The sequence below is a fragment of the Lemur catta genome, chromosome 4 (genome assembly GCF_020740605.2).
Source record: "Lemur catta isolate mLemCat1 chromosome 4, mLemCat1.pri, whole genome shotgun sequence".
NCBI classification, from domain to species: domain Eukaryota; kingdom Metazoa; phylum Chordata; class Mammalia; order Primates; family Lemuridae; genus Lemur; species Lemur catta.
The window spans coordinates 75,815,376-75,887,464 of NC_059131.1; the positions used below are offsets into that span (position 1 = coordinate 75,815,376).

Below are 72,089 nucleotides of genomic sequence, written 5' to 3' on the forward strand. Positions count from 1 at the left end.
CTGCTGCTTTTGAAAAAATTGACCACAATAACAATTTTCTTTAAAATGGAAAATTTGAATATGCTATGGAGTATTTCAAAACCTGGCTTTTAGATGTACTTATGAATCTTGTCCTTTGGGTTCTTGTTTTTTTTAAAAAAAATACTGTGTAGAGTTTATGGAGAGGTGAAACTTCATTCCTTCTGTGAATTACTGCTCGTGGAATTTGGTAATGTGTAAAAATTTCAATGTTTGTTATCAACTTTGTTGTTGCCACTGCCTCCTTGCACTTCTTCCTGATTTATAGAGACCATATAACATAGGTGGCCAGGACAGTTCTGGTTTACACCTACGACCTGGCAAATTATTTATAGCTCTTCTTTATTCTCAAAAGTGCCCTGGTGTGGATGATAATTCTATGCTCACCTTAATAGTTCATTGCTGAACCTGCCAAGGGTGTTATATGACAGGTGCCCACTAGGTGTCAGCAGTGCGACCTCAGGAGAGCACCCGAAGTATTTCCTTACAAAAGTCAAATCAGAACAAATAATTAAGTGTGGTTCAAGAGCTACCTGAAGCGTTGGCCATTCAAAACAAGTGAGAGAGCTGGGGGAGGAGAGAAGGAACAGGTGCAGGATAGGTCGCTCCTTGCTGGGATATGATAGAGAGGGAAGGATTCCCTTCCTCAAAACGACTCCAATGACATATAGAAGGAACACTGTAGTGTCCTTTTAAATTTCCACCCACAAGAGGAAACCAGTATGCAGTGAAGTGAGGAAACGGCTTTCAATGAAGAGATGTTTTCCCTTCATAAATTGCTCAAGTCATGATCTGATGGAGGTCCTACAGGTAGCTTGCTGGACTTTAACAAGTCTATTGAATGACTGCGATTGAGCCAGAAGCTGAGTTGCCTGAAGACAAATGATTTAAAGAAGATTAGACAACATCTACAGGCAGAACTCAATAAAAGACCCGGAGTCTTCTTGGAATGGCCCACGGACTGTATATATATTACCTTTGACCCAGGTGGACGCAGCTGCTCTTTAGACACCCTCCCCACTGCAGATATGTGGCACATGCCGGCACACCAGGCTTGGTAGGAGAAGACCAAAGGTATGGGTCGGAAAATGTTTGTGACTTTCAGTCCTTGGAATTGGTTGTTATTGCTCGCAGCCCTGCAGTGTTCTGAAGCATCTTCTGATTTGAAGGAATCTGCAACTTCCACTGCCCAGCATGTACCTAATGCTTGGTTTGCTGCTGCCAGCTCAGAGCCAGATGAGAGAATATCTGTTTTTGAACTGGATTATGATTATGTGCAAATTCCTTATGAGGTCACCCTCTGGATACTTCTAGCATCTCTTGCAAAAATAGGTAAGTCCCCAAATATCTGGTTTGAAGAGTTGTTTTTCAAGTGAGATAATGAATGTGAAAATGCCTTATTGCCCACTGATGGGCTAAGTGGATTTTAACTGTTACTGCTATTACAGAGAGTTTTCAGAAACTTTACAGAAAATCTTCCCTTCAGTCAAGGGAAGATTTTTATTAATGCTTTTTATTAATGCAAATCTATTTAGTGCTTCAGGATTGTGCTTTGAGATATAAGAGCATACTTCTGGGTCCTGGGATGTTTTGGTTTCTTCTCATTTCAGAGTGACAATCATGTGACATTTGGAATGTAAAAATCTCAAATTCTATGCTTTAAAAAATATAAAGAATAAAGCATGTAGACCTGGGAGTGATGAGGTTGGAAATTTCAGGAACCACATAATGTTTCTTCTGTAAAATATTCTTCCTTCTTTCTTGGCTGTGTAACTGTGGGCTTAATCAATGGCCCCCACTGTTTATTCTTTAAAAGTGACATGTGCTCCCTGCAAATTGACAGAAAGCAAGGAAAAAGACAATCACGGGCAGATCATATCACTCAGTGACAGGATGTGGGGGCACATAAGATGATTCTGCCGGTAAAATATTGGTTTACACCCAAGCCAAATGGAGCCAGTGGGGCACCTCTGGTTTCCTTTGTAAAATAAAGTGAATTCAAGTTAATGGATTAAATTCTAGTCAAGGGTTCTTTGTGCTCAGAACCAGTGATAGTTTATACTCTGTGACTATTTAATCCCTAACTGCAACCCCTGTCTCATTAAACCAGCTTATTCCAAAGTGGAAAATCGATATAGTTATCGCCATTACTAAGCATAATGTCTTCTCTGCCTCAGTTATAAACTATGTTATTCAAGTATGTAGATTGCCTTATTGAGATAGAATCTATGAAATATTTTGACGCTTATTTTTTTATCTGTAAAATATATATATTTTCTGTAGGATGGTTGTGAAATATAGATTGAGCCTTGAGGTTTGACAGTCAACTTCTGTGGGCCCCATCTATTCTTCTAAGTCCATGCCACGGGTGTTGGGGACAGTGACATATTCATTAGGTGCTCCTTTATAACTACTATTCATTTTGAGCTAGTAAAGTGTGAAGATTGAATGGGAATTGTTGGTTTAAAGAACTCTTGTGCAACTTGTTAAGTGCTTAAGTTATATGAAGGGTGACATTATTTTTTCGTGTTCAAGTAAAAATGGCTTTCCAAATAAATAACACTCCCAGTTCAGAGCAAAGGGTCTAACAACTTTCTTGAAACCACATGGACACTGATTATATTTCAGGTGATTTCATGTGGTACTTGAGTTTTCCTTTGTAAGCAATTCTAGAGATTCTGTGGCCCCACACTGCCCGCACAACCTGGTTTCCTCTTCACAGTAATGGCTGTAGGTCTGAGAGGCAGGAAACTAGATCTGTCACTGGCTAACTCATCACTCCGTCTATCAGTAAACACCTAAATGCAGAAAGAACATTTTATCTTTGTTTTGACTTCATATTAGTGTAGAACGTAGCTTGTTCTTTAGAGGATTGGATGTGCCCAGGCTCATTGTATCTGGGAGTGAAGAACACTGTAGGGACGCTATTGTTCATAGAACTGTTGGTTTAAATGTTCTTGGTTTTCATGTTGATGTAATTCAACATATTTTAGAAAAACAAAATAACGTAGATGGAACATTCTCATTCAAGTGTAATTTCATATTGCTAGTATTCAAGAATTCAGATTATTTTCATATTCCATATGGAAATGAGGAGTGAGGGAGAAAAAAGGCCATATTTATTGAGTATATGCTATGTGCCAAGTACTGAGCTAATAGTTTGATATATAATGGCTTATTTACCAGAGGCAAAATAATATTATAATGATTATTATAATAATGATGATTTAAAATATAAAATGTTAACACTTATGGAATTCTTATGGGTTTTTTAAGATTATATTGTAAAACCTGAACAGAATATAATTAATATTATTGTTTTATTATGATTCATTCTTTTATTCCTTATTCTGTGCAGACATATTTACTAAGCACCCATGCCATACACAGAAATGACCCTGACCTCAAAGGACTTAGTCTAATGGGAAGACAGGTTAACCTGCTACTGCCTGTAGGCACTCTGACAGAAAAACATCAAAACTTCCCCTGCAATCCTTTTTAAAAGACCCAACTGTGCAGGTATAAAACAAACATATTAGAGAACAAAGATAATACAAAATCATCTCGGACTTTGTGGTTTACCTTTTATTTCAGTTTCACTTCTTAGAGCATTGTCATAGAAGAATGCTGCCTGAATCACTGGGAAGAAGGGAACTGTGGGGTCATGTTTGACTTTCAGGCCAGCCTTTTACTGTTTGTGCCTATTTTAGTTTCAAGCACTGAAACTATAAAACCTCAAAGTCCTTGACTCTATTGTCCATCATGAAAGGGAGAAGAGTTTTAAAATGTGAAATGCACCAGTGTTTCCTGTTGCAGAGCCCGACTTATGGGTGTGTAGCCTCTTCCTGCTGCCACTGTGTAGGGTGCACCTTGGCAGGGGGCTGTTGGATCCATTTAAGGAAACTGGATTCCTGAAAGCAGGGCCCAACTAGGGAGCCACAGGCCTGAGAATGTCACACTATGATCTCTTTCACCTCTTTTACATATTAAGAAAAGTTAAGTTTTGTTAAAACAAGCACTAACTGAAGGAGAAAGGGGAAGGGAAAGGAGAAAAATGAGGAGGAGGAGGAGAAAAAGAAGGAAAAGGAGGAAGGGAAACAGAAGGAGGAGAAGGCAGAGGAGAAGGAAGTCACTTGTAGAAAATGAAGAGCCAGCACTCTAGAAGGGGGCCTTAAACTGACCTTGAAGCCAGTGGGATCAGGGTGGGAGTGGGGATCATACACTATGATGATAATGATACCCCTTTGTGTTAACCTGCCTGCTTAAAGTGAATGAGAAATTCAAAGCCATGACCAGGGAAGCCCATGTCCCCTTTGGGTGGCTGAACCTAACATTTCCCAGGCAGACATTCACTGGCTGCTTATGGCCCGTGGGAGGAAGCCCACCACCTTCTTTACCTTTAAATTCAAGGTCCTCTATTATTTGGCTCAAAATCATCTTCCGACTCTTCTCCCAATACTTTTCCTGATACAAAATCTGCTCCAGCCAGGTGGACCTCCTCAGTGCATGTCAGAAATATCTGGCTGGGCCATTTCTGCCTCTCTTCTTTTGCTCTCAAATTCTCCCCACCTACAATGTCTCCAATTCTGCTATCCAAATGTGCAAATGCTCAGCATCTTCCAGCAACCTGTTCAATTTCTTGCCCTGCAAAAGCTTCTCTGATGGATATTTAACCTTTTTATTCATTTGTTTATAGACTTATAGCTGATTTCGGCAAATAAACCAGCTGTTGCGCACAAGATACTTTGCTAAGTGCTTGGGAAGATGTGAGGATGTAAATCTGGGTCTGGGGAGTTTACAGATTAGTAGGGGAGACAAGTTATGCACAAAAATGGTAAGCAGGGATCATTGTTATTAGATAGATAAAATATTTTGATAATTCAGAGGAAAATATATCATGAAATCAGGAGGATGCTGGGAAAAGTGTATCCTGAAAGGTTAAGCAGGACCTAAAGGGACCGAAGAAAAGTACAACACAAGCCGTGATAATAGAGCAAGAAGACAAGAAAGGGGACCTGCAGATTGGCAAGGCACATGGCTGGCTGCAGTGTGTAAGATGTATAAAGGTCGTGCAGGGTTTGGGGGGGACGGACTGGGATAGAACCGAATGGTGACCTGCTGAGCTCTGATCTCCTATTTGTTTGTTGGTGTGTTCAACATGCCTTTCATTATATACTTATATATCATATTGTTTTCATCTTATTTGTTCAAGTCTTGGGAATTGCAGTAGCCTACCTCCTTGGTCTTTCCCTTCGCAGTTCTTGACAGGGTGTTGGTCTTTGCACAGGGTTGCTCAACAAATATCCTCGGTTGACAATCCGTGAGGCGCTTTCTGTGCCTTCAGGGTCTTAGGCGGGGATGGAGACAGCCAGAGACGCGGTGTAGAAAATCACCTGGCAGTGGAGTGTGGCTTAGGGTGAGATTGGAGGCCAGAAGGATAACGCGGAAATTAGGACGAGAAATGGGGAGGCCCTCCATAGAGGCGGTGGCTGCAGGAACGGAGAGGTGGGGATGGCCTTTAGCCAACGAGCCTGCCGACTGAAACACGGAGCTGACTGGGAAGGCACGGGCAGCGGAGGTCGGTTCCTGAGAATATGGCCCGATTTCCCTCATCAGTGGCTGAGCAGGTGGCAGTGGCCTTGGTTAAATAAGAGAGATGAAATAAAGGACTTTAATTTTTGTGTTTCTGTTTGGTGAAGAGAGGAATGGCGCAAGGTAGGTTTGGAACAAGCTGAGGTTTGGTGACGACTGGGACAGACCCTGCATGAGCCTCCCAGCTGGGTGCGTGCAGGCAGAGTTGCACCCTCTGTTCTCCTTTTTCCTTGGGTGCCCTCCCGGCCCCCTATACTATGGGAAGGCAGGCAGGAGGGGATGGGGACAGCTGGCTGAGGACGATTCTGTCACCTGTGCTGAGCGTGGCATGCTAAGTACTTGATGTCATGGACAGTCCCGGAGACACTTCTGGTTCCTGCTACAGGCAGGACGCTGGGCCGAGGAGCCGGCCAGCTGGCCCAGGTCCCCCCTCCTTGGCTCCACAACACCTCAGTACGCCCAGAACCCTTTCCCTCGCCAACACCTGACTGCGGCTCTCTGCTATTCCCCAGGCTTCCACCTCTACCGCAGACTACCAGGCCTCATGCCAGAAAGCTGCCTCCTCATCCTCGTGGGGGTGCTGGTGGGCGGCATCATCCTTGGCACCGACCACAAATCGCCTCCGGTCATGGATTCGAGCATCTACTTCCTGTATCTCCTTCCACCCATCGTGCTGGAGAGCGGCTACTTCATGCCCACCCGGCCCTTCTTTGAGAACTTCGGCTCCATCCTGTGGTGGGCAGGCCTGGGGGCCCTGGTCAACGCCTTCGGCATCGGCCTCTGCCTCTACCTCATCTGCCAGATCAAGGCCTTCGGGCTCCGCGACGTCAACCTGCTGCAGAACCTGCTGTTCGGCAGCCTGATCTCGGCCGTGGACCCCGTGGCTGTGCTGGCCGTGTTCCAGGAGGCGCGTGTGAACGAGCAGCTCTACATGATGATCTTCGGGGAGGCCCTGCTCAATGACGGCATCAGTGTGGTGAGATGTCAGGACCCGTCCCCTGGGGGGAGGAGGGGGTCGGGTGGGCCTAGGGACAAGAGGCTGTCCTTGGGGCCATGGGGGCGGCTCCAGTATGACTGGGCCACAGCAGGACAGGGAGAGGCTTTGGTGCATGCGGTATGTCCTAAGTTTTGGTGACTTTCCTGAGGATCTGCATTGCCTGCATAATGGCTCGCTAATGCCACTTGCCCTTCATAGGCCAGCTAGTTTCTTTAAAGAGCAAAAAAGCAGAGAGCACGTATAATTGTTGAGTTAAATTTAGTTTTTCACTTAGCGAGCAGAAACCGTTGCTATTGGCTCTTCTGAGTTTTCACGCTAGCAATAGTAGTAGCTTATATTTTTGTTTTCTCTTATTCTTCAGACCTTACTCCCCATTCCCTTTATATTCTTAAAACATGCTGCATTAGATGAAGTTAAATGAAAGATAGGGTTCAGCAGAGAGATGACAGAAGATCTGCAAAAATGTGTTAGCTTGTATATCACTCAATTGCAGGACTTGTATGAACGATGTGAATGAGGGATTTTTGCTTAGGCGTCCTTCTGGAGTGGGGCTGAGAAGGACTTAGAGGTTTGAGCAACACATAACACGAAGGCCCAGGAAATGTCTGTAGGCTGGGGATGCTGGAGTATTCAGAAGTGGTTAGTCCCATTGCTCAGGTTCCTTAATTACTATAAACTTTCACCAGCGGTTAGTCTGTAAGACCTACATATGTACTTTTATATACTTTCCTTATTTTAGAATTTATATCACTGCATAAATAGAAGTAATATTAGAATGCAAAACAGTACAAAACTATACAGCATAAAACACAAAAGCTTCTATTTGTTCTCTTTTCCTCCCTCTGTGCAAGAGGCAACCTCTCTTACCAGTTTAGCATTTCCCTCCACCCGCAGTCTTTACCATATGCACTTACATACACACATAGATATAGATCTATTTTTTTCTTTTACATGGAGTGGGCATATTGTATGTATTGCTCAGATGTAACAGGTCTTGGAATTCTTTCTATGGCTTTTCAGCTGTCGCATGGTATTTCATAGATTACATTTGCAATAATTTATTTAACAATTTCCTGATGGATGGTTATTCAAATTGTTTCGGAGTTTTCACTCTTACAAACAATGTTACAGTGAATATTGAATATTTTTATTTCCGCATGCCTCTCTTTTTGCATTTGTGTATATTTTTATAGGACATTTTCTTAGAAGTGAAACTTCCAGGTTAAATTTGAAATATGCTGCAGATTTAATCACTTCCTTTTGCCGCATTACTGAATGAGAGATTCTCACTCCAGAGTTATGGAGATGGCCAAACACATGACACCAGACACTGAACAGATGAGATTGGGAGCAGTTGATCAGTCACATATACTCATGGCCCAGGGGAGGAGGACACCACATGCCACACAGGGCCACACAGCAGCTGCACATGGGAACAGTGTGAACAACTAGGAACTGTGGGAGGAAGATGTAGTAGTAACAAGAGGGTGAGGTATTCCCTTGTTCTCCCAGGAGGGTGTGATTGGCTTGTTTGAATAATTTTGTGGGTTGTCAGGGAAACGAAAACTGCTACTCAGAGATAAGCAGCAACCATGGCTGGTCCCCTTGATAAGGAGGTTTGTTTGGTTGGGGACCTTATCGTGGGCCTCTCTGGGGAAGAGAATTTGCAGTTGGGGCAATTGAAGTCTTCCTAGTTTTGCCAATGTCAAGGCAGCACACAACACTGAACCTTAATTTTAGGCCTTACATCATAGCTGCCAAGATTTTCTGAAATGTATTTATCAGCTTATACTTTCATAGACAGCATATTAAATGGTTATTTTCTTATATCCTAGACAATAAGAGACATAGTTTTCTTAAAGTTTTTCAAACTAATGCACACAAAAGTATTACCAATGTTTGTTTTAATTTGCAAGATGATATTCGATAACTTTTCAACAATTCTGGATCATTACTGTTTCTTATACTGTAAATGAGGAAGTTCATATCTTTTCAGAGTTGACAGGCTTAAAAAAATACAGCACAGTGAGTTAAATTCAGATTTCAGATAAAAGACAAGTAATTTTTTAGAATAAATATGTCTCAATTATTACATCCAAATAGCGCATCTTGCTTATTTTTCTTTGGGTCTACTTGCTTTTAAAAATGATTTGTAGGAACTCAATAAATTATCTTAATTTTAAATGTTTGAAGATTACATAAAAACCTAATTTTTTTTGATTCTATCACTTTACATTTTTTAGATTATAATGTCTTTTACCCTATAGAAGTTTTAAACTTTTATATAGTCACACCTACTAATGTACTCTTTTATTGTTCCTGGGTTTCATATTTTACTTCCAAAGATTGTGTGTAACCAAAGGTTAGGTAAATATTCTGTTTTTATTTTTCCCCTTTTACAATGAACTGTTTAATTCACAAGACATGCAATATTTTTATTGTGAAAACTTTATAACTTTATGCAAAAATAGTACAGACAGGAAAAGTTTCTTTTGAAAAATAATCTGAGCTATCTGAGTGGATTCACCAGGCGAAGGAGATCCCTACGTGAAGCCAGAAGTCAACTTATTTATTTGCAGTGAGAATCCCTGAGTGTTGGGTCAAGACACAGTACTCCTCAGATCTGTACATTCTGTCCTGGGCAAGCTTCACAAATGCCACATTGTCAGAGAGCTGCCAGGAGAGCCTGGACTCCAGAGGGCCATAGGACCCAGAAACTTCACTTCCCAAAGGGTGGACCTCAGGCCACGTGCCTCAGAATCACATTGGTGGATTTGATGAGTCTCCGGGGTGTCCCAACCACACTCACTGACTCAGACTGTCTTAGAGTGAGGCCTGGGAATCTGTATTTTTAATGCTTCCTATGATTGCTGAAGTTTGAGAACTACTCATTTATTGCCTTAATGTTGGGAGAAGCTGACGTATCTTGATCTAAAATGATGATGAGCCTAGAACAAGGACTGCACATTTCCCCAGACTGGGCTAGATTAGCCTCTGATATCCCCTTCCCCCACCGATTCTTTCTTTAGATATTTTCATAGTTCCTGTTTTGCTACAGTCAAGTAAATTTTATAAAGGTGTACGTTCCAATTGAGTTTTTGTCTGGGAATCCATTCTGAGCCACTATGTGCTCATTTCCTTGTTTACCTCCCAGTGATAACCTTATTTCTCTCATATCCAAGTTTTTCAGGGTTACTTGCTTACTCTGATCCCCACTACTGACAATACCTTTGACAGCGCTCATCTGCGATAACATCAGGGCCACCCTCGGCAGTCCATTCTGAGGCAATTATTCAACCTCTGCTTCATAAATTATTAGAGGGAGTAAGAAACAACTTTCTAAATACCACCTCTTTAATTTTCACAGTACATACTGTTTCTTCATCAGGAACTCCACGATATAATCTATAAAACATCTTGCCAAGAAAAAGTCGTTATTAATTACCAATGAATGCATTTGTCTCTGCTGCCACTGTGGACTGCCCAGGAGCTCGGGAATCTGACTTCATCCTGGGCTGTCTGTAGATTTCAAATCTAGAACCAATCTCAGCTTCGTTTCTGGTTGGGGTTCCTTTGGTAGCAAAATTTTCTTGACTTCCTCAAAGTTTGATTGCTTCTAGGGTGACATTTTTTTAGAATGATCATTTCAGAATAACATTATAATTTTCAAGTGACCAGAGTATCCACCGAGGGCGCTGCTGTGACCTCCGCTGGGCAGAGCTGCTGTTGCGTTGGCTCCAGTGGGGTTGCCCACACGTCACTCCCGGGTCACCCTGTGGTTGCCCACAGCACAGTGAGTGTTAAGTGTGTGCTGGCACTGCCGGGTCCCTAAGTGAAACCAGAGAAGCCCGAGGGCCGGATTTAGAAGGCAGCTTGAAAGCAACGGATAGTTTCTGCCGTCCAGTTGTATTTTGAGCTAAGAGCCTTGACTTCACCCTTTCATTGAGGAAGGAGCCTTCCCAAGGGCAGAAGTCACAAGCGTGTCCTTTCAGCAGAAAGTCTGAGTCATCCAGAAGGCAGCCTGTGATTGCGGGTTACGTGTGACAACGCTACAGATCTCCGTCCACCGAAGAGCTGCCTTCCCACCAACGAGCAGGAGCTGCTCCAGAACTGCCAAGATATTAATGAATCTGATTCTCCAGGTCTCTTGTCCCACTTATTTCTCCCTTTTGCTGAATATTTTAAGTTATGACTCTCATCACCAGAACATACCCTTAGCAGTAGGCAAAGGGAGCAAAGACAAAACCCAAATAGCTTTAAAATGATAACCAATACTGTATTGTACACTGGAATTTGCAAAAAGAGAGTAGATTTCATGTGTTCTTACCCCCTACACACACACAAATAGAAAAATGATAACATGTGAGGAGATGGATATGTTAATTAGCTTCACCTTAGTAATCATTTTCCTCCATACCTTATCCATATATCAAAATATCATGTTGTACAACGTAAATATATATGATTTTTATTTTAAAAATACAGGATGTTTCTAGGATTGCTTAAGTCACTTGAATCTCATAGCCAAAATCACAGCAGGAAGATAGGTGCAGCTGCTATATCCAGGCCCCAGGTGGGTCACTTTCACATTTATTAGTATTTTACTAAATCCTTTAATCTTACTAAGAGGCAGGAATGAATACCCTTATTTCACAAATGAAGAAAATAAGACAAAGGAAGTTAAACTGAACAAGAGCACACTGCCTGGCTGACGACAGAGCAGACAAGGGTGCTCATTGCAGCCTCCTTTTGATCATTTTCCCTTTTTTCTTACCTATTGAATTTCCAACTCATAGAGCTGTAGGGACAGAAGAGAACCCACGTGGTACCTGTGAGGACGCTGGGCTCGGAGTGTGAAGCCCGTGCTCCTGCTCCAAAACAGAACCTGCCTGCTGGGCCGATTGCAACTCGTGGCTCTAGGCAAGCTTCTGATTCTCTCGAGCCTCCTTTGCTGTAAATTGGGGTGATAACATTCCTCAGCTCATAGAGTCACTGGGACATTTATATTCAGCTCTTGGTACAGTGAGTGCCCAGCCTGGAGTGAGCACTCAACAGATGCTGGCTGTGGCTTTGTACCAGAGCAGCCTACGGATGCCATGCGGTGGTCGGCTCATTCTGAACAGGCAGCTGATTTAAAATCTGGCACTGCATCATTCATGTAGTGAAGACTGTTCTCATACTTATAGCCCTCCCTGGTTTTCTCGGATGGATCAACTTGCTGAATAAGCAACAAAGTGAGGCCACCAAGTTTTCTATCCCCCCTCATCTCGTCCTGTCTCCCCACCTCCTTTACCTCATCTGAGAGGTCAAAGGGGCCGGGGCTGACATGCGAACCCGGGCACCTCTGCTCTGCACAGCCACGCCTCTACACTGCCCTTCACACCCTCTCCCGCTTTCCCCTCCACGCTTTCCTCTTGTTTCCCCTCCTTTCCCCTCCTTTCTCTAGTGGTATCTTCATGCGGCATCTTGCTGCCACTGTGTTCTGTCCTCTAGGAATACAGCGCTAGGGGAGGGGAGATATGCTCGTGAGCACAGGCTCCGGGCCAGCCAGCTTGATGGGTGCTTTATGCAGTTTCCTCAGTCAAGCCTGGTGACAGCTTAACGAGGTGGGGACAGTACGTAGCAGTTAAGGGCAGAGACCATTTGGACGCAGACTCTCTAGGTTCACACCCCTGCACTGGCCCTTCTTGGTCCTTTGGGCCTCTTGTTGAGTTACAGATCTCCATGTGCTTAAGTTCCTTCATTATTATTTTCATTATAAGCACGCACACTATTAGAGAAGTCATTTATCTATTTATTGACTTGGATTTACTTTATCACTCAGTATCCAAAAGACAGAGTGGAAAGTCATCCTCGCACTGGTGGGCCCAGCCAGCAATTCCCTCCAGCTGAGGCCACTGCCAGCAACAGAGTCTAGCAGAGACCTGTACCTCTCATTCAGTTTGCTATTTATGATGAATTCTCCTTGCTAGCACCAGATCCTGAATCCCCTGACCCCTCCTGCTGGGGCTCCTTTGCCCCCCTCTCTTCTCACCTCTCTATCCCCACGTCAGCCTGTCTTTGCTGACCAGCTGCCTATTGTCTCTCCTGATTTCTCTCCCAGCTGTACCCTCCTGGCATCTGCACCCTAGCACCCTGCATCTAGCACTGCACTTCGCAGACGACACTGAGCAAATGATTAATGCAGGAATGAATGCTGCAGAAAGAGTGAATGCATGAAGGAGGGTGGGAGCCCTGGGAACCAGGAGAGGTGTGCAGGGGCTGTGTTGGCCCTGGGACCGGTCTGACCCCCAGCCAGCTGGTCTCTAGTGACCACAGGCTCCTTCACTGCCCCCAAGAGTGAGCAAAGTAGGGTATTTTCCCTCAGACAAACTGTCACCACTAAACCTCTCCAGTGCTTCCTGAACACTAGGAGTGCGATCAAACCAGGGGCAGCAGTGGGTGAGAGAAGCACTCGTGTCCCAACCCTCCTTCCCTACAACTGTGGTGCACCTGCCCTGCACCCACGCTGTCCTGGACACACCGTGCATGAAGGTGAACTGCACATCTGCCCAGTTCATTTGAAGGCAAATTTTCCTTCATGGTTCTTTCTGGTTTATGTTTTCCTGTCTCAAAAGGGCCCCTAGTTATTACATCCTGCTCGAGAGCACGGATGGGAGGCCATATGCTTCAGTTTGTGTCCTGGCTTCACTACTTGCAAGCTGTGTTGACTTTAGGTAAGTCACTTAACCCTGCTGGGCCTCAGTTTTCTGTCTGTCAAATGGAGATAGGGTTGTGCAAGGGTTAAAAAGAATTGACACACATAAAGCATTTAAAGTAGCACCTGGCACAGAGAGCTCATGTAAGTGTTGGTGTCTTTAGTGGAAGCCACTGGCACAGGAGCTCCTGAGCCATGGGGATCTCCCCACCCGTTACGTGAGGCCGCACTGGCATGTCCGTCTGTCTCGACTTTGCAGTCTCACGTTTCCCTAGAGAAGAGCCATGCACAGACTTGGACAGGATCTTGAGGGGAGAGTAGGCAGATTTTTCTTGTCTTCTTTTTATTTTCTCCTTCCCTGTCATTACATTCGGATTCCAAGGACAAGAGATGAGAGGAAATAAGTTTGAGGAGACAGTTTCCTCTGGCCGAGGACGTGGGGAGCTCCGTGTACAAGGGGGATGGGGGCTTACAAGCTGCATGATCTTGAGCGAGGGACTCCATCTTGTTGTCCTTCAGTTTCCACGTGAGTGAAAATGGGAACCATTAATCCAACCTCAGCGAATTAATCCACCCTGTGAGGAGGGTGTGAAATCAGACTCCTAGACGCCTGGCTCATGGTGGGTGATAAGCAAGTGTCCCCCTGCCCTTCCCACGTGCCAGAGGTGATCCACACGAGAAAGACAATCTGCTTGGTGTCTGTCTGCATGGAAATGAAGATTCAGCCTAAAGAGACGCACAGGGCCAGGCACTCTTGGTTGGCTGGCTTCAGGTGCTTGGGGAGTGGAGAGTGGACTCCACCAACATGCAAAGTCCTGGCAAGTGCCCCAATTTGTGAGGCATCTCCCCCTCCCCACAGGGGGGCAGGGCAGGAGTCTGGGGCCCGCCCAGCCCAGGACCCAGGTCTTTGCCTTCACACATGTGCTCTCAGCCAGACTGTTGGGAAGTTTGCCTGGTGAGCGTCTCCTCAGCTCACAACTGCCACTGGCAGTGAGGCATGGTGCTGGCTGCGTGTGTGTGTGTGTGTGTGTGTGTGTGTGTGTGTGTGTGTGTGTGAGAGAGAGAGAGAGAGAGAGAGATGCGGCAACCACTATAGCTTGGGATGAAGCTTGGACAAGGGTGGGGAGACGGGAGGAGCAGCTCAGTGAAGGTCCCGGCAAGTGAAGGAGTGTGTTGGAGAGGGCAGGGGTTCACCAAATCTGCCTCCTAACCTTCCGCACTGGGTGGCACCTTTACCTCCTGCACATTGGGGGTCTAAGCGGCAGACTGTCCCTTTCACCAGCAGCCGGAAAGTTCTGTTCCTTAGGCATAGGTTGGTCATTCAGAGGTGCAAGCCTAGAGCAGCACTCAGCTACTGTTTCATTGCAACTCTGCAAATTTGAATCATAAACACTTGTTTGGTTCATTTCCTTTGGGCTGAAGAAACAGAATGGGAAACAGAATGGTTGCAGTTTGTTTGTACAAATTGGTTTTCAACCAGCCTACGCTGTGAGCCACTTAGAGGTGGTTAGAACTCACTCCAGTTCACAAGTGCAAAGAAAAAGAACAAAGCCTCCCTGGTTAGCTGTCCTTTCTTTGCCAGAAGGTAGGGTTGAGCAGCTATGAAAATGGATTTGGAAAAGAAATGCTTAGGAAGAAAAGCAGCTCCTTAGGGAATAATCAGAATGAGTGCAGAGAAGCAGGTGGGAGCAGGTCTTCCAACGCCAACTGTGCCGAGGGCTGAGGATGAAAAAGCAAACAAGCTTTGTCCCCTGCCTTTGAAGAGCCACAAGCTATGAACATGTGACTTATTTCTTGTCATTTGTAAATTGTTCTTCTTAACCCACAACCATGGACCTGCCTGTTCTTCTGTATTTTATTGTAATACTTTCCAGCCACAGAGATTTCCTAGGAGATTACATAATATGTTAATGGAAAATCCCTGACCAGAGAAGAAAGCCTAGAACTCCAAACACAGCCTAGAGAGTTTCCCAGTCCTGTGATTTCAACAGATGCCCCACCGCAAACACCACCTGTGTGTGCCCCAGGGTCTGTTGGGTACGCTGGACCGCATGGCACATCATGTTCGGTGTCATGTGAAAAGCCCCATGAGTTGGCTCTGTCGAAGGTGCTGGTTGACAAACAATTATAGCTGCCTCAATGGTTGCGTAAATGTATAACATCCAGCAAAACCTGCTGTGCAGGCCTGGTCAGGACCATAAGATCCAGGCAGTGGGTGGGGGAGGGAGCTGCGGAGGCTGCGTCCAGGCAGTGGTAATCCATATTTGCCTCCTCACCACCCAGGAATAGCTTCGGTTGTTAGTGACTGATAGAGAAGACAGCTGAGAGACCATGAAATACAACTCCTTTATTTTATTTTATTTTATTTTATTTTATTTTATTTTATTTTATTTTATTTTATTTTATTTTATTTTATTTATTTTTGAGACAGGGTCTTGCTCTGTCTCCTGGGCAGAGTGCAGTGGCATCATCATAGCTCACTGCAACCTCAAACTCCTGGGCTCACGTGATCCTCCTGCCTCAGCCTCCCGAGTAGCTGGGACTACAGATGCTCACCACCATACCCGGCTAATTAATTGTTTTCTCTTTTTTGGTAAAGACAGGGTCTTGCTCTTGCTCAGGCTGGTCTCGAACTCCTGAGCTCAAGCGATTCCCCTGCCTCAGCCTCCCAGAGTTCTAGGATTACAGGCTTGAGCCACCATGCCCAGCCAACTCCTTTATTTTAAAGATGAAGTTCAGTCATGTTCAGCAGAAGGTTTCTTGAGTCCTAATTATCATCCATCCATCCATTCATTTGTTAATTTATCAAAAAATATTACTGAGCAACCACTTTCTGTCAGCCACTGCTCTTTCCACTATGCCAGAGCAACCTCCTTCTCAGAAAAGGCAAATCACAGAGCTAGTCTTCAGTGGACTTAAATCTCCTGGTCACATCTGATGTTTGCTTTTATAGTTAAAAGAGTTTTGAGGTTAAATAGCCTTTAAATTACCTTTCATATCATGTAGGCGGATGGACACCAGATGGTGAAAGATAGTCCTAAGGACATTTGTTCCAGTTGGTGCGGGGAGTGACAGAGGAGAAAGATTTGTGTAGATCGAGGGGCGTCAGGCTCTGCAGCTCCTTGGATGGCATGAGGGGTGAGGAGCAGGTGTGGCTGGGGGGTGGTTGGTTACTAGCAGGTTAGTTTTGAACTGCTGAGTCTGAGATACTGCAGGCCATTCAGAGGAATTATTTAATCGTTTTGGAAATAGAAGTCTAGAGTCTGGGCGGAGATCAATCCAGATGCATCTTTGGGAGTCTTCAGCAAGTAGGTGGGAATTGCAGCTGGGAACTGTGGCAGTGCTCCATCTTTCATCAAGCTCAGGATGTCAAATGTTTTAAATTGACATGTTTTAAATTCCTTAAAGGAATTTCTTTGCTGTGCCCTAAGTCACAGGATTTATTGACTCACACTCATATTTTATCTTCTCCTATTTTTCTGACAACCATTCAGTTCACCATCTTCGCTGTTGTTCTCTGACGTTATAAGCAATGAGTCTGCAGGGATCTCAACCCCAGGAGGGCTGTTAAACACCATGTTTAACTCTCCTATCCAGGGCTGCAAGTCTTCTGGGGTTTTTGTTTGTTTGCTTGTTTGTTTTTTCATTAGACATGAGGTCAAAGAGCTTCCTCCCTTCTGTCTTACAACATTATGCGGGGCTTGCTGGGTGGTTGCTGGTCATCTTAGTTGGTTTCCTTTAGCAGAGAGTCAAAGCAAGTGGTTGCCAAGAAACTGGCCATGACAGAGCTTAATATGCCAGTGGCCCTTAATACAAGCTATAAAATTAACTGGATTCATTATTCAATTTTTGTTTAAGGCTGATAAGTATAGGTCTTTATGATATTCTTTGTACCTTTCCAGCATCTGGTGTGCAGTAAAGATCATTTTTATTGTACTGTGCTGTGACTCTGAATTTTTAATGCTTTTCACAGGCACGCAGGGTCAGTAATTAGTTAGGCTTTCTATTTGTAAGAAACTGAGTTTATGGTAAGCTCAAGCAATGAGAATTAATTATAAAGATACGCAAGGCAATAAAGAAGACATAGATCCTGTGTTAGTCTTCTAGGGTGGCCATCACAAAATACCACAGACTACAGGGCTTAAACAATAGAGATTTATTTTTTCACAGTTCTGGAGTCTATAAATTAAAGTTCATCGTGCCAGCAGGGTTGGTTTCTGGTAAGGCTTCTCTCCTTGGCTTGCAGGTGGCCACCATCTTGCTGTGTCCTCACACGGCCTTTCCTGTGAGCCCCTGCCTGTTGTCTCTTCTTCTTCTTATCTGACATGGGTCATATTGGATTAGGGCTCCACTGTTATGACCTCATTTTAACTTAGTTACATCTTTAAAGACCCTGTCTCCAATATGGTCACGTTCTGTGGTACTGAATGATAAGAGTTCAGTATACAAATCTGGGGAGAAAATATCTCAGCCCATAACTGACCTCTCAGGAACCCAGGAATAGTAAGTGCCTTATTATGTGGCCTTACAAAGGCTACAACTAGAACTAAGCTGGTTTTAGAAATTTTGGAAGCTCAAGTTCATGGATGTCTTACCATCAGGATGAACTAGCTTATGCTGTGATAATCAACATCTCCCCAAACCTAAGTGTCCTAAAACATCAAGATCTGTTTCTTGCTTGCACGACTTGTCTTTCACTAGCCAATAGGATGCTCCCTCTGTAACGGTTACTCAAGGTTATGGGGTTATGGAGCAGCTACGGTATTGAACACTGCCAGTCACTGTGCCAGAGGGAAGAGAGATTTCTGCAGGTTCTCACCTCAGCCAGCAAATGCCCTATCCCAAAAGTGATACGTATCACTTCTGCTCAAAACTCTTCAAACTCAAAAGTTGGCCGGGGGCTGGGGGTGGTGGCTCACGCCTGTAATCCTAGCACTCTGGGAGGCTGAGGCAGGCGGATTGTTTGAGCTCAGAAGTTTGAGACCAGCTTAAGCAAGAGCGAGACCCCGTCTCTATTAAAAATAGAAAGAAATTACATGGACAGCTAAAAATATATAGAGAAAAATTAGCTGGGCATGGTGGTACATGCCTGTAGTCCCAACTACTTGGGAGGCTGAGGCAGGAGTAATGCTTGAGCCCAGGAGTTTGAGGTTGCTGTGAGCTAGGCTGATGCCATGGTACTCTAGCCCAGGCAACAGAGTGAGACTCTGTCTCAAAAAAAAAAAAAAAGTTGGCCAGGCACAGTCAAATGGTGACAATCAACCTTAAAGAGTCTAGAAGAGCAATCCTACAAGGTGCCTAGAAGGGAAAGAAGTGCCAATAACTATCACCTTGTCATTCTGGAGCCTCATCACAGATGTGTTGGGTCATTTGCTCAGTCTCTGCTACTTTTTTAAACAGATTCTTTTATTTCTCTTTCCACTCCAATTAGCTTCCATATCATTTACTCAATTATCTTCTACCTGCTCTTAGTTTATATTATTCACTGTGTTTATGTCCTCATAACTCATAGTTCTTCATGGTCACTCATGATCCCTTAATCTGTCTCATTATGTTTCTCTGTTCATCCACACCTAGTCAATTCTCTTTGTGCTTCTCTGAAAAGACAGTTACCACAGCTCATAACTGGGCATAGGGTTTCTCCTCAGCCTGCCTCATAGTCTCCAGACCATAGACAGGCTTCTTGAGGGTCTGTCTACTCTTGTCCTTGAGTGGAGGTCTCATGTTGAAAGTAATGTAGCCATGCAAGGCTACCCCTTTCTCAGATGCTGTGTCATAGAAGTTACGCTTAGAAAGATCCATGAGCATAATGGGGACCAGGACTGTCATGACTAAGAGGGTTAGTGGTTACAAAAAAATGCAATAAATTATCATTAGGGCCTTAGCTATAAATGTCAAAGGAATCCATGAAATTTAACATTATGATGACAAAGACCTTCTCAATTTGGTTCTTAAGGATGGTTAAAATCAGTATATTTAATGGGCCTACATGGTTATAATGTTCTTTATTTCATGTGAAGTAGTATACTGTTAACCCAAAGTATGTTGTAAAAAGTTAAGGATGTTATTGTAGAGCAGCACTAAACATAATGCAAAGAGGTATGGCCAGTAGATAAAATTAAAATAGAATTCTAAAAAGCATTCGATAAATGAAAATGAATGCAGGATGGGACAATAAATGGTGGGGGGAAGACAAAACAAATAATAATATGGTAGATCTAAATCCAACTATAACAATAATTACATTAAATGTTAATGGATTAAATGTTCTGATTTAAAGCCAGAGATTACCAGAACTGATTATAAAGCAAGACCCAAATATATTCTTTTTATCAATTTATTAGACTTCAAGCTATACTACAAGCCTATAGTAACAAAAACAGCATGGTTCTTGCACAAGAACAGAGATATAGACCAACGGAACAGAACTGAGAACCCAGATATGAAACCATCCTCATATAGCCATCTGATCTTTGGCAAAGCAGTCAAAAACATACACTGGGGCAAAGAACCCTTATTCAATAAATGGTGCTGGGAAAGTTGGACAGCCACACGTAGAAAACTGAAACAAGATCCACACTTCTTACCTCTCACAAAAATCAACTCACAGTGGATAACAGATTTAAACCTAAGGTATGGAGCCATGAGAATTCTACAAGAAAATGGTGGAAAAACTCTTACAGACTTTGGCCTGGGGAAAGAATTTATGAAGAAGGTCCCAGAGGCAATCATAACAACAACAAAAATAAATAAATGGGACCTGATCAAATGAAAAACCTTCTTCACAGCCAAGGGATCTATCATCAGACCAAATAGATAACCTACAGAATGGGAGAAAATATTTGCATGCTACACATCTGATAAAGGGCTGATAACTAGAATCTATATAGAACTCAGGAAAATCAACAAGAAAAAAATCAAACAATTGCATTAAGAAGTGGGCAAAGGACATGAACAGAAACTTTTCAAAAGAAGAGAGACTAATGGCCAACAAACATATGAAAAAATGCTCAACATCTCTAATCATTAGGGAAATGCAAATAAAAATCACAATGAGATATCACTGAACTCCAGTGAGAATGGCTTTTTCTTTTATCAAAAAGTCCCAAAACAACAAATGTTGGCATGCATGCAGAGGGATGGGAACACTCTTATACTGTTGGTGGGACTGCAAACTAGTACAACCTCTATGGAAAGTAGTATGGAGATACCTCAAAGAACTAAAAGTAGACCTACCATTTGATCCAGCTATTCCACTACTGGGTATTTACCCAAAGGAAAAAAAGACATTCTATAAAAAAGACATCTGCACTTGAATGTTCATAGTAGCACAATTCACATTTGCAAAGATGGGGAAACAACCCAAGTGTCCATCAATACATGAGTGGATTAATAAAATGTGGTACATGTATACCATGGAGTATTACTCATCCATAAAAAATGATGAAATAATATCCCTTGTACTATCCTGGATAGAGCTGGAGCCCATTCTTCTAAGTGAAATATCCCAAGAATGGAAAAACAGGCACCACATGTCCTCACCATTAAATTGGTACTAACTGATCAACACTTATGTGCACATATGGAAGTAATATTCATAGGGCATTGGGCAGGTGGGATGAAGGAGGAGGGGATGGGTAAATTCATACCTAATAGATATGGTGTATGATGTCTGAGGGTTGGGCATATTTGTAGCTCCGACTTGGGCAGTGCAAAGGCAATATATGTAAACAAAGTGTTTATAACATTCTGAAATAAAAATAAATAAATATAAAAAATGCAACATCATTATTAAAACATAGAGTAAAAGCAAACGGATGCAAAAAGACACACTAGGAAAACAGTAAGCATGAGAAAGCTGATGTGGCTACATTAATATCAGTTAAAATAAACATAAAGATAGAAAGTATTACAAAGATAAATAGGGATATATCATAATGATAAAAAAGCCAATTTGTCAAGAATGCCCAAAGATTGTTAAGTGTGTTTGCACCTGATGATAATGCATTAAATACATGAAGTAAAAATTAATTAATAGAAAGGCAGGAAATGATGGTTCCACGATAATATTAGGATATTCTAAAACCCTTCACTTAGGAAATGATAGAAAAAATAAGCAAAAATTGGCGAGACATGAAGGATCTGAATATTAGCAACCACCTTGTCCTAATTACAATTTATAGAACACTATGCTGAAATACTGCATGCTAAATATTCTTTTCAAGGGCATTTACTATGCTCAGCAAAAGTGACCATGTATTTGATCATAAAAGAAGCCTCAATAACTTTGGAGGCCTTGATATCATACAGAGTATGGTCTTTGTCTATAACAGAATTCAATTAATATAAATTACTTTAAAATATCTAGGAAAATCTTAATATTTGGAAATTAAACAGAACACTTCTAAATACTTCATGGTTCTAGAAAAAAGTTACAAAAAAGATAGTAATTTTAATTAAATGATAATGAAAATATAGCGTATTCAAAATTTGTGGGGTGCAGTTAAAGACATCCTTAGAGGAAAATTTATAGCTTTAAATGCTTCTATTAGAGAGTTGAAAGACCTAAAATCAGTGATGTAAGGTTTCACCTGAAGAAACTAGAAAAAATAGAGCAAAGTTAACCCAAAGTAACTAAAAGGAAGACAGTAATAAAGATGGTAATAAATAATAATTAAAAATAACAAATTTAAAAATATGACACCTTATCTGTATCTTAAGGAAGAAATAACATTCATTCTCAATAAACTCTTTCAAAAATAGAAGAGGAGGGATCACTGCCCAACTATACTATGAAGCCAAATTTATCCTGATACTAAAACCAGGCAAAGATAATTCAATGAAAGAAAACTGTAGACCGATATCACCATGATTATATACTAAAAAATTCTTAAACAAAATATTAGCAAATCAAATTCAGCAACACATAAAAAGGATAATAAGTCATGACCATACAAGGTATCCCAGAAATATTAATGCAAGTATTTTGAATATTAGAAAAAAACCTGTAAACATAATTTATTATATAAATAGAATAAATGCTTGTATTAATCAGAAAACAACTTGACAAAATTCAGCACCCATTTATGATAAAAACTCCTGGCAAAGTAGGAAGAGTAAGTAACTTCTTCAACCTGGTAACAGATATTTATGAAAAACCTGTGGCTAACATCATAGTAAAGGCTAAATGTATCCACTCTCAAAACTTCTAGTAATTAATCAAGAGAAAAAGACCATAATAAAGGTAAGATCACTAAGAAAATTATGTCTATTTGTGGATGATCTGATAATTTATGTAGAAAATCCTCAGGAATCTATAAAACAACTATTAGAATTATTATAATATGTGAATTTAGCAAGATCATGGGATATAAGGTTAATGTACAAAATTGGTAGCACTTTAATATATTAGTGGCAAACAACTTTACCAGTGGCAAAAGAAAATACTAAAATTCCACTTACAACACTGCCGAAACAAAAATACTTAGCAATAAGGTCAGCAAAGATGTGCAAGGCCTTTTCACTGAATATTATAGAATACAGCTGAAAAAAAAATTAGAAGACCTACATAATAGCATGTTCATTGGTGGAAGACTCAACATTGTCAAGCTGTCAGTTTTCTCTCAATCAATTCAGTAGAATCCACTTAAAATCCCAGGAAAAAAAATTAATAGAAATTGACAAAGCTAACTCTAAAATCTGTTTGAAAACTCAAATGACCTAGAATATACAAAGCAATTTTTTTAAAAGGGGAAGTTAAAAGACTTACTAGAAGACATATCATAATGCCACAGGAATTATAGTAATGCCACAGAAATTACAATATTGATTAAAGAATAGATATGTAGGCCATGGAAGAGACTAGAGAATTCAGAAATAGACTTCCATGTACATGGTCAATTGATTTTTGGCAAAGGAACTGAGGCAATTCAATGGAAGGGGAAAGTCTTTTCCACAGATGGTATGAAATAACCTGGTATTTATGTAGAAAAACATGAAAATCCCCCTTACTTCAAATCATATGTAAAAATTAACATAAAATATGGTACAGATGATGAAATATAAAAGCTAAAGTTATAAATCTCGTGGAAGAAAATATAGGAGCAAAATCTTTATGACTTTGGAGTAAGTAGTCCAAGGACAGGAAAAGCACAAAAAAAAAAAAAAAAAAAAAAATGGAAAGAAGTATTAAGTTGGAGTTTTGCCAAAAAAAATTTGCTCTTCCAAATGTACTACCAAGTAAACAAAAAGGCAAGCTACACAATAAGAGAAATTATTCACTATGCATATATTTTACAAAGCAGTTACATAGACAATAGGCAAAGAATTTTATAACTTAAAAATAAGAACATAAACAACTTAATTAAAAATAGGCAAAATATTTGAACAGATACATCATAAAAGATGATATACTAGTGACCAATAAACATGTGGAAAGGTGCAATACCCAAGGCTTTTAAGACCCATATGTGGATTGCTCTGAGTTTAGCCAGAAAGTGAAATTGGTCTAAACAAACTCACTGAACCAAGATACAACCACTAAGTTTCTTTTGGATTCATTTTGAAACCATAAATCACAAATTTTTTTCAAATACCTAGCCAAAGTTTTCTTGAAACATGTCTTCAGTTTGCTTAAACAAAATAGATCATGAGGTTATTAGATGCATATACTAATTTGCATTAGTAATCAAGGAAATACAACTTAAAATAACATAAATTTAATGGCTACAATAAAAGGACTGACAAAATCAAGTGTTAACAAGGATATGGAACTTTTTGATAAAGGCCGTTCTCACTGGAATTAAGTGATATCTCATTGTGGTTTTGATTTGCATTTCCCTGATGATTAGAGATCTTGAGCAGGAAACAGTCCAGGTACCCATCAATACATGAGTGAATTAATAAAACATGGTGTATATATATATATATATATATATATATATATACACGCACACACACACACCATGGAGTACTACTCAACTATAAGAAACAATGGTGATCTAGCACCTCTTGTATTATCCTGGATAGAGCTGGAGCCCATTCTACTAAGTGGAGTACCACAAGAATGGAAAAACAAGAACCACATGTACTCACCATCAAATCGGTTTTAACTGATCAACACTTGTGTGCACATATAGTAATAACATTCATCGGGTGTCAGGCAGATTGGAACAGGGAGGAGGGGATGGGTATATACACACACGTAATGGGTGCGGTTCACACCGTCTGGGGGATGGACACACTTGAAGCTCTGACTCATATGGGGCAAAGACAATATATGTAACCTACACATTTGTACCCCTGTAATATGCTGAAATAAAAAAATTAAAAAAAAAACAAGAATATGGAGCAGCTGTAAATCTCATGTATGTGTGGTGGGAATGTAAAATAATAAGATGACTTCAGAAAACCCTTTGGCAATTTCTTAGAACTTTAACATGTGTTTATCATACTACTTAGCCATTCCACTCCTAGGTATATACCCAAGAGAAATGACAGCATAGATCTACACAAAAGACTTGTACATGAATATTCATGACAGCAATATTAAAATAGCCAAAACTTGTGAAGGGAGAAGGGAAAATGTCCATTAACAGGTGAATGGACAAATAAAATATGCTATTACCAGACAGTGGAATGCTACTCAGGTATAAAAAGGAATGGACCACTGGTACCTGTAAACAACATGGGTAACTCCCAAAAACATTATGCTGAGTTAAAGATGCTGGACACAAAAATGTTTCATACTTTATTATGCAATTTATATAAAATGCAAATTAACCTATAGCAATAATAGATCAGAGATTTCCTGGGGCCTGGGTCAGAGGGAGGGAAGAACTTCAAATGAGTGAAGAGCCATTCTGGGTTTGTGGAATTGTTCTATATTTTGACTATGGTGGTGGTTTTATCGGGGTATACAATGGCCAGAAGTTATTCATTTTAGATGAAGTTTATCACATGTAAATTAGCTCTCAGTAAAGTTGATAAGAAAAAAAAGTCAGCACATTTGCAATCAACTTTCCACCTCTGTTGAGCCTTCCTTTTTGGGGTGGTGTTTTTAGTCCTTATGTGAATTTCTGTGTGTTAAAAGGGCTTTGCAAACTTTTACAGTGGAATCAGTTAAAATGTCACCATTATTATAATCTTGGGAGGCTTGGAGAGCTCCCTAAAGGTAACATAAAAGGACCATTCCCTGAGACAATGAGTGAAGAGGGAAAATCTAGCCTTGTTTTCCATAGGGCAGTGGGTATGTTTGGGATTTAGCACCGGTTGGGCTTTTTTTTTTCAATATATAAAAGATACACACACATTATTGTGATTTGAGATGAATCCAAAGAAAATCTTGTGCCACTGTAATGATACCCAGAGCCTGGTAATTTGAAAGGTAAGGACTGTTTTTCATGTAGTCGTATGGACTGTGACTGTAAATGTAGTCTCCCCAAATTATATGTACTACTTCAGCTTTGGAGACTGCCATGGCATCTTCCTGGCAGGGCACACTGGTGTACAGGGTCAGGGTTGGCCCAGTTGACTTTCCCAGGCCATGGGAACAGTCTGGGGTAGCAACTTATAATCTGCCCAGCTATATAAAAGAGTTTTAGTTTGTGGCAACAATATTCAAATCTTGGTGTCTCAATCATATTCCCTGAGTTCCCTCTGGATTTGAGAGTCAAATAAACTCTCATGTTCCACTTAACCTCATCCAAACCTGGCTTTTCTGGGTCTATGAACAGTGCCTGCCTCCTCATCTTGGCTTCGTTCCTTTAAATGTGAGCTCACCTCCAAAGGTGCAATTCCCAGGGCTTCTAAGACCCATATGCGGATTGCCCCAAAGGCAGGCAGAGAGTGAAATTGGACTAAACAAACTCACTGAGTCGCGTCAACCACCAATTGTTCTGGATTCATTTTGAAACCATAAGGCACAAATTTTCTTAAAATACTTAGCCAGGGTTTTCTTGAAACATGGCCTCAGTTTGCTTAAAGAGACCAGGATTACAACAGTTTTATCAAATGTGACTGATACACAGACAGACAGATATTGTCCCAAGTCGTCCATGGTCCAGACACGCAGAGGGCACTGGATGTGCAAAAGGTTTATTAGGGGAAATTCCTATGAGGGAAATGGAAGGGAGTCCAGGAAGCGCAGAGAGCTCTCAGGCCACAGCACAGAGTAACCCCGGGCAAAGGAGAGAGGGAAGGAGGAGAACTGAATGCCACTGTCTCACTGCATTTCTCAGAGAGTTTATCAAGCCCATCGGGAGTCTTCAGGCTAAGGACACACATCAGAGGAGTCCTGTGCCCTCCAGGAAGGGGCCTACCTCAGGAACAACCTGTGTACATGATCAATCATCTATTGCCAACCTCTAAGGTGATGTCATGGGGAGTCAGCAGAGGCCAGGACTGGGGCTGGGGGAGGAATGGCTGCTGCCACCTGCGGGTCGCAGACCACAGCCAGTGGGTCAGTGTGTGCATTAAGCAGCATGTGGTCCTGGTTAGCCCTGAGAGTGAAGCCAGAGCCAGAACCCAAAGGCCATCAGGCCACAGTGAGGAATAGAGGTGACACAGAGTGTCTCCATAAGGGAGATGGGCACAGAGAGCTCAGAGTGGGACAGGAGATGGAGTTTCCACTGCCAGAGGGGAGGTGAGAGCAGCCTGCAAAAGCGAGGGGATGAATGGGGTGCAGACCGATCAGTTCTGGAGGGTCCATGGGGGTCCTCTTGTGTGTCTACAGCACACAGAACGTGACCACTGCCATGATTTCCCTGAGTTTTAGCTGTTGCCCTCTGCTCTGATTTTTTTTCATTTTTCCTGATATTGGCAAACAGAGGCTAATAGGTGTGTGCTGTGGACTCTTCGGGTGCTGATATCTCACAGGTCCTCAATTTCTGCACAGATCTTCCTTTGTCTGTTCTCTGTGTCTCATTACCATGTGCCTGCTGCCACTTCTCAGAAGCCAGATCTTAGTTCTGGGCTACGGAGTGACGTGAAATAGTGATCCATGTATTCCTGCAACATCAAAATAGATACCGAAATAAGAAGAGAAAGAAGTAGGAAAATTGAGAGTGTATATCACACAGGCTAGAGCTGTCTGCAGGATTCAGTGAGGTGAGGTACAGTGTATGGAGCCTGTAGCAGGCTGGGTTCAATCAGGAAAGAGAAACCACACAGTGGGTTAACCAGAAAAATTTCAGTGTAAAACTTAACTGTAATAAAGGAATAACTATAAATATAATGGAACTCTATGGTACCCTAGGGCTGAGGGAGGGCACCCAAGGAAGGACAAGCTTGGAAGGGGCTCAGCTGTCACTGGAGAAGGGGGGATTGGCCACTGGATAGCAGAGAAGGTGGCTGGTTTAGCTGGACTGGAGCTGGTCTGGAGTTGCTGGACAAACAACAGCCACCCTCTGGAAGGCAGGTGGGGCCAGGTGCCAGGCAACAGTCCCTGGCACAGGGCTGCAGTGGGAGCCCGTGCCCCAGAGGGGACACACGGCCTTCAGAGGGGCAGGCTGCTTGGGGAGGAGGCATGGAGAAGGCTCCCAGAGGGAGGACTGCTTGGGTGCAGCTCTAGGCCACAGACATGCTGCAGGAGGGCTTGATGCAGACAAGTTGTCCCCAGGCTAAAGCTGCAAGGTTGCAGAGGAACCATTTTCATGGCCTGTGGCTCAGGCGGGCTCCACTGGAAGTCCTCACACCCACAAGGCTGACTCTCCCCGCAGGCCCCATAGAAATTGCTGGAAGTCCCTTCCTCCTGTACTATCCGTTCTGCGCCCTTTACTGAGGGAACTTAACCTGATGCTCACCTTAAAGGACAGATGCTTAAAAGCATCCCATTGTTTATTTTAGAGCACTAATGGAAGGATGCCTTTGCAGCTTAGAGACAATAAAACTAACTGACAGAAAGCTCAGCAAAGACACTGGCGCATAGCAGGTGCTCAGTCGGTGGAAACTATGAGTATTATACTTTTTATTCAGTGTTATTAACTGAATACATCTGACTTACTTGGAATACCTTTAAAAGTTAGGTAGCCATCTTAATACTTGTTGTTATATAAGTTATCGTGTATGTTATTTAACTAGACACAAAGCTGGGAATCTGTGTGTGAAGTCTTTCTAATTCCTAATTCATGGGTGTTTTCTTTTCTTTTTCTTTCTATCTAGGTCTTATACAATATACTAATTGCCTTCACAAAGATGCATAAATTTGAAGACATAGAGGCTGTCGACATCTTGGCTGGATGTGCCCGGTTCGTGATTGTGGGGGTCGGGGGAGTCCTGTTTGGCATCGTGTTTGGATTTATTTCTGCGTTCATCACACGCTTCACTCAGAATGTCTCTGCGATTGAACCACTCATCGTCTTCATGTTCAGCTATTTGTCGTACTTAGCGGCTGAAACGCTCTACCTCTCTGGCATCCTGGCGTGAGTACAGTCCAGGGGTCAAGTCTCTCAGTACGGTAAAGAAGGTTTAGGGCCACAGCATGTGAATCAGGCATCTGGAGAAGGCCTGACTTCTGATGCTAACTCAAAGGCATCGTAGGATTTAGGATTGTTTAAACCTTTGTAAAATCTGATTCAGGTTCTTTGCCAAACAAATATTCTCTCCGACATTTGCGTTTGCTCTCTCTTTGCGATTTGCCTGAGGAGAAGGTAGCGATGATGTCAATCTAGAAAGCTCAGAGAAGGTGGTGCAGAGAAGATCTGGGGAAAGTTCAGGGTTAAAGTCTTATCTCAGTAGTTTGTTTTTCCTTGAAAAATTAATTTTATATGTTTAACTGATGGTCCAAAAAAAAAAAAAGAAAAATTAAGAAAACTAAAAATTAATTTTAGGTCGAAGGGAGGCATGCATGGTACCTGGGCTCTGCCTTTGGCTCATCCCCTCAGACCACAGCACAGCTCCATGGTTCTTCGGTGTGGAATGAAGCTAGGGAGATGCATAAGACTCTAGAAATCTAGATCTCCTTGTCCTAATGAAAATATTTTTGAAATGCTTACCCTTCTGTCTTTGTATCCTTGTATGCTTCAAATGTTTATCTTGAAATGAGGCTTCTCAGTTTGGCTTGATATTTCTGGTCATGTTGTTTTCTCTATGACATTACCCTCCTGTCCAGATATTCAGGTACAAATACTTAATTTTGTTGTATAGAAATACCTTTTTCAATGAAACCTTATATGGTAAACTCTAGGCATCCATCATTTCCCCACCTTAAAAATGACCCAAACCCCTAAAACAAGGGGCAAGGTTCTTTGTTTTCCCCATACTTGTCAATGGCTTTAGAACAGAAACATTTGAAATGAAGAATTCCTTATAAAATCGTTGTAGGAAATATTGTTCAGTTGGAGGAAATGAGAGTCTTGCTGAATTATTCTGTCTAGGCAACTGAAGTGGATTTATTTTGGTTTAAGGCAGAATGAAGTAGACAGTAAGAACTGTGACTGACAAGCTGTTTGTTGATGAGGAAGGACAAAACAGAAGCATCTGCCACTGGTGTGCCCATGTGGATTGTGTGCCATTTTGTTGTGGGAAGGACACACCATATCTGACTTCCCCACCACACTCAGATTTACCTTGTAGAGTCCCCTTGGGGAGGGAATAGAGCAAGAAAGAAAATCTGTGGAAAATCTGCAGCCAGAGAAAGGAAACGGAGGAGATGTTCTTTCTAGACTAACACAAGGTTCCTGCATCTGTGGCATCCCCTGACTTCCTTGCAGGGACAAAACCTTGTTGATTCTCTCTGAGACTTTGCTCCTTTTGTAGAATCACAGCCTGTGCAGTGACAATGAAAAAGTACGTGGAAGAAAATGTTTCCCAGAAATCCTACACGACCATCAAGTACTTCATGAAGATGCTGAGCAGTGTCAGCGAGACCTTGATCTTCATCTTCATGGGCGTGTCCACCGTTGGGAAGAACCACGAGTGGAACTGGGCCTTCATCTGCTTCACGCTGGTCTTCTGCCAGATCTGGAGAGCCATCAGTAAGAGACCTGGGGCTCCACAGAGTCTCCTTTTTTGCTGCATGTTTAGTTCTCTTATTCCCTTTTGTAAAAACATGAGTGGTGAGTGGATGCCAACTGGTTTTACTGGTTAGGGGAGTCTAGGAATTTTGCAGAGACCAGGAATGGTTTCTGTTTGCTCCTTCAATCAGCTCAAAGTAATTAGTGGCTGATAAGGTTGTGCACTGAAGTAAGGCGGGGGCAAAGAGTCTTTCCTTTTCTTTTCTTTCTTTTTTTTTTTTTAATTAAAAAGAGAACTTTCACATCTACACATTCAAATATAACTCAGCAAATGTATCATTTGATCTTCACTTCTTTGCCAACTTGCATCCTCTTGCACCTTAAATCAGATATAGATTACAAACTGTGGGCATTTATTTATACTTTTGCTACAGGGCAAGTGAGATCTCACAAATTATATTCTATATAAGACAAGTATTGTTAGAAAATATTCCCCTAAATAGTACAGGTGGTTTTATTTAAGGGTTGAGTGCATGAGCCTGTGATGTATAGCAAACAAAAAACCAGGAAGTGAATCTTTATTTTAATATTAATTAGTAAAGGCAACTGTATAATGTAACTGGCATCCGAGATCTTAAAACAAGATTTAGTGGCCACACATTTATCTTGTACACTTACATTTTAGGAGCTAGCAAAGAACATTAAGGACTGAGCTACAATATATGTGTTGTCTTTTCGTTAGAAGCAATTCTATTTTTAAATGACTTTGACCAATATTTGAAGCTTTTGTTAAATAACTTTGACCAATATTTTCAAGCCAATTACTCAAAAAGAAATTAGGAGAAATGGCTGAGAACTTACCTTGAACATTTCCATTCCAAATTAACTTAGGATGAGTTTTAGAATCTAAGGAAGAATAACAAGAATACAGAAATATTAAAATATTCATAAAAATAACTCTGAATATATATGTTTTTGGGCCCCTGGGAGGAACAGAATTGAGGAAACTGTGATATAAATTTATAATCTCAAATCAAATCCTGGCACTATTACTAATTAGCTATTTGACCTTGGACAAACATTTAATTATTCAAAATCTTCCTCAACGACAAAGTGATGAATTTGGACAAATTTCTCCATTCCTTTTAGTTCTAATATCCCAGGAACCCACAGGGGCATAGAGCTAATGTCAAGAGAAATAACATCACAGAGCTTTAGCCTGATTAACAAGAAAAGAAACCATTTAGAAGAGGATTGATATTGCAGACACCTCGACATTGTTGACTCTTAGTGACCATCTACCCCAACTCCATAACCTTATAATTGAGAGAACTGATAGAACAACCCGCAAGGGAGTGACTGACTTGGCCACATCACAGTGATTGGCAGAGGCAGGTGTCTGAATCCAGTTCTCCCACTCCACCCTGGCTCATTGTAGCTAATAACCATTCACACTCATGGAGGCTTATAATGTATAAGGCCTTGTTTTATGTTATTTATTAATAATAAATCCTTATATCCACCTTCTGAGGTAAATACTACTGTTACCTCCATTGAGCAGATGAGGGGTCTGAGGACGTGAAATGATTAGAAACTTTGCCTGAGGTCACATGACTGGTATGTGAAAGAACCAGGACAAACAAAACAAAATGACAAATTTTAAATTTTGTTGTCTTTTGCACTATTAATGTGCCTATTGCTAATGGAAAATAACCCAAACTTGTGAAATAATTTAAAGAGATTTGTTCTGAGCCAAATGCGTGTGACTGGCCTGGAGCATGTGGCCTCAAAAGGTCCTGAGAAAATGTGCCCACGGTAGCTGGGTTACAGTTTGGTTTTACACATTCATGGAGACAGGAACTCCACGTAAGATCCAAAGTCAGTATGTGGAGGGCATACATTGGTCTGGCCTGAAAAGGCAGAACATCGCCAAGGGGGAGGGGAGCTTACAGGTTATAGGTGGTTTGAAGATTTTTTGATTTTAATTTGTTAAAGAAATGTAGCTTTGTCTAAAAGCTTGGACTGTTTTAACTTAAGATAAGGATGTCTGTTACTCAGAGACAAGCCACTGGACATTTACCAAAACTCAAGTAAACTGTTAAGTAAATTGAAGATCTGTAGGTGTGGTTTAAGCTTTGCCTTGCATAGTCTTAGGCCTGATAATGATTTAGTATCTTATTGTTATAAAGAATTTCACCAAAATGAAGGGGGCGTGACCTCCCTTCTCATGGCCAGCAAGTCAGCTTTAGGGTTTTTCTGGGGTCCCCTTGGCCAAGAGGGGGCCCATTCAATCAGCTGGGGGGCTTGAGATTTTAATTTAGTTCACACTATTATCAAAAAATGTTTGCTGTGAAGTCTATGTGATTAGAAGTACATGAGGATATGGAGAGCTTTATTATACTAAAGTAAAACCTCTTCTTTAATTAGTTATAGTTTTAGTGAAGAGACATTTCCCAGCAGAAATCACTGCATTGGTAGCTGCTAGGTCATGTGGGCTACTCGGGAATGGAAAACCAGTATAGTAGAAAACACCTCTGTGTTTTAAACAAACTCTCCTACCCTACACCTCCCTGCCATTAAGCTCACTGGCAATAAAAAGCACCCACCTGCCCAACACTTGCCAACTTCTTTCCTTGTTTGCATTGAACCTCAGGAAGAACTGAGTCAACCATAAAGGATTTGCTTACCCTGTAGAGGCCACAGTCACGGTGAGGGCTTCTCTCACTCTTAAATTACAGGTCTCCATTGGGTATCCAATGAGAATGTGAGATGATAAGAATGCATTTATCCCCCCAACAACATCCTTGCTTTGACTAGTTTTAAAATGCAGAGTAAACATTATGAATACAGGTTAGAAAATATATACCTTACATCAAAAAAATCACGATTTTTATTACTTTAAGCACATACACACACACATATACATGTAACAACATACGTGGTAGGATACTACCAGAGAAGATTCCAACTGGAAGCACTGCTATTGTTATCAAAAGCTTCACACTTCTCCTTGAGGCATCAGAAGAACCAGAGCAAATGGTTTGAGGAGAAGGAAAGAGAACTTTATTACTTTGCCGGCAAAGGAGGAATAATTGTAGAGTATCATCTCAAAATCCAAATTCCTGTACATAAGCAGAAATACAGAGCTTTTAAAGGGAATGCCCTCAGTTCTAGGCTATTGTCTTTAAAGATTCTAATTGTTGAAACTCTGTTGTGGAAGACAAAGCCTGTGACCTCCGCCCACCTGGAAGGCCCACCCAGACCCTGGGACTGAGCCACAGTTCAGCTGAGCTATCTCCTGTAACACAAAGAACAAAAGACATTACCTTGCCCCTCCCGACCATCCGCCCCAAGGCTGGAGGCTGGGATGCAGGCCTCAGTTCCCCAAAAGAATGGGGGATGTTTCAAAGAGACAGAAAACATCTTTTGTCGTTTTTTTCCCAGGCCATTCCCTCTATTACATATTCACCACTCTCAATTTTATGCTTCCATATCTAAGGGAGGAGGGGCGACTACTCTGTCACTCTATCTCACAACTAGCCAAAAAGTGAAAAGCCATGAAGGACATTCTATTTGGGATGGACAATCATGGGCGTGTGATTAGATATTGCAATTAGCTGTTTTGTTTGGAAGGTACGTGCACGCAACCTCAGTTCACTAGCACTGTGTCTCTGCACATTCATGACCCTCTGCTCTAACACGCATTTCCCCTTTCTAGGCGTGTTTGCTCTCTTCTATGTCAGTAACCAGTTTCGGACTTTCCCCTTCTCCATCAAGGACCAGTGCATAATTTTCTACAGTGGTGTTCGAGGAGCTGGAACTTTTTCACTTGCATTTTTGCTTCCTCTGTCTCTTTTTCCTAGGAAGAACTTGTTTGTCACTGCTACTCTAGTAGTTATATATTTTACTACATTTATTCAGGTGAGTAGATTTTCTTCTTATTTAAAATAAGTAGATCCCTACAGGACAGTGTATTAAGTTAGTAAAATACAAATAAAGGCACTTTATCTGATTTTCAGATCTGTGCTCAATAGCCAAACAAAATTCTTAGATATTTCTAGGTCATCTTTGTGGTGATACTTATCTTCTAAAACACATTGCCATTTAATCAATACAGCATATTAATCAAAATATTTCTGGGTAACTGGTGAATGATAGCTACTCTACTATGCATCTCTGAAAATGAGATTCCAATTAGTAGTAGATAGCACAAGTTTTTGTTTTAGTGAAGTTAGCTCTTAATGAACTAATGAGAAATTAAGATTCCCATATTAAACTACAGATTATAATAGCTATTTTTATTGTAGCATTTAAAAGAATTAACTAAAGTAAACTTGAGTGTTTATGGAGTAGACTCTAGTACAAAACAAATGCATACAAACTGAACATTGTAATAGTTTTGCTAATATATTTTCTCTCTATAGTGACAACCTTCACCACAACAACACATTTCATTTTGTTATTTTTGATCTAGGGGATCACAATTGGCCCTCTGGTCAGGTACCTGGATGTTAAAAAGACCAATAAAAAAGAATCCATCAATGAGGCGCTTCATATTCGTGTAAGTTATCTCTTTGTCATAACTAATATATTAATAAGATGTTTACTATCTGTCACCTTGAATGATATGTGTGTACACATCTCCTGACTTATAGCCTCCTTCCTCCTTAGCTGTACCAAGAGTGACTATACTATTTTCTTATGGCTGCTGCAGGAAATTACCACAGATTTAGCGGTTGAAAACAAACACAGATTTATCTTCTAGTTCTGGAGACCAGAAGTTTGAAATGGGCCTCATTGGACTAAGTTCAAAAGGTTGCAGGGCTGCCTTCCCTTCTGTACTGCTGGAGGCTCTAGGTGAGACTCTGTTTCCTACCTTCCCAACATCTAGGGGCTGCCTGCACACCTTGGCTCATGGCTCCTTCATCTTCACAGCCAGCAGTGGCTGCTCAGGTCTTTCTAAAGCTGCATCACTCTGACAATGACCCTTCTGACTTCCTCTTCCACACTGAAAGATCTTGGTGATTACATTGGGCCCACATGGATAATTCAGGAAATTCTCTCTATCTTAAGGTCAGCTGATTAAGCAACCTTAAGTCCATCTGCTGCCTTAATTCTCTTTTGTATATAAACTAACATATTCACACATTCTTGGGGTTAGGATGTGGACATATTTGGGAGGCCATGGTTTTCTCTATGCCAGTCTGCCCTCTGTCCCTCAAAGACTCATGTCTGTTGTACATGCAAAATACATTTCCTCTATCCCAGCATCCCCCAAACCTCAATCCACCACAGCATTAATTGAAAACCCAAAATAGCATCTAAATCTTATCAGTTCAAAAGTCCAAAATCTCATCATCTCTCAATCAGAGAAATCAGGGCTGGATGAGGCTCTGGGTACGATCTATCCTGAGGCACAGTTCCTCTTCTTCTGTGAACTTGTAGAGCTCAAAAAACAAGTTATCTGCTCCCAAAATATGTGGTAGGACAGTCATAGGGTAACAGTTATAGATATTCCCTTTCAAAAAGGTGGAGAGGGAATGGAAGAAAAAAGGAAGTCATTGATCTCAAGCAAATTTTCAGTGTTTCCCTGGGCAAGTTCTAATTAGTTTCAAGGCCTGGGAATAATTCCCTGTAAATCTTTGTTCTACTTTGTGGGTTTGGACTCCACCCTCTGAATCATACTTCCTTTTTTATAAAGGTAGTGTGGGTTTGCAGCTGAGTTGTTTTATCAGCTTGTTCCTTGTTTGTAGAAATGTGGGGGTCTGACAGCTTTCTTTCATTTTGTCCTCTCTCCTTTTTGGTCTAAGCTGGAGATGTTTCCATCAGGGTTCAACAGAGAAGCAGAACCAGTAGGATATATATTAATATATATGTGTGTGTGTGTACATATATATATGTGTGTATACAGATAGATTTTAATCATATCTATAAAATACATTTACAACAACATCTAGAATAGTGTTTGATTGAATAACTGGGAACTTGCCCAGCTAAGTTGCTATCTCAAAAGACTATCACAGTGACTAACATTTAAAGCTATTTTACTTGCTTCTAAAACCGTTGTTCCAGTGGAATATGGGGTCCTCTGCTCTTTCTGAACTCTTAATAGAGAACATGGTCTGGTGGCAGTTTTTGGTGAAAACACCCCATTCTGGCAGAGATAAATATGCAGTTGAGCATGGTTTCTACCTATTTGTTTAAGTTCAACACAATGAAGGGATGCTATTCTGTATGGATCCAAGGAATAGAAATGAAAATGAATTTATGAAAGATATAGGGAGAGAGATTTCAGCTCATTTAATAAAAGAGCATGCTGATAATTTTTTCTTGATTGGCACACCAAAAGGTGAAGTGGATATGTCCTAGCAATGGCTGGGAACGTTTGGCATAGTTGCTATACAGGAGATTCAAGCTTTGAGGCAATGATTGAACCTGAAAATATTTAGGTTTATTCTATCCCTGAATGATCACAATTCTAACACTGGAGAAACTGATAAAGTCTTACAAAATCTGTCCTGAATTTCATGGTCAATGTCACCTGTGGAAATTAAGTAATTTAAATTCCAGAATATTAAAATGAAAATTTTCAAGGCCATTTAAACATATTTAACATATAGGAATATGGAGTGACTTTTAAAATATTAATATATAATGCTGTAACCTGATTGTAGATTTTTGTCTCTATCTTTACCTCCTCTAATTCATTATTTGAGAAATTAGACAATATACCTAAGTCTGTAGAACTTGGATATTTCATTCCTTTCTTGTTCATTTTTCTTTTTCTCAAAAATTATAATTATTGGTATAACACCGTGAATTAAGTATTAAGAATTAATTTAGTATTTGCATCTATTTTTCAAAAAAATTCAGAAGCCAGTATAAACATTGATGATTTCAAATTTAAATTATTTGGATGCTGATTCATAATTATTTTGAATATTATATTTTTTCCTAACTTTCTATAAATAATTTTGGATACAACAAATGCAATATAGTTGGATTGGATGGTGAAATGTAAATACTTAGACCAAACGATCAGATAAAATAATGGGAAATATAGATATTTTGTGATTATATGTTATTATTATAATAAAATATCTGTAGAATTATATTGTCAGAAACTGACTGGACACTGGGGTGTTCTTTTCTTTTCCGGTGAAATGAAAAGTAACAGTTAATTATGAGGCTTTGCCTCCATATGATTTCGATAATGAGAACTTTCCTAGGTCATTCTGGAAAAGTAGTATTCAAAGCAAATGCCAGGCACCCTGTTTTTATTGCAAATTATGTGAATTATCAAGAAACTTATCTACAGAGTCTTTAAATCATGAAACTCAGTTGAATTACTATGGAAGGCATGTCATATTTATTACATGAACAGAGTGACAGAAAAGAGAACGAACTCTGGGAAATTAAAGCCTCTGTCTTCCAAAGAGTGTTAGCTTTCCTGGTGTGTCCTTCAAAATTAGTGTTTCACCAGCCATCCTTTTTCTTGTGTTTGGTTTGGCAGCTGATGGATCACTTAAAGGCCGGAATTGAAGATGTGTGTGGGCACTGGGGCCACTCCCAAGTGAGAGACAAGTAAGGAGGCTGAGGGTTTCAGCCCCTCACAAAGGCTGTTTGTGGCGTGGGGAACCATCAAAGGGTGCTCTGGAAGCTGGGCGTACACGAGGAGAATCCAGAGGAAGGAGAATGCAAAGATACAGGACTCGGGCCATGCTGTACAGGAAGCAGGTGGAAATCTCGGGCTTGCCCAGCCTGGAAAGTATAGAGCTGCTGGGTGGAGGAAGCTGCAGCCATGGTTTAGGTTGTTTCAGAGAGAACTAGTACCACTGATGGGCTGAAATTAGGAAAGTCAGATTTTAGCTTAAAACAGGAACAAGTTCCCCAGTGGTAAGAGCAACTCAACCATGGAATGATCAGCTCCAAGAGGTTGAAAAGGACTTGGAGGACTCATTAGGAGTTCTGGGAAGGGGCTCCTCCATTGTGGGGGAGGCCACAGTGGAAGATTTTTAAGGCTCCTTCCCACATAATGATTCTTTAAACTTCGAAACTCCCTCTTCTCCACCACATCTCGCATTTCAGAGCTGATTCTCTTACTGGATTTAGTTTTGAGCGCAGGAGGAAGGGTGTGGCTGGAGATGGAGGTTGTAAGTTGTCAGTGAGTAGCCGGGAGCTGGCCGAGGACAGGACTCAGATGCGCCGGTTGTCAGGGGTCAGGTCAGGAAAAGACAGAGTGGAAGGAGGCTGAGGAGAAGTGGTCAGGAAGGTTGGCAGGGAAGCGGGGGTGAGTCGGGATATGGAGGGCACAGATGGGTAACCCCATGCTTTAGGAGACACAAAGCTGCCAGGAGGGTAAGGGCAGTGGCAGCCTTTGGACCTGAACAGGACAAGGTCCAGGTGAGCCTGAGAAAGTGTGAGGGTGGGGAGCTGATTACAGTGGGCTGAGAAATAAACAGGAACCACGGCATCTTATGCAGAAGGGCAGACAACTAGAGACCTGAGGGTGACCCAGTCAGAGCAGGGGCAGGTCTGGGCTGAGCCGAAAGACTGCAAAGCCTGGGAAGGCAGCCCACTAACCCTGGAGGGGACTTAGGGGCTGCAGAGTCCTTACCTCACAGATGGGGAAACCAATCAGCAGGCACCAAGCCAGCAGCCCAGGAAGTCATGTTCCCCTCCAAAAAATAAAGCCGGCAGACAAACCACTCTCTGAATGTAAAATGATTGGAAGTGTTGAAAATTCCGACTGCAAACAAATGGCTGACTCGGAAGGCACCACATGTGTACTCGCAGCTCAGTCTACTGGGTGGACCAGAGGTTGGTTACAATAGTCAGCGGCCATCAGTGTCTCGCCTATTCAGAGTCTCCATCATTCAGACTGTTGGGACATATGTGGGTTTTTCTTTCTCCCCCTTAATTGGCAGGATACAAAATGATCTGCAGCATAATGGGGCAAAACTACTGTAACTACCGGGCCATTTAAACTTATTGGGTTCTGGCTGAATAGGCCAGTATTACTGTAAGTGCAGCTGCCGCTGTTATGAGCTATTAGAATGGAACACTTGTTCAAAAGCCTCAGCCCCCTCATTTCTTCTCTTACAATCGGAGCTGAGCTGGGCTGGGCCTCCCCCGCGCCTCACTTAGGCACACTTTTTGCCCTGATTGCAGCTTGTCCTTCCTTTTGTGTAGTTGATTTTCAATGTATTCAGGCCAGCAGGCCATTCTTTCTTTATTTAAAAAAAAAATGCATAAACACTATGAATTTTTTTTTAAATGTGCCTATGAATTCCAGGCACTGTCCTGATGTTTTTTTCAGAGTAAAGTTAAGTAGTGAGTAGTTTAAGAAAAATGCACACTTACATAACACATACAGAAATTCAAGATTTCCAAAATGTTGATTTTCATTTTTAGGTTTAAGAAGTTTGATCATAGATACTTGCGGAAAATCCTAATCCGAAAGAACCTACCCAAATCAAGCATTGTTTCTTTGTACAAGAAGCTGGAAATGAAGCAGGCTATTGAGATGGTGGAGACTGGGATACTCAGCTCAACGGCTTTTTCTGTACCCCGTCTGTAAGTCCGATCTGCTCTTCCATCACTGTCCGAATTCCAAGGGTCATTAACTCATTGTTCCATTTAAAGCTAATACCAGGAATGAAGAGGCAGAAATATGTGGAAGGAATCATGAAAAAATATATAATCTAAATATTGGCATTTTATGGCTTGACCTAGGTTCAACATGTTTCACCTCATTTCTGAAAATTACTTTCCAGCAAAAGTTGCCTACTTAAGAGTTTAGGGCACCTTTCTTTGGCAGGGAGGGGGAAGGTAGTGTATAGAATTGCAGCATATTTTACAAGACTTTCTCATTTTCTTCCTGGCTAGAAATCTCTACCCTTAAACCATTGTTCATGTGATTCTGCCCTTCCTACCATTGTGTTTCTTCCCGTAAGTCATTTTTCTTCCACCTTTAGATGAGAGATGAGTGAGCTTTCTGAGATGCTAACTTGGATTCGGGCATAAGCGATGGTAGCAAGAGGTGTGCTAGTTGGTGGGCTATTTAAAGAGAAAGCTGTGCTTGTAATTGCGTCTAAGGCAAATGTCTATATGAGACTGTGAGATTTGCCTTAAGTCTATGTGAGACCAGCTTGGAATAGGAGTAGGGAGTCGCCTGGCTTCCCCAGAACAGAGGATCATAGGGAGTTGGTGTGGACGTGGGGCATAGGGAAGGTTTATATCAGTATATAAATCTATCATTACAAGATGGTTTTCTATGAAACATGTTGTGTTTGTTGGAGCATCTGGTAACCAGTTATCCCAAGAGCTGACTAAATATATTTTTTCTGTTTCATTTGTTTCTTTTTTTTCTCCTTTTTGAGTTTTTTTAATTGGCAAATAATATTTGTACATATTCATAGGGTACATAATGATGTTTCAATACATATAATATATAGTGATTAGATCAGGGTAATTAGCATATCCATCATCTCAAACGTTTATCATTTCTTCGTGTGGGAAACATTCAATATTTGAAACTATATAATGTATTATTGTTAACTATAGTCATCCTACAGTGGTATTAAAGCTGTTTTAACTCCGACACGTAAAAAAAGCTCCTTCCATGTGAAAAGAATTAATTCACCTCCCAAAGTTGCCCAATCCTCTTCCAAGAATGGTTTATAAATTGGGAAAATTAATCACAACATATATTTAGAATAAGGAACACAGTTTTCCTCCATCCTGTTGCCTTCAGCCCCTGAAGACGCTCGATCATGAGCTTCAATTATGTCCTCACATTTGAAAAGCAAGTTAAGAGAAGAGCTAAGAATAGGTAGCAACAAAATTGTCACTATTGCCTGAGTGTTATTTCTCAGATAACACCTTCCTCCTTTACCTCCTAATGAATCAGAGACACCCTTGCCTTTCTTACATGGCCTGGGAAAATCTTAACTAACATCCCCAAGGATAGCTCAGTATAAATAAAAAGCTCTCTGTCTTATTTCTCAGAGAGATTGTTTTTGTGGTTTGTTTGTTTTGGTGCTCCCCATTACATGGCTGTGAGGAAGCTTCTGATACTAAAATAGGAAAATGTTAACAGGTATATATTGGCAATGCCCTGCTGAGCCACATTGGGGCCCGAGGCAAAAGGAGACGTTGGGAATACTGAGCCTATTTTTATTTAAGATGTTGATCTTTTATTCATCAATGATTTTTTATATTGGCCTTTATTTTCTAAAAAAAATTGCATCCAAATCTTACTTATCTCAGTTACTGAGCTTTTTGGCAGCCTCTTATGTTTTGCACCTTAGATCCAGTCCTATTTGTTAGTCATCTAGTATGTGCGTACGTGCCAAGCACTGAGAAGCAGACACAGGCCCTGCTTTCATGGACACCATACTCTAGTAGGGTCATGACATTCATAAAAAGGGTCACACAAACATATAACTATCAAGAATAGGGAGCTATTCAAGTATAGGAGAGGTACACCTTGTCTGGTCTCCTCGCATTTGCCCTGCTCACTGAAGGATGAATTCCAGTTAATGCAGTGGAGGGGCCTGGACAGCTTCAGGCAGTTTAGACCATTAGAAACTTCCTCAATTGCCTTGCTCACTAGTTATGCAAGCACTTGGTCTAGGAATGTAGGGGCCCTTATCTTAAATGAGAATCAGTCTGTCAAGCGGTAAAGCATATTTTGAATCTCTATATTTTTTTGCCCCAACCATAAGCAATTGTCCCAGTTGCTGACCTGAACTCAAGGCAATTTATAAACCAGCTTTATTTGGAGGGGCCACCAGTTGAGTCAATTATTTCTTTAGATATTGACTCAAAATTAGTAAGAGACCTTTCTTAGGTAAGACAGATTTTTTTCCCTCCTATATCTCAAACCAGTTAGTTAACTGGGGTGGGAGAAGAGATTTTTTAAAGCCAATATTTAATACGAGTTTAGTATTTAAATTGCATTTATTTGATCTCATCACAAATCTGGAGGATGTCAAGCAAAAAGGAATTCCTCTCCTAAGATCAAAGCAGCTAATTTCTTAAAAAACAAACCTTCATACAATAATAGGAAAAAGAAGTGTGTACTCAGCTCGCTTTTTATTATTCTGTATGAGATGATAACAACAAAATGCACATACATTTTTTTTCTTTAGAAGTTTAAGCAATTGTTCTACAAAAGTTTTAGATTTCCAAATTCTGTGACCTTCAGGAGAATGCTACCACCAGAATTGTCTATGCAGCGGTCCCCAACCTTTTTGGCACCAGAGACCGTTTTCATGGAAGACAATTTTTCCACGGATGGGGGTGGGGTGGGGGAATGGATGGTTTTGGGATGATTCAAGCACAATACATTTATTGTGCATTTTATTTCTATTATTACTACATTGTAATATATAATGAAATAATTACACAACTCACCCTAGTTTGGGGACCCCTAGTCTATAGCACAATTCAGTGATGTTGATTCTATGGAATTCCATTTTTTTTACTTACATTATTTTATTGGAAGTTCAAAACAACCCTATGGAAGAGGGAGAATGTGCACTTTGATTATTATTTCAAATATGAAACAGCTTTTCTCACCAATGTGTGGTAGGCTGTTAGAAATTATCAGAGGATAGAAGCTCAAACTGATTAAAAATGTTAAAGCTTTAAAAATATTTTGATTAATATTAGAGAGATATTAAAATATTTATAAATTTATGGTTATAACAAACTAAACTATATAACATCAAAATATTATACTTTAAAACTCCCAAATAAATTTAGCATGTCATTTATTTTTTTATTTTTTTACAAAAGCATAGAATAACTTCATATTAGCTTAAGAATTTTTTAATTGATCAAACATTGACAGGTATAAATTCACATTTCTGCATTCTCACACAGAAACACAGAAGACAGGGATGTATTTTTTTTTGGGGGGGGGGCAGGGTTTTTGGTCTGTCACCCAGGCTGGAGTACAGTGGCATCATCATACTTCAATGCAACCTCAAACTCCCGAGCTTAAGCAATCCTCCCGCCTTAGCCTCCTGAGTCGCTGGGACTACAGGCATGTGCCACCATACCTGGCTAATTTTTCTATTTTTTTGTAGGGATAGAGTCTTGCTATGTTGCCTAGGCTGGTCTCAAACTCCTGGCCTCAGGTGTTCCTCCCACCTCAGCCTCCCTAAGTGCTAGTATTACAAGCAAGAGCCACTGTGCCCGACCCCTGGGATGCAGATTCTGATGCCATTTTTCACTTCCCTAATGGAACATTGTACAGTAGGGAGCAGAGCCATCTTCTCAGCCACTTGTCACTTATTCCAAATGTTGGTCATCATGGTGACCTCTGTAAAAAGATGCAAGGCAGCCACACACACACAGAGCAGTAGTGTGTGCACCATGGGGAAGTCTTGCAGTTATCTCAGCATACTCTTCCTGCTGACTTCAGATCTAATCTACTAATATTAAAAGAAAATGGATTCTTCTAAATGAATCAGCATATAATATTTCATCTTTTAGGAAATCATACTATAGCATGAATATAACATTTACTAGACTTTGTAATAGAATTGAAGCCTCTTTTTATATAATAATAGCATCTGATCAAAAAAAAGAGGGGAGATGAAGAGAGTTTGATTAGTGGGTACAAATATACACTTAGATAGAATAAATAGGACCTAGTGTTCAATAGCAGAGTAGGGTAACTCTAGTTACCATTAATTGATTGTCCATTTCAAAATAGCTAAAAGAGAATAATTTGGATGTTTCTAAAGCAAAGACAAATAAGGTGATGGATATCCAAATTACTTTGATTTGATTATATTAATATATCAAATTATCACATATACCCTCAAAATATCGACATCTATTATGTATCAATAAAAATATATAAAAAGTTATAAAAATATGAACCTCTTATTCAAACATATTTAGATTCATATTTTGCCAGTTTGATTTTTGTAGACATGAATTACCACAGAACTTGCACTGTTTTTACGTTTTTTCATTTGAAAAAAATAGCTAATCTTCTCTGTATCATTCGAATTTTAGTATTTGTGCTGCTGAAGCAAGCACGACCAAACTTTCATTTAAGATAATGGAGATTTCCTTTATGGATAACAAATGAATGTTCCAATGACAAGAGCCTTTCGGTTAATAATTTGACTCTGTTGATTATTACCATCTCTGTAGAGATTATTACCCATTCAGTTTTCTGAGGATTGTATCTTCCCTGTGCTTGTGATATGAGCATTTCAGGGGTATTTTGCTCGAAGTGGCACGAAGAAAAGTCCAGATATCACCTTGCCCGAGTTAGTCATGCCTCTGTGTCATTTCATAGCTGTGGCCTCTCAGTATGTGGCTCAGTGGGAGGCAATGCCTTGGACACCTGTAGCTCTCATTCTAGCCCACAGCCTAGACAGACCTTAATACAGTCTGGTCTTTCCCAAAGCGGTCCCTTATAAAGGGGGAAGAGTGCCAAGTTATATCTACTGCTGTATTAAGTTTAACTTCATCATTTCCTTTATTGATGGTTTTTCCTATTTGGTTGTTTTATTATGAACACAGTAAATGGAACTGTTTGACTAGCTGTTGTTTCTGCTTAGCAATACATCATATCTACCATACTCAAAAAACGTGTTCAGACTATAGGGGAGTGTGCAGACATATCTAAATGAGAGTAAATTTTGTTTGAAGGACATTTAAACAATTAGGTTGAAATGCTCTGATACTAATGTTTAGATCGCCAACAGTGGTAACTGAACATCAATAATTGAAGTTACATTTGCAGCTTTAAGATATGAAAACTCTAATGTCAATAAGTTTGCAGAAAAGGCATTTGTAAGTCAACAGATAGCATTGCTAAATAAAATCCTGGCATACTGTGGTATCTAGTAACCAAGTTCTTTAAAATGTCTTACCAGTTGTACATTACTTTCAAAATATCCTTGCTATTTATGGCTGTATTGATACTAATAGTTAGAAAAAATACTTAAAAGTTGGCCTGTATTGAAACTAACAATTACTCATCTCTGTGATTAATTACCTTAAGGACATATGCAAATAGATATCAAAGGCTTCAGTGCCCTTACCCATTCAGCATAGCTGTAGTTAGAAGAAACAAGCAAACAGAAAACCCCATTAGGGTTTATACCAAGATGTTAAGGAAGTTGACTGTATTAAAAAGGGGAGTTAAATTTATTTTAGTTTTCTCTTTTTCTGTTTCTATGTTCTACAGGGAATATATATTATTTATGTAATAAAAAGGTTTTAAGAGTTACTGCCACTAGATTGTAATCAAATACATTTGTCACATGAGAATTCTTCCCTTAGCAGTGTCTTAGCTTTGAAATCCCCAGAGGACAATTGTGCATTGACTGCTAACCTGGGCATGCATAACCTGGATTTTTATCCCCTCTAGGGGCAGACAGGTTCATGGTGTCCAGTGTCTCAGAGCTGGGCTGACTATTGTGGCGCAAATGATCTAATTCCACTTGTAAAATGTGATTCTAGTTTCTTAGATTATTCCTTACTAAAGATAAAATCCCTAAAGTTACAATTCCAAGATAAATGTACTCATGAAACTTTAATATTCTGTTAAATCAGTGCTACTCAAAGTGTACAATGTAGATGGTATTGGTCTGTGACCTGTTTACCACCCATCCTCAATGAGATAAATAAGTGCAAAACTATTAAAGAGTTAGCCTTTGACCTAGTAGCTTTATTTCTGTTGCATTTAACAGTAAAATATTTGGATTGCATTGTGTGGTATTATTTTCTAATAATTGATTTTTATTTTATTTTACAAACATGTCAATTCCTAACAGATGTGAAGAAAAAAAAATAACTTTTTTTGTCACCACCTTAAACATTTAAAAAAATGGATTAGAATAATTATCACATCAAAGCTATAGGCAAAGGAACAGTATTTTTAAAACCTGAAGTGAAGACACGTGTTCTGACATTTCAAATCAACTCACTAAAACAACAGGAAAAATTATGTAAAAAGAGGTTTTTGGAATTTAGGGTTCTTATTTGTATGGGGCAAGGCCCATTGCTATTTTTGTGGTGCCTCTTGCCAAGATGGAAGAATAATGCTTGGCTTTATTTATTTAATGTTTCCAGGGCTCAGAGGATACAAAGAATCAAAAGGCTTTCCCCTGAAGATGTGGAGTCCATGAGGGACATTCTGACACGAAACATGTACCAAGTTCGACAAAGGGTGTGTATAAGCCATCTGCTTTGTCCCTATTGTGTGTCTTAGAAACCGTCCTACAGGAATCTGCTCTGGTTTACATTACCTTCTCTAAAGCAGCCTCTTGCTGAACATTTTCTCTCTGCTTAGTCTGAAGAACAGAAAGTTAATTGTCATGTTTCTGACGCCAAATTGGCACCTGTGGCATAAAAAGAGATGCAACCCCAGTTGCCGTCTCTAGGGGGCAGGCTGCCCTAGCCCTGCAGCCGGTGCTTTGCAGAAGCAGCAGGTCTCCCTGCAGCACAGCTCCTGCCCCACAGAACAAAGATGGCACCCGGACGCTCATCCAGTGGAGTTGTCTCTGTTGTATTGACTGTAACAAAGATCAGAACATTGAGGTAGTTTAGGTTAGAATATTAAGACTATAATGCTGAAAGCCTGAATAAAAGGAGACACCTTATTTCCCAATTTTGAAAATAGGTATGGAATCTATACTGGTCCTTGGGGACTTGTCCTAAGTGCATACCGAGAACATTTTGGGGTGCAATTGATGAATCTTTCGGAAGATTTGACTTAGCCAAATGATATTTAAACCTATGTCATCTAATTAGGAGTTTTTTCAAGTTTGAGGATTTGATTGTCCATCCTAATTTTGGGGTATGATTATAAGTAAATTTATTGTGAGGGCCTTTGTTTTTGTGGCTTGGTCATAGACCATAGTCTTAATGGGACTAAAAAAACGTCATCTAGTCAAAGCTCCTCATTTTCAAATTTGACACTCCCTGGTGGTCTAGTGGTTAGGATGCAGCACTCTCTCTCCCTCTCTCTCTCTCCCTCTCCCTCTCTCTCTCTCTCTCTCTCTCTCTCTCTATTTTCAAGTAGAAGATTCTTAGGTTAGTGATGTTGGTTATCTGACTAGTTCAAGGTCACAAAATAAATCCAAGTTAAGAACACAGGTCTTCCGACCACCTACCCAGGGCTCTTTCCATGACTCCAGGCTTATAAAGTCCAGTGAAAGTGAACGGTTTTGGCTTCCTGTTTCGGAAAGGTCAGTGATTAAGGGGCATGTCATTGAAAGGCCGTGCACCAGCTGAAGGACTGTATAGGTCAGCATCAATCACAGCGTGCTTAGAGTAAATTCCATGGCATTCAAATCATTCCAAGTGAAACTGTTTCAGTAAGACTATCACATCCAGCCTGAGATAAACAGATAAGAACTTCCTGGTTTGAAGAATGTGGCTGGCTTAGTGAGGGCCAGGGCCCCAAAGGGTTCAGCCATTTCTTTCTCCATGCTGATGAAGGTTGAGTTTAGGGAAAGGTCGAGAAAGGGAGCAAACATCCTAGGACTCCAGTCCAGTCTAAAATAAGGTTAACTGCTTATCCTTTTTTTTCTTCCTTAGATGCAGGATTCCAGATAGCTTCCTTTCTTCTCTGTTTATAAGTGGCCCATTCAGTCTGCCCTCTAAGAGTTCTCCCTTCTGGGCTCTGCAGTCTCTCTCTTCCTTGTTGCCCCCAAATTTGAACATGTGGGCCTCTTTTCATTGGAAGGATTTGTTGCTCAGTACCCTAGGAGTCAAATGGGGAGAACATAATTAATGAACAGAGGATGTTTGCAAGGTTGTGAGGTGGCTCTTTGCCTCCGCTTTGGCTACTTTGAGGGTGAAGCTCACCAGTCCTTCCCCTCCTGCTCTTGCTTCCTAACCCAACTTTACAGGGGTCACAAGGCTCCTCTCTCCCACTATGGTCCTCTTGCTCTCTTGAAGGAAAAGTCATCCTGAAAATGCAACTGAGGACAACTATACATCCTTCTATTTCTAGTAGACAATCTACACTTTTGAGGAATGTCAAAATGGGTGTGTATCCACCATCCAGGGCATTCTAGCATGGGTGGCAGGTGCAGGCCTGGTGGTTGGGACATTTCTCACTGATCATGTCTAGGAAGAGGTCACTTTGGGTGTCAGGAGTCACCTCAGGGCAGGGCAGAATGAGGCAGGGTTTGACTCTGGTGATGCTAATACACAGTTGATCTGAAACTTGGGTCTGCTGGCTCTGGGTACACTCCAGACACTCCTGTTTGAAGTCCTGCCCCTCCGCACACCCAGGACAGAATCCTCACGGGTGGGGAGGTTGAGGAACTGACCTCTGGAGGTTCCCAGTGGGACAACCACAGAGGAAGCTCTCTGGAACACAGGGGGGATAGAAATTGAGAAACATTCTTTCTAAACTTATAAGAAAACAAACTGGCCTTGACCCAGACTCCCAGGATAGCTCACAGATTGATGGGCAGTTCCTGGGGTGGCCTAAGTGATAAAAGTCACCCTCAGAATTTCTACATAATTTCAAAGGAGGAAAGCAAAATTTATTTAATTTCGGTTCCTTTCAGCAAATAGCAAATGAACATCTAGACTGGGCCATGCATCAGGAGCACTGCACTGAGTACGACAAAGTTCCTGCTCCCACAGGGCTCAAGGTGCAGCGGGAAACACAAGCTTTAAGCAGTAACCAACTCTTCCACTAAAGGGCAGAAATGAAGGGAGAAACGGGAAAGGATTTGCGTATATATTGCACGCCTAGAAGCTTCTATGCTCCCTGCAGGCAGGTAAAATAGAGAAGCACGTGGGTTATGGGATGTGAGCTGAAACAGAAGACCAACATCTAAGTGCTCCTTAAAGTACAGCCTCCTCCCAAGTCTAGGTGTGGGAAATTCCTACTAGCAATACATTGTATGTACACACACACATACACACATATAGATGTGCACATACAAATATGCACACACCTGGAATTCAGTTTTACATGACTTTAACGTTGAGAAAAAATTATAAAAGTTTATCTCCATATTCTTGATTCTTAATTGTTAATTTTTTGTGATAGTGTCAATTATCATTTTTAATATTAAAATGCACTTAGTTTAAGGTCTGTCATTAATGATGATAGATAAGAATCCGTATTTCAAACTGTCTTCAAAATTCAATTTTTGGGTCCAAATTCTTTTCAGATCAGTTAATTTTTCAAAAGTAGATTGATAAAGAGCTCCTCTTAGGAAAAGGAAAAAGTCAGCTTTGCTGCTTCTTCTTTGTTCCCTTGGCTTTCAGCGTATGGCTTCCTTATGGACCTACTCTTAGACAACTATGTATTTTGTGAGGATTCATGTAGTTAATAGAGCATGACAACCACAAAGCTCCTTAACTGGACACATACACACTAAAACACAAATGGTAAGCTGAAAGCCACTGAAACCAGTGAGAACACTGTCGTCAACACTTGATCATGTATGGACCAGGTCAGGGCCCATGATAAATCCATAGATTAAGTACTAATAAAGCTTGATCTCTTTTGTATTTTTTGGATAAAAATAAGTAGAAATAGAAGTATTAGTATTTTCTTTACTCACCCTGTGGGTCTTCTCATGGCACCCCTTGGAGTGTGCATCCCCCACCTAAGAGATACGGGGCCTGGAGGATGGAGTCTGCTCTTTGCAGGTTGTCCACAGCCTGGCCCTGGACCCTCCTTGCCCCACCAGTCTCCCTCTTACCACACTTTAAAGTACATACTTGGTTTTCCCGTGGTCACACACACATTCCCGGCTCTTTTGCAGTGTCCCTTCCTACAGCCCTAAGCTGGGTAACAGCTCATGTCTTAGCTGCTGTGTTCCCTTTTCCTGGAACTTATCCCCAGGATAAGACCCACTCATCTTGCACGACTCAACTCAGTGCAATGAGCCTGTCCCATGCAAGACGTGATGAAATGCCCTTCGTCTGTGTTCTGCAATTCCCTGATGACCCCAATATCTCATTACCTACCTAAACACATAACCTTATATCCTTATTTCGTTGACTCTCCCAGGAGACTATAAGCCTTTTGAAGACCAGAATTCTAATTTTTTCCTTTCTTAATCCTGTGCCTGGCACACAAAACATTTGCTCTACTGCAGTCGAGTTCAGTTGCACTGACTGACCCCGTCAAAGCGTCCATCATCCGGGAGGGAGGGCACTGGCAGCACCTCTCCCGTCACCCAGCAGGACTTTGTGGTTTATCAGAGTGCAATGTGTCACCTACTGACCCCAGAGAACAGGGCACTCACGGGTGAACCTCGAGTGAGCAACAAGGGGAAGAAGAAATTCTAGTTAAGCCCTTTGTCATCTGTCTGAGGACTGACCGATGTTGGCCTATGGTCCAGGATGAGTTTTCGCTGCCTGGGATAAGGACAAGGAAGACATTTGTCATAAAGCTAAATTGATTCAATTTGAAGGACTATTTTATTAAATCCAAATGCCCAGGAACCACTGGCCTGACATAAGAAACCTGACGTGGGAAAGAAAGCGTAAATATGGAGCAGCCCAAGTCTGTGGGTACCTTGGGGGGGACCGCTGCAAGGAAAACAGAGCAAGGGCACAGGCTCCAGACACAGCTCTGCCCTGAGAGCGGTGACCTCAGGTCACAGATTTTCTTCTCGGGGCTGAGGTTTGCAAACGCTCCGCGGAGCTCCAGGGTGCCTGCCTGCTCTAGCAGCGTGAGGTTCGTGATGTTTCCACAGCTGGAGAAGTCCTCGTGTATTTGACATTGCGTTCTCTCTGCAGACCCTGTCCTACAACAAATACAACCTCAAACCCCAAACAAGTGAGAAGCAGGCTAAAGAGATTCTGATCCGCCGCCAGAACACCTTACGGGAGAGCACGAGGAAAGGCCACAGCCTGCCCTGGGGAAAGCCGGTATGCTGGGGACCGTGGGTGTGGACGGGACATTCCTTCAGGTGCAAAGGTGTGTCACCTGGGAACTGAGCCTGTCCCTGTACAGGGTCTCCTCAGGTGAATGACCATCAATATTTAGACAAATAACACCCTGAATTTGTTGCTGGAGACGTACAAAGGCAAGAGCGTGCAGGATGCCAAGGCACCTCCTTCTCTGGGCCCTTCTCTGGCCGAGGTGTCTGCCCATGGGGTGCTGCCCTTAGGGGGGTCAGGGATGGCTGCTCGCCCACTGGCATGTCAGCTCCCCCCAGCCCCAGTGTGGCTGTGGGAGTAACTTGGAGAGGTTGATAATGGGCATCTTATCACGAGAGGGAAAGGAAATACACATTAAAGACTGAAGGGTTCTGCGGTCTTGAAGCAGAAGTAACTGACAGCCAGTTATCCCAACAAGGTGCTGCAGTACAGGGCTTTGTTCTTCACTGTATTTGCATGGGAAGCTCTCACTTGCAGTGGCTCATTCTGCTTTTTCTTTCTATTTGCTACTTACAGGCTGGCACCAAAAACATCCGCTACCTCTCCTTTCCCTACAGCACCTACAGCAATCCTCCGTCTGCGGGAAGAGACGTGAGGGCCGCTGAATCCACAGGTAACTGCATGCTGGCCGCTCCGATTCTTGTCCTGTAAAGTCAGATGGCAAATATTTGAGGGTTTGTGGGCTGAGAGGCGAAATCAGGAACATTATGCAGGTTACTTATATGACGAGCAAATCAAGAAAACGACTTCTTTTATGAATGAAATTCAGAAATTTATTTATGGACATTGAAATTTGAATTTCACATAATTTATACTTGTCATGAAATATTATCCTCTTTTAATTTTTAGCTCACAGTCCATACAAAAAGAAGCAGCAGGCCAGATATGGCCCAAGGGTCATCATTTGCTGACCCCTGTCTTGAAGAAATGTAATAAAAGGGGCACTTTATTGAAGTTGTGGTATTCGCCCACAGTTTAAATATGAGCAGAATTCTCCAAAGTCGGTTAAGTTTTACTAAAATGATTTCATCAAATTTTACTGATTAAATGTTTCCCATTTAATATTTAATTCTTAAATAGGAGTCTTGGAATTATTGAAACTGCTTATTATTCTAATAAAAGCCAACTTACTATTTTAAAAATGTATGTACAAAATTCTTTTCTATTAACAAAAGGTGACTTGTAATATATACAGTATGCCATGTTATCTCTTTTGATTTTCCTAATTTTTTAAGTTTTAAAATCACATTGGAAATTCAAGGAAAGTAAACCATAGGATTTTATAATTAAATCTTCAAAGAGTAAATGTTAACTATTCTTTAAAATACAACTTTTTTTCTGATTTAAAAACATGCTTGATGCAAAATCAAAATCAACCTGTAGAGAAAAGCATGAAAAAGAAAGTTTAAAGTACATGAAAATCCGACACCCAGATAAAATCTCCATCTCCATAGGCTCTTTTGGCAAGCATCCTTCTATAATTCTTTTCACACCTGCCTAACCTGTACATTACCCATACCTGATACCCCCCCCCAAAATCACAAAAACAGCATCATATTATACATAAAATCAAAGTATATTCATTGTTTTGTAATTTTTATAAATTGCTAAGTTCACTCAACAATGTCATAGATTTTCATGTTACTAGATATGAATCTAATACTCATTTTAATGATTGAATAATAGTCAATTATATAAAAGTACCATGGCTTATTTAGCTAATTCCTAATTAATAAATACTTAAGGTTTTTTAATTTTTAATAAATATAAGCAATGATATGTAGTAAGCACCCCTGGATCACTTGTGATCGAGTTTTGCACAAATAACCAATTATTTGTTAAGTATATTTGCCTGGAAGTGAAATTTTGAGGTCAAAAATCACATATATTTAAATTTTTACCTATTTTGCCAAAATGCCATCTGTAAAAGTTATCCCAGAAATTTACACTCACACTGATAGTCTATAAGAATGGTCTTTTCCCAAAATGTTTACCATTTCTGAGCTGTTGTCAAAGTTTTGCGTAATCTATGATATGATAGCACAAAATTTATATACCTGTTTCATTTTCATATGAATCTCTTTTATTTTTAGTGAGGTTGAACATCTTTCATATTTTGAAGACAACTCTATTTCTTTTGGGGAATTTTCTGTTTATGCCTTTGCCCATTTTTTTCTATTTGGTTGTTGATTTTCTTTAAATGAATTTGAACAACTTTTTATAAAAAGGATATCAACCATCCATTTTATCTCCTATTTGTTGCCAATGATTTTTCCTCACATTTCACATTTATGTTTTAGTGTTCAAATATATTTGCCCTTCAGAAATTTGTTATTAAATCTGCTCTGTTTTCCACAGAAAAATTAGAAAATGATTCACCCAATTTTTTTCAGTGAGAATTGTAGTCGTTTAATTCGCCCATTTAAATTGCAACCCATCCGAGACTTATCTGTGTGTAAGGCTTAAGACCAGGATGCACTTCAGGTTGTTTGCAAATGGCTGTGCTCCTGTTCCACTACCATCTTGTCCTCCAACATGAAATGTCACCTTTGTTGTACTAAAGTCATTTATCCTGGAGAGAGTTTTGGACTCTCTATTCTATCTGTTGATCTAGTCATCAATTCCCAGAACACAACCTAGTAACTAGTATTATTCTATGTTGTCATCGAGCTATTCTATGAACAAAAGCAAACAGAAAAACAAGAGAGTACCAGATAGACATAGGGTGTAAGATATATTAATTTTTTTAAAGAAATCTTCCTGTTAAAAATAATATGGCACATTTCTTGTTGTTTGAGTGACTAGAAAATGAGAAAGTGTCACAGTTATTTCCTACAAGATGAACATCAATACTGCACAACTGTGGTAGCAGGAGATGACCATGGAGCAGCCTCACCTGAGCACTAACATACAAGTCTTAAGCATTATAAATGAAATACAGCAGAACATTAAGGGAATAATACACCTTGCAAAGTGGGATTTATTCCAGAAGGTGAGGGTTGTTTAACATTTGCAAATGTATTTACAGTATTTGCCTGGTTGCAGGATCCTACCATTTCAATAGATGCCCTCACAAAAGGGCATCTCACTCAAACTTTCCCTAAAACCCATAACATGCCAGGAAAACATATATAAGACCTATATGAAGAAAAAATAAAATTCTATTTCTCCACATTGTTGTTTGCTGTCTGTAAAGGGGATAATGTTGGCATCTCCCACATACAATTGTATTATCTGGAGTGAGGCCAGTCACATACAAACAGCTACATGCATGAACAGGACACATGAAGTTGTTAGAACAGGATCTGGAACCAAGTAGATGTGCAGGAAACATTAGTCATTGCCACTATTGAGGGGCATTAAAGACATCTTAACATGCATAGCTATAGGTGTTTTTGGAAAGGAAGACAGCGCTTTAACATGTCAGTTCTATGAATTAATCTAGACTTGGAATGAAATGTTTCCCAGTGATTTTTTTTTTCTCTCAAATGTGCTCAACTGGTTCTGAGTTTCATCTAGGTGAGCAAAGAGAATAGATAAATTAGAAGTCTGAGAAGGAAAAGTAATGAACTGGCACTTGTATTACCAGTTATCCTTAAAAAGTTTTAAAGAATTATAATAACGATCAAGGTGAGACTGAGACAGTCCTGTGTACCGAGGCAAAACTGATGGTAAGAATCCACCTTCTCTTCAAACCTGAAGTCTTTTTGCAGCAGGACAAGGTCAGATAATACCTGGAGGGCCTCTAGGGGGGACCACAGAGGGTCTCGTTCCACAGACAGTCTGTGGCCAACCAGCCTGAGCCTCGGAGAACGTGTCCCTTCCTAGCTCCCCTTCACCCTCCAGGGTCAGGACTTTCCTTGCTCTGAACGTTTGGGAACTCCACGCTGGTTTGGGGGACTCCGCATGCTCTTCCAAGGCTCCTTTGCCTGTGGGGTCGCTTGGTGTTATAATTAAAAGATCTCACCTCAAACCCCTTCTATGTCCAGAGGCTGCTTAAAATCCATGTGCATTGGGGGAGATGAAAAAGCTCTGGGGTTGAATGGTGGTGAAGATTGCACAACAATGTGAATGCACCTAATGCCACTGAACTGTAAGCTCGTGCGGGTTGTGTCAGGTAGTCCATCATTGGCTGTGTGTTTGGCTCTCTCCTGCCCCAAGCAGAAGCACTTTCCCTATTTCTCCATCCGCCCCAGGGTGTCCACGTCCAGAAGGTAACCATGTCAGTCAGGCACAAGGTAAAAGATCAAATAATCAGGTTTTGCTGTGTGCGCTCCCTGGAACTGCGCTTCCTGGGTGCTCACCTGGAGGAGGGTTATACAAAGAAGGAAAAGCCGATCCTTACCCTTCCTCTTTCCTCCTTCCCGCTTTCTAGCCAGCTTCTCCCTCACATTTTGGGCAGATCTAGTCACTTAAGTTGAGTAAAACCTTTCAGGTCACGTGCCCAAGCCTCTTCCTGGTGTTTGGATCCCACTTTGTAGCACCCCAGAAGGTGGTCAAGAGACCATGGCTAGAATGTGTCTCTTGATGGGGAGCTCCCACTCCTGAGGAATGGTCCCACCTAGAGAAGGAGCAGGGTTTGGGGAGCAGAAGCCCCCAGGCTGTTGTTTTCTTAGCCAGTGCTCCAAGCACCAAAGGATCAAGAGGAACTCTGGTCCCAGCCGCATCGTAGAGGGAAGCCATGGGAAAAAATTGACATGTATAGTAATCAATGTTGTCTCTATTGAAAGTGGTTTATTCCCCTCTCAACTTCCAAGCTTCTCAGGTCACATTTTGGAAAAACATTATTGGGCAGGATATTTTAAGACTTTTTGGCGTCCCACATTCTGAACACATTTTGTCAAGTGTCAATCTTTGGGCATATTCTTTCTAGCTGTGGGTTTTTGTTTTCTTTTGGTTTTGTTTTAGGAGGAAGTAGAGAGTGGAAGAGAGAACATGGCTTTCCGATTCAAATATAAATGTCTGAAAATCCCTAAATTCTCAGGAGAATATTTAAAGGGAAAATAAATTTATAAGGTTAAAACATTGAGAAAATGAGAATAAATGAGATATGTGAAATATATTCCTTTGAAGATGTATGCACATTGAAGCAGGGAAAAGGCAAGGCCTTAGGCCTGGGTTAGGGTTACGTAGTGGATAGCAGGCACTGATGGCTCCTCCTGTCAAGACGTGGCCCTGCCCACCTGCGCATGGCATATGCAAAGAAGAATTCGCAGCTGGACAGGCTCTGCTCTAACTCCAGTCCTTTCTCCACCAGCTGTGTGATATTGAACATCGCTTAACCTCGTGAAACCTCAGCCACTTTACTTATGAAATGAGAGCCATAATTTTATTCATCTCAAAGGGCCATAAGGAGGATTCAATGGATGATATACGTAAAATGATTAGCACAGTGACAGGCACATAGTAAGTTCTCAATGAATGGAAGTTCCCATCGTGATCTTTGCCATCAGGTGACAGCCACATCTGTTCACCGGCTTACTCCTGAAAGGAGAGCATCCAGTCACTCCCTGGTCTCTGCTGTGGCTCCTTTGTAACCCCATTTCTCCAAGATTGGCTTTTTCAAACTCAAAGAAATGAAATTCAGAGGTAATGCTTTCTAGTAATGATCAATTTAAAAACAAACTAAGATAAAACCAACCCCATGCACATGTGGCCATACCATATAACCTTCAGTTTAGCATTGGCTTTGGACAAGGAAAAGCATATTTATGCCCTGTAGTCCATGTCTATGACCAGTTGATCTGATTTTGTAAAAAGATACTACCTTACTTACCTGCAGAAAACTGGCTTGATACAGTTTTCCACGCATTTCCATTTATTTGTAACATTGCACTTATAGCTTCTATGCTCCTGCGCACTTGGGGTAGTGGCTTAGAAAAGGGAAAATCATGCAGATAAGAGCTGGACCATCACAGGGAGAGCTTTGCTTCACTCTGGGTTCTTGCCATCTGGATATTGTCTTACCTCTAATCTTACATCTTGTTTTTTGCCCTCCTTGTCATGATGTTTTCCTAGATGATGACAGCAGTGATCCAGGAGTCCTGTCCATCAAATTCAGCACACCCTCTCGGGTTTCATCACTTCAGAGAAGACGACAGACACAAGAAGTCATCCCGATGAGGAGACTGCACAGAGGAGGGAAGACATTCAACTTCAGTTATCAAAGAAGTGCAAGCCAAGAAGAGGACGTGGGAGCAGGCAGGAGGGCAGCTTTAGGGCCTAAACCACTGTTTCACACAGTGGATGAGGAGTATGAATCTGGAGGGGAGAGTGAGGAAGAGTCCTCAGCAGTTGGGTCCAGATGGACAGCAGACCACGGACTCAGCAGGGAACACCACAAATCCCACAGTCCTTTGCTCCAAAGAAAATAGTGTTACTGTTTCTGTGTTTTTCAACAGTCCATCTCCCTATTATTGTGAAAGGAGGATTTTCGGAGTTCAGAGGAGAGCTGTTGAGTTCACCATTTTGGTGCTATTACATATGTATCTACCAGAGGCAGGAAGATTTTTCAGAAGGCTGGGAGCAGACTCGTGGGCTGTGCCATATTCTTAGTTGGTATACCTTTGCAGGTGAAGTCCCTGTCAGTGGGAGAAGTTAATCACCCCAGGAATTAGTCACCAAGAATTCCTAAGAACTCTCTATCAAGAATGATCCATCTCATATACTGAGATACAGGTGTGACTGGTCAGTAATTCACGTGAACTATATGCATGTGGAGCTTGTAATCCAATTAGACCCAAATAGGGCTTTGAAGCCACATGGCTCAACCCCTGTGTTTACAGACAAGGATGCCTTGTCCAAGGTCTCAAGAGTTTATAGTCTGCCTTCACTCCTAAGTCAATGCATTTGATTCTGAGTTTGATAGTCAACATGCAATAATTGTTTCAACAGAGAGAAAAAATTTGTTATAACATTGCTATATTTAATCAGTAGCAATGATAGATGTGATACACACTATAGGATTAATCTGTGAACAATGGGCTTACAGTATGTTTTATAATTGGAATATTTACTTAAAACACAAATATTAGAAACAAAACAGCCATAAACATAGTTTAATGGCAATGATATGGACAACAGATAATCATTAGATGTGCATTTGTAGGGTGTGATGTTTTGCCCTAGGATTTGAAACTATTTTCCAATTTAATTTTCCATCTTCCTCATCCTCAAATTTGACCTTGAATCTCACACTCCAGCTCTCCAATTTTATGAGACTACTTTATCTTTCCTCCCTTCTTCCCTTCTCTTCCACCTTCCTTCTCTTCTATCTGGCCTGTGGGTTAACAAACATTTATTAAGTGTTATTTATTATCCCAAATGACTAACCTATGATACCCAATTAACCAAATATCCTTTTACCATTACTATTTTGGGCATCTCTACCATCCCCAACTGATGTAATCTTCTGCATCCTTGGAGACCACAATCAAGTGCACCCTGCTCCCTGGACCTGCCTCGAACCCCTGCCTTATCCCTCTGTGCTGCCATAGCCCTTTGGATGTGCCATGGAACTTGTCTGTGAATTGTGCTTATACATGTACATGTGGGTCTGTTCTGGTGGTCTGTGGCCTGAAGGACAGGGAGGATAGTTTGTTCATTTTAAATTTAAATTTTATCTTTTTATTCATTGTAGTTTTTTATCTTATTGCTTTACCTTTTTTGTATTTTTTGGCTCTTAGAAATTTTTTCTCTTAGTTGTCATAGTGCCTTGTACAGGGTAGATTATCTATCTATATCACTCAGGTTCCTGCTGCAGTGGCAGAAATGGCCACCAAAGAAGCCCATTTTCTTCTTCCGAATCTGAAATATAACGCTGCTTCTAAATTGCCCAAATATCTTGATTTTAATAAAAATGATACAGTACCAAATAATAGTACTCAGCCCAAAGGGATAGAAGCACATATAAAACTCAGGGATCTCTGTTTCTTTCTTTTTGTTTAAACAAACAAGCAATCAAAAGCAACAGAAAAATCTTTATTCCCCATGAGAGGGAGGCAGTGAGTCATTATCCTTAAACCGTAGACGAAGATACAGCCACAGGGAAGAGTCATCAGAATTTGCCTTTCCTGTGCCAGAAGTATAAGTGTTTCTTGAGAGCTGAAGAGTGCTATGTCCCTTGCAGAACTCTATCCACATGATAACAGAAATAAGAATTGTGAAGGCCCCTTCCCAGAGCAGCCAGCAAGGCCTAAGGATTAGTGGAATCCACTCTGCAACCCTGGTGCCATTAAGGTGAGGCATGGTAGGATTTAGAAGAGTAGATTGGAACTTGCTCCTTTAATTGGTAGAAGCCATATGGAGTTGTTTTCCCTGAAGACATTTGTTCGTCTAAACACTGGTTGGCCATGGCTACCCAAGCCTGGGAAGTGGCCCTGAGCTCCTGCCTGAAATATGTGGCAGGTGCAGGGCCTCAGTGACCCTGGTGGCTCTGTGGGAGTTGGAGAGCTGACAGCCAAAATGGCACCTTTATTTGATCATCCAGTATCGTTTCAAAATGCAGCATGATCTGCTCTCCCCTCCATGCTCTTCTGAGCGGCAGCCCACTTTGAAGATTGGTTGAGTATACAGCAGGTACCCCAGAAATGCTGTGATTGTCGATTTCATGTGATGAATTTTTCCTACAGGCACCAAGCAGAGAGACAGAAGGAGTTTCATCTTAGGTGTAGAAGAAGGCTGGTTCTTGTTCCCTAGTCACCTCTGGGAGGAAATGAAATCGCATAAGGATTCCTGTCCTAGGTCTGTCTTCTGGTCCACTAAGCAGTCACCATTCTCTGCTAATAGCCCCAAAGAATTTCTCTTCTATCTTCAACCTCAAAAAATCAGATGCACAACATACAACATCCCAATTTCCTTCTATGAGTTTTTGTTTTATTTTTAACTTTCTGAAAGCTATTTATATTGTTAGTCTGAAGGGTCTTGGGTCTCAGTGAATCCTGAAGTTGAGTAAAGTAATGTTTTATGTTTCCCATACAGCAGCCTTCCACCTTAAAGATTTTCCACATGTTTTCTGGTGTTTGAAATAGATATGGCAGACACGCTGATTCATCCTCCTCTGACGTGATGCTGTGGGCACCTCCCTGTCTTTAGTACACTTGATAAAAGAGAAGCAGTGGCCACAGGTGGGAATCTGCTCCAACAAATTGGAGAAGGAGATTCTGGACACTATGATGCTGCCTTCTTTCTTTTCTTTCTCCCATACAGGCTGTATACTTCTATGCCTTTCTTCTTAAAAAAGTTAAAGGGTCATAAGAGGTAGAGCTGCAATTACCACCCGATTTCTGTGATAGAATTACCATTCCTATCAAGAGCTGGCTACCAAGGCTGATGTGCAGGCAGAATTCAAGTCTTCGCCTGAAGTGTTGATTTCCCCCTGCAGAGAAGCACCCTGAACACGTCCTCCCTTGCCAGGATGCCTGCCCCTCTGACCATTTAGGTTTCAAATAAATACAGTTAGTTCAGAGCTCAGGCTCTGAAGTCAGGCCACTTTTAGCTGTGAGACTTTGGGCAAGTTAATTATCATTTTTAAGCTGAAATCTACCAATTGACAAAAGAGGGTAATAATTTTGTCTACCTCATAGAGTGATTGTGAGGATGAAATGAGATAATATATGTAAAATTCTTAGCTTAGTGTTTGTTTTAGAATAAGACCTTGATCACTATTAGCTATCATTATTTAGGCTACAGTGTATGTACTTATGAAAGAGGACATGCATTGATTTAATTACATGAGGAGTGTAAATACGGGCCACTGAGACTTTTCCAAGAGGTAGTTCGATTGGCAGAAGAAAGGATGTGACAGAAATAGAGAACATGACCAACTTTATTCTGCTTCTAACTGGATGTGTCTCTATCCAGAGTCCATCAATCAAGAGCAAAACCAAACATGAAGTCTGGATGTGGATTGACATTGATCAATCTCATCTTGCTTGTTTTTGTGTCCTTACCTTAAATTACAGGAATATTGCTTCTTTTTTCTTTTCTTTCTTTATTTTTTCTTTTGCGACTGTTACCCTGGTGTGCAATTCTAATCGTGGCTTGTTCTCAAAGAGACCATGAATGTATAGACGCTGACTCGGCATATCATGACAGGCAGACAGCAAGGAAAGGGAAAACTTTTCTTTGTTGGGTAAAAACTCAATGGAGTTTAACTCCTCAACTTAGAATTTATTTTCTGTAAGAGATTTTCTCTCTAAAAAAGTGATTCTTTGAACTTATGAATATTAATGAAAGAGATAAGTGTTTAAGCATTTTCAGTATGGAAAGCACCAGTTTCTAATATATTTCCTAACACTCCAAAATTAGGCAAAGTAAATTTTTTATGTATATCAGTGAATATATTGGTGTTTAAATTTTTTGCAAGTATATTTTATCCACAAATAAAATGGCGTCTTGTGGTTTTTAATTTTTTCCCTGATTAAACTCTGTCAAGTATCTTCTTTCTAACCCCTCCTGAGAAAACCCAGCAGCGCAGACAGAGCGCTTCCTTCTAGGACACCAGTCACTGTTAATTGTTAATGGGGCCACAAGCCACGGAAAATAAAAGGGATGCCTGCATCAGTGCTAGCCACTCCTGTAATTAGCAAGTGATGCACCCTTTCATCTGTGCACACTAATAAATTTAATAAATTCTTTTTCTTTCTGAGACTCTAATGAGCTTCCAAGCCAGGGGTACTCAAGTAAGTATGACAGGTTAGAAATAAAAATTTCCATTGCCTAGCTTTCTTCATGTTAAGGTTTAGTCAACAAAGTAACCAAAAACCACACTGTGAACTGAACCAAGACAGTTATTGCTGCAAGTTTCCAGACATAGTAATACAGATCTCAAGTCAAAATATATGGTCCTAAAATCAAGGTATTTACTCTGTGTTCTAAAAAATTAATCTTGAATAAGATAGTCAACACTTATAGAAGGCTTGCCATATGCCAGGCACTATTTAAAATGCTTTCCATATGTTGATGCTAGTTTCTGCCCATCTTAAATGAAGGGAAACAAATTAAAAGAGGTTAAATAATGGGCCCAAGGTCTCCCTACTTCCAAGGAAGACCTTAGACATTAGGTCCATCTTGGTCCATAATCTCCTTCTTGAGTAGATTGGTAATTTAATGAGTGACTCAGATCTACACAAAGTTTTTTCTCACTTGGGAAAGACCCAGTAGGAAGAAGCAGAGAATCTCCATCTTGCTAAAAAAGAACTTTGCTTTAAAGTGGACAAATAACTACGAAAGAAGATGTTGTCGTTTTGAAAATCTGTTTTTATAAACTTAATGCATGATCTACAAATTAGGTGAAAAACAAGACTGATAATTTGAGTCATTGTGGGTTTTTTTTTTTTTTTTGAGGATTCATTAGATGTTTTGTGTGTGATTTCAAATTGAGGTTCTTTTTGAATTTCAATTATATATTGTTTCCAAAGAACTTTTTTCTTGGTTCCCGAATGAGTTCTTGGCTAGACAATCTCCATAACCCTCAGCAGCACTGAAACAATGAACTGTGCTCTTTACTTATGATGGAAATGTGAACCAACAATTCCACTGGGGAAAAAAAAATGAAAGAGGATAAGGAGATTGACTTTGACTATTGAAGCATTCATATATTTCAAAAGGAACTTATATTCTTGGCAAGCACTATTGAAAATATACTCTGTGCTCAGCATTTTACTAAGAACTCTATACAAACATTTTAAAAATTTGATTCCCATAGCAATCTTATGAAGTAGTTATTATGATTGTTTTCCCCATTTTACAGATGAAGAAACTGAGTTTTAGGTAAGTTTTCACCAAGGACACACAGCTAGTAAGTGGTGCTATCTTTTAAAGCTGACAGATTCTAAAACAACTATCTCTATCCACTAAGCTGTAGTAATACCCTCATAGCGGTTGTAGAGAATACACTGTGTGTGTATACACACACAAACACACACACACACACTCTTTGCCACTATCCTTTGAATTCTAAAGATTACTTTTACCAAACTGGGTACAATTTAGGTCTTTTTGATCCACTCCTGCCACTACTCCAAGATTTCTTTCCATTTTACTTAATACTAATTCACAAGAACAGTGATTGTGGGCAAGTCATTCAGGAGTTTGAGTCTTTGGTTAGGCATAATGAAGGGAGAACATGAATTATGCTTCAATTAAATTTTATTTCAATGTTATTATTTCCATTGAATCTTATCTTTCAGCTAGTGAAATACTAGAAATAGAGCCAGTTAGAACCTTTTAAAATAAGGAGTCACCTAGCACCATGGCCTTGGACCGGTTTAAAAGGAAGGAAGGCCCCATAGTGTTTCATTTATTTTGTTTCCTTACAGGAATTTCTCTGGGTAACTAAGAGCAAGTGAAACTCCGATGCTGGGTTTCACTGGTGTATTATTTCACCGGCGAAGGCCCTTGTTTAGAGTTTGTGCTTGTCCTGGACCTGGTTCAGGAGGCAGCTCTATTATCTAACTGTGCCATCTTTAAAAGGGGTTGCGTATGTGGGAGGAGGAGTGGATGTCACCAAAGTTCTAAATGGAAAAATTAAAAAAAAAAAAAAAATCAGAAAGAGGAAAGGAAGATAAATGTTCTGTCCTCCAAAAAGGGATATTCTTAAAAAGAGATGACAGATGACGAAAGGACAGGCCCTCACCCAAGGACACACCCCGGGAAAGTCACACAGAGCTGGGCAGTACAAACCAGCAGTCTTTGGGAAAACAATGCTTGCCCTACCCCACCCACACCCCTGGAGCTGAATTTCAAGCTCTGAATTTAGACAATGCAGCTGGAATTTCTGCAGTGTCACTCCCCAACACATGGAGTTTCAGGCATGAAACATTTTTACTCTCTGGTAAAAAATATTTCGACAAATATTACAAGAATGAAAGTGAAAATTTAAAAAGTAAACTACATGGATGGTGAATTTAGGTAATTAAATTCTTCCAGGTGGAAGGAGCAGAAAATAAGATATTGTCTGACATGAGGGTTAGTTTCATAATGACTTGAGGAGGTAGGGTGTATTTGTTGGAAGCAAAAAAAAAAAAAAAAAAAACAACAAAAAACACTATTGTGATTAAATCACAAAACTAAGCTCTTGCTGGTATTTAGGGTAAGCTCGGGAAACTTTCATATATAGGAAGATAATTTTACATTTCATAAATTATTTGCAAGGTTTAGGGTGTTTCCCAGCGTTCTCTACAAGACTACTTTGAATTCCATAGATAAAGAAAGTCCTGGAAAAAGGTCGCATTAATGTGTCCTAATAAGTCCTAAGATCTAAATATCTTACAGCAGTGGTTAAATCTTGGTTTAGCACTGCAGGGTCAGTTCTTGCAGGCTTCTGAACGGTCTCCAAGATTGGAGTGAGTGTCCTTTGCCATGCAGTAGACACGTCTCCAATAGACATTAGCCTCCTCCTGTGGCAGAGCAGCATATAAGGCTGCAGAATCAGCAGGTGTGGGTGGAGTACTAGCTCCATCACGCAGCAGTTGTGTGGTATTGCCCAAGCCCTTTACCTCTGATGTCAGTTCCATATCACTAAGCTGAGAATAATGACATCCACTCCACCTACCTCATGAAGTGGTTGTAAGACTTGAATAAGGTCAAGAGTTTAGCAAACTCTTAACTATAGAGCCCTGGATCTGTTTTGAACAAGCAGAAAATTTTTGTGCCTATGAAAGAACTTAAGGGGGAAGTACAAGTGGTTGAGAGCCGGTGTACAAGAGTAAAACAGACCTGAACTTGAAGCGGTTTTGTAAAACATTACTTGGGCAATTTTCTTAACCCCTCCAAGCCTTAGCAGAGTGTTTGACATACAGTTAATGCACAATAAACTTTAGCTATTACCACAGTGACGGTTTTAGATGGTTTTGTGGTTTAAGGAATGTTAAAGAAAAAATTACCCAACGACGTCTGTTGAAGCACGGTAAGGAAGAATTAATTCAGGACCATCATGCTAGACGTAGAGACCACTGCCATGGGATTTTGCTGTGGGGAGCGGAGATTGTGCTCAACTCTGAATACAGTATGGGCAAGTGAGAATTTATAGCTGAGGAGGAGGGTGGAAGTAACTGGATGGAAAATTACTAAAAAACATCAGCGGTAAGGGGGAATCTGGTTAAACTGATCTAACAGGATTCTTTCTTGCTGAAGACAGGCCAGGGTGATCAGACATCCAGAGGGGTAGTTCTTGCTAAACTGACCTAGCAGGGTTCTTTGCTAAAACAGATTTTACAAGGAAGTGCACAGATGGGCCTAGGAGAAGGTGCAGCCTGACTAACGTTTGCTCAAGAAAGAATCTTGGTCAGGGGTGGGCTATGGAGTCACACTACCTAGATCCTGTGAAAAGATATTTTTTTAAAAAGATAAATCATGCCTCTCAAATATAAAATGAACAATTGTCAAACATTATATTAAACTCGTTCATTAATAAGGGAACCAAGGCAATATTTTAATCAGCGTGAAGAAAAATTCAAAATACTATGTAGCAGCCAGAAATGCTAACGTGGACTTATAAATAGATGCAAAACAAGCTTTTTGCATGGGAGGAGGGGAAATCAAAAATTGCCTCTCTACCTCACAGAATCCATTTGCATGTCAATGTACAAAAATTATTTGCAATGCTAACAGTTTCCTATAATTTTTAGAGTTGTAATTAGCTGAAAGACAACAAAATAATTGAAAGACAATGAAAGCCTAAAACAATGGTGGATGGAGCAGATTAAAGTTAATGCAGAGATTAGAGAAAGTGAAATTTTTGTGCACCCTGATATTGTGAATTTAAATTTCACTTTTGTTAAAGCTGAGGGGAAATACTACCACCTCAGAAAGTTCCACATCCCCTGGCAAAGGGAATAAGCTTCATCCAGGTTATTGCCTTGTGTTCAATTTTGCATCTCATTCAAATTGGACTCCTTTGTCTTGTGCTCTCAATAGATTTGCCACTTAAAGAATCCACTTAGTATCATCATCCATCTGATTCTTCAGAATCTAAGATCAGCAGTGGTTTTCATTTAATTGTTACAAATATCTTGGGATACAGTTTGTTTTGGTTGTCTGCTTAAATACCCTTCTTACCCCATGACTTGTCTTTATATGTGCTTTTAAGCTACTCTCAACTTTTGCAAAGCTGTCCTAAAATCAAGGGAAAATTTTTCTTTCCATTATTCAGACTGTTCATTTTGATGTATTGGCAATAGGGTTAGTTTGGGTGTGTAATTGGCGTGGTATCAAATTACAGCTTTGTAGCATACAAACCATGGGACCTTAGACAAGTTACCATAACTCTTCGAACCTTTACTGATCTTTATTTATTTTATCGATCTATAAAATGGAGCAATAATATTAACTCTAATGTTAAAAATAAAATAATTCATGTAAAACCCCAGGCATGGCATTTATTAAGCACTAATGAAAAATACATGTCTACCCTACCCTCTATTTCTCTAAAAAGTTTGTGTGTGTGTGTATGTGTATGTGTGAGAGACATAGAGAGAGGGAGAAAAAGAGAGAGCAGGAAACTAAGGCACTAACAATATTTTCTTTGTATAACTTGTTCACAGATTTCTGAGCTCTTCCTTGAATGAGATTACATGTGTGCCTCTTTGCCCTGTTGGGATTGGATGTAGACTAGGAAAGGAAGGCAGACATGGACAGTTTTCCCCCTCATTTCCTAATGAGAGATTGCTATTTAATTGTTGACAGCACTGAAGAAACTGAGTCAGTATTGCTCTGTTTTTCTTTAATATCTTTCAAGATAAAACACAAACAAAATCAGTTGTTTAGCATCAGGCAACACATGATGACACTTAAGGGAAATCATTGCCACTGGCCTGGTGTCCTACCTGAGTGCACATGGAGCTGGTGATCTGCCTAAGTGCACATGGGTCTAGTGATCCGCCTGAGTGCACATGGAGTTGGGGACTTGTCTGAGTGCACGTGGATCGAGTGATCTGCCTGCCTGTGTATGTCTGTCCTCTCATAGTCACACAGCTCCCAGCTCTGAGTTACTTAGCTTCAGCTGATCTATATTTTTTCTATGGTTTGTTATAATTTCATTGTGGTTGCCAGGATTAAAAGAAAAACATTCTAATATGGGAACTCACAATGTATATACAAGTAGCAAGAAGAATATAATTAACACTGCTATATCCAGCATGACCTTCAATAAGTACTAAGTCATGGCCAATCTTAATTTCAGCTACACCCACACTTGCTCCTATATCTACCAGACTATGTTGGTAGAAATTATCAGACATCACATCAATTTGTAAATATTTCAATATTTGTCATTAAAGATAGTAACAATGATATTCTGAAGATCGAATTAAAGCAAAAAGCTGTTAGCACTTCACATAAAGATTGACAAAAATTTGACTAGAGAATTAACAAAAGTCTGAGGTTTGAAATAATAATTAGTGTTTGCTCTTTTTTCAGGATATAATATTTGATACATACAAATAATATGTAAATTATAATTTACTATGTATAAATTATAAAGCAAAACAGTACATAAAAGAAGCATACATGAACCTACAACCTATTTGAAGAACTAGAACAATCATTTTATCAATGAATGTGTTCTTTCTTTGTCCCAATTTTCTGCCTCTCCACTCTTCCCTGTGGTCACCAATATTTTAAATTTTACATTTATTATTTTATGTTTATGGTTTTATCCTATGTGTGTCAATTTCCATATTATACATTGTTCCGTTTTGTTCATTTCCGACTTAAAAATGTTATTATGCTATATATACTCTTTTGAAACTGACATTTGTTCAGTATATTGTGTTTCTAAGATTCATCTATGTCATTGTATTTGGCTACAGTTCCTTCATTTTTTACTGCTGCATAATAGTCCACTGTGACAACATATTACAGTTCATACCACACAGTTCAAACATGTATTGTTTAAGGGTCAAATGTATTTTGCCATTTTGATTTAGACTGTATCAACTTAAATTCTGTTTTTCTGCTTATGTCCAGGAAATTTAAATTTAAATTTTGAGATGAGAGTCTACCATTTTTCCTCCTTTGCCAGCAAAGTAATAAACTTCTCTTTCCTTATCTTCAAACCACTTGTTCCCATTCTTCTGATACGTCCTTGAGGACAAGTGCTGAGCTTTCTGTAACAATTTCAATTACACATTTAGGGACCAGGGAAATGACCACTAGGTGGTCTTTGTGGCCAGTAGACCCATAGTCAGTTGGACTTGAATTAGGAATCAATTTATTACCTTGTTTCTGTATACAACCACTTAAATAGGTGGGTCATCATAATCCTTAAGATCTCTAGTATTAATGTCAAGTCAGATCCCGTGTACTTGAAATGTCTGGGTACTCCCCTCTTCCTAGTAGATGGTTCTCTGAGTGAACCACTATAGGTCCCTATAGGACTAGGAGATCATACCATACATACTTGCTTTACTGTTGTAGGATCCTTGCTTTGGGAGATCTGGCCTCTCCTTCAGTCAGTGGGTTCTGGTTCTGAAATCTAGCTCAGTTCTGAAAACTGGCAAGGAATTGTGATGTTTATTTGGGTAGTGTAGTGGACAGAGTAATGCCTCCCCAAAGATGTCCATATTCTAATCTCCAAAACTTGTGAATGTGCTGGCTTACATGGCAAAAAAGACTTTTGAGATGTAATCAAGTTAAAGATCTTGATATAGGGAGATTATTTTTATTATCCAAGCCAGCCCAATGCAAGGGTTCTTATATTACTTCTGTGAGACTCATGACAGCCATCTCGAAATAGGTCAAAGAAATATCTTTTGGGGTAAAATATTTCTAATTTCCTTCACCATTCAATTACTTGTGGTTATTATTTTGAAATAGAACAAGTACTATTGCTTTAATTTTGATAACTTGCCTGAGACTATCTAGTTATTGGAGACACATGTGATTTTGGTGTCATAAATGTAGATTCTGCAGCCAGAATATTGTATTTAAAGCATATCTTCATCTCCTACCAGCTAGGTGATGCTGAGCAAGTTACTCTACTTCTCAGTGCCTCAGTTTCCCTATCTATGAGATGGGAGAATAACAGGTACTTCATAAGATTGTGGTGATTTTTTAAAATTATACTTAAAGACCCTAAAACATTATCACATCATAAACATTCAACTGCTATTTATTGTTTTTACAAATGGCCAATTCATTCAGTCACCATACATGGCGATATGATTCCTACACATGCAGGGATCTCAGTCTGGAACTCAAGTTGAATTTTTTTCTCTGACATTTCTCTAAATCTGTGGAATACATGAGGACACATTAACAAGTCTGCCACCACATTATTAGTGCTGGAGAGTAATTACCAAGTTTTATTTGTCTTTGCTTCTCTGATGCCTATAATACTACCTAACACATAGCAGACACTCACATTACAGAGTATTTAGCAAAATGGTTTTCAACTTTACCTTAAACATACTTAAATAAAGGAGTTACACATACCAAGTTCTCACTCCCTCAATGTTGGTTAGATATAAGAATTTTTAAGTTTTCTGAGAGAGTGTTTGGTTTGGTGTAAGATAAGGACATGAGCAAGAGTTTCTATGAAACTTTGATAGTTCATAAAAAAGAGGATAAGGAAATGGAAAAACAATAATGATAAATATGACTAAGAAATCACACTCAGAAAATGTGGCACTCCTTCTCTGCACAGACGGTGGAACAAAGAAAGCGTATAGGTTGGGTATAGGGTGGGAACATGTTTGTTAAAAGAAGTTAGAAAAAAATGAGAATGGTGTTTTTGATATTAATGTGATGTTTGGGGAGATTGTACCTCATTATATAACAAATAATCCAATTACATAATCCTCTGTAGGGTATAAATTAATAGAGTAGATTTGAACAGAATTTTGTGAGAGCTTTCTCAGATACATATGTACCTTATGGTTGCTGGAGCTTTATTTCAAGGAAATGCATAAGAATTGCAAAGATCAAAAAAAAAATTGCCAAGAAATGAAGATGTTGAAGTGTTTGCTTTTAGGGAGGCAGATATAGACTAGTGGTTAAGAGTGTGGGCTATGGAGTCTGACTACCTGGGTTTTTATGCTTCTATATTATTCAATTTTATGACATTGAGCAAGTGACCTTCATTTTCTCATCTCTAAAATGGTGATGATGGTCATGTGAGTTGCTGGGGAATTAAAATGTATAATGCTTAAAAAGCATTTATGACACTGCTTGTCAACAGTAACTGTTAGGTAGATAGTGAAGGATTCTGGGTCTCCTAGGGACGAAAGTAGGTGCTTTTGCCCCCATATTGGTCCTACCCCACCCTAATTTTCCATACCTGGGGTAGGAGAGACTACCCTATGAATCTGCCAATCAGAACTTGGCATGCCAGCAGCAAAAGAATGCAGAGGACTCTCTAGCCCATGGGCCAAGCAGCATGGGTACCATAAAGTCCAGAAAGTGACCTAGAACCCACATGCACAGTAAGACTCAGATCATGCAGTTCCCCAACTGTCCAATCAAAGTGGTTCTGTGGTGACGTTTGAACCATGCGGAGGCCCTTATCTGGACACCATAAAACAACACTCAGACCATAGGCAATCTCTCTTTTTGTGCCCTTCCTCTTGCTCTCTCTTTACTGTGACAATGGGCCTGGTCATCATCTGTGGCATATGTACCATGCTCTGTACACCTGTATCTTGCTATTGCCCCATAATCCTATCTTTTTTTCCTCTATAAATCTCATTTTTCTGCTTGCCTATTTTTGGCATGTCTGGTCATTCTTTGGTCATGGGTGCTCCAAGAACCTACATTTTAGACTGAAATCTGACATAACTGCTCAACAAATGTTATTTACTATGATTATTTCCAAAACATATGAAACTTTTTCAAACTTCCTTTGGCCTTTTAATAATGCTGATAATTAGTACATTACCATTTTATAGAATATTTGAACGGGAATGGAATTGCTTCCTTGTGTCCAGGAAAATTATAAAACCATTTCCAGTGAAAGATGTGGTTCACTTAGGTGGGGAAGGAGTCTTATATTCAGCCAACTCTGAAAACCCAGGCTTTTCTTGGCTTCTTACCACCCATCCATACCATGTAAAGACATTATTTCTTGCCATTAAAACATATTTTCACACCTCCAATTACCCAGCACTTCAGTTTGGATGGGCTACCACAGCTCTGTGGTTTAGAATTTGTTAGTCCAGCCTTACATATTCCACATTGACCTATTTGACGTAGAACAGGTAGTTCTTGGTGCCTATGTCAAAACTCATTAACTATATATGTATGAGTTGTAAAGGAAAATAAAAGTTTCAGGATCCCCCCACCCTTATGCAAAAGGGAAGGTCAAGCCTGGAGGCTGAATCATGAACACCCCCTTTCAAAGGAATAGCTGTTATTGTAATAACATTACAAATCAGTCAGATCCCCACAGGAATAGCTGTTATTGTAATAACATTACAAATCAGTTAGATCCCCACAGGAAGGTAAAAGGCCTCGGGGCTTCTACGTGGACTGCCCCCACAGATCATTTATAAGGAAATACCTTGCTGGCCTCCCATAAGCAAGGACGTGCAAATTGTAACTTTGGGTCTGCAGGCTAAGTCTAGCTCCTTAAAACTAAAGTTTGTTTGATTCCACACTAATAAGGTTGATTCCAAGTTTATCCTCCCAGGGGCAGAATAGAGACAAGATCAAACATTTGTCTACCTACCCAGGGACATCTACATGATCGATACTTCCTTCACTCCCTCTTCTCTTCTCACATTTGCCTTATCTAATGTAAAATATAGATTTCCTGGGCCTCACAAAAATGTAAGCATTTGTCTCACTGCCCTCCCTCCTCCTCTTTTTTTTCTTTCTGTTTGCCCTCTCCCCTTTAAAAACTGAATTCCCAAATTCCACTTTAGCAAAACAGTCACAGATCCATCTGTGGTTTGTGTTTTTTCCTGGGTGCATCCTCAAACTTTGGCTCCAT

At 40.4% G+C, this 72,089-nt stretch overlaps 1 protein-coding gene and 1 long non-coding RNA gene across 2 annotated transcripts; one reads left to right on the forward strand and one right to left on the reverse strand.

Moving 5' to 3' along the window:
• The first annotated feature begins 607 nt into the window (after positions 1–607).
• On the forward strand, positions 608–58,143 carry SLC9A4 (solute carrier family 9 member A4). The gene is made up of 12 exons (XM_045550325.1): positions 608–1,350; positions 6,123–6,586; positions 28,464–28,723; positions 30,060–30,277; positions 33,975–34,177; positions 34,731–34,817; positions 37,770–37,840; positions 39,671–39,832; positions 46,367–46,463; positions 51,017–51,148; positions 51,677–51,773; positions 57,179–58,143. The coding sequence occupies exons 1-12, from the start codon at positions 1,095–1,097 to the stop codon at positions 57,532–57,534; spliced, it is 2,403 nt and encodes an 800-aa protein (XP_045406281.1). The 5' UTR covers positions 608–1,094; the 3' UTR covers positions 57,535–58,143.
• On the reverse strand, positions 26,261–32,986 carry LOC123637272. The gene is made up of 3 exons (XR_006734791.1): positions 32,944–32,986; positions 31,118–31,162; positions 26,261–27,311 (listed from the first exon to the last, which is right to left on the reverse strand). It is a non-coding gene; the product is annotated as an uncharacterized LOC123637272 (long non-coding RNA).
• Positions 58,144–72,089: the final 13,946 nt, after the last annotated feature.

Coding starts and splice junctions, on each gene's coding strand:
- SLC9A4 (XM_045550325.1), top strand. CDS start 1,095: ATGGGTCGGAAAATGTTTGTGACTTTCAGTCCTTGGAATTGGTTGTTA. Junction 28,724..30,059: donor TACCTCTCTGGCATCCTGGC/GTGAGTACAGTC, acceptor CTCCTTTTGTAG/AATCACAGCCTGTGCAGTGA. Junction 39,833..46,366: donor GCTTTTTCTGTACCCCGTCT/GTAAGTCCGATC, acceptor TAATGTTTCCAG/GGCTCAGAGGATACAAAGAA.